This window comes from Homarus americanus, unplaced genomic scaffold, assembly GCF_018991925.1.
Source record: "Homarus americanus isolate GMGI-L3 unplaced genomic scaffold, GMGI_Hamer_2.0 scaffold48016, whole genome shotgun sequence".
NCBI lineage: Eukaryota > Metazoa > Arthropoda > Malacostraca > Decapoda > Nephropidae > Homarus > Homarus americanus.
The window spans coordinates 2,556,084-2,617,543 of NW_024755055.1; the positions used below are offsets into that span (position 1 = coordinate 2,556,084).

Consider the following 61,460-nt stretch of genomic DNA (forward strand, 5'->3'; position numbering starts at 1 on the left):
CGGGAATTTTCCACCACATCGAAACCAAAGGACCACCAGTCTTTTCACGCCCTCGCCGCCTGCGCCCTGAGCTCCTGTACACAGCCAAAGCAGAATTCAACAAACTACTGCAAGACGGCATCATTCGCCCTTCAAGGAGTCCCTGGGCATCGCCTCTTCACATGGTTCCTAAGCGAACACCCGGCGAGTGGAGGGTGTGTGGCGACTACAGAGCCCTGAATCTCGTCACCAAACCTGACAGGTACCCTATTCCGCATGTCCAGGACTTTCACCACAAACTTCATGGCAAGACTATCTTCTCGAAGATCGACTTGGAGCGTGCCTTCCACCAGATCCCAGTAGCGCCGGCAGATACCCAGAAGACAGCCATCACCACTCCGTTCGGACTCTTCGAGTACACTTTCATGAGTTTTGGCTTACGCAATGCAGCACAGACTTTCCAGAGGTTCATGGACCATATGCTTCGCGACCTCGATTTTGTCACCGTCTACATTGACGACATCCTCGTCGCATCTTCGACGCCTGCAGAGCACCACCACCACCACCTACAACTCCTTCTCCAACGCCTGCAAAACAACAACATGAAAGTTCATCCTGCTAAGTGCGTCTTTGGAACCTCGGCCATCGATTTCCTCGGTCACAGAGTCTCGCCCAGTGGCATACAACCCCTACCACAGAAAATGACCGCGATTAGGGAGTTCCCCAAACCTGAAACGGCGAAGAAACTCCGGGAGTTCCTGGGTTTAGTCAACTACTACCACCGCTTCATTGACAAAGCTGCCACCGTCCTAGCCCCCCTACACGACCTTCTCAAGGGACGCCCAAAGAAGTCTCACAAGTCTCTCATGTGGACTCAAGAGGCTACTACGGCATTCACCACTATCAAACAGCACATCACACGCCTCACCCTCCTGGCCCACCCCGCACCTAACGCCCGGACCACTCTCACAACAGACGCTTCTTCTACTGCAGTGGGCGCCGTCTTACAGCAGGAGATCAACGGAACTTTCATGCCCGTTGCTTTCTTCTCACAACGGCTTCAACCACCACACCTCAAGTACAGCGCTTTTGATCGAGAACTCCTGGCCATATACTTGGCTGTCAGACATTTCCAACACTTCCTCGAGGCCCGTCAGTTCACCATCTTCACTGATCACAAGCCCCTCGTCCACGCCTTCGCTTCAGCTTCCCAGTCACATACACCTCGTGTCCTGCGCCACTTGGCTTACATCTCGGAGTTCTCCAGCGACGTCCAACACATTAAAGGCAGCCACAACGAGATCGCCGACGCCCTCTCTCGTTGAATATCCACCATTCTTCCCTCATCTCCACCCATTGATTATGGGCAGCTAGCCGCGGCTCAAGAGAAAGACGAAGACCTGGCAGCATACAAGGCATCCCCCTCAGGCCTCATACTCCAAGAACTCCCTGTTCCTGGCACAAAGATAAAATTGTGGTGCGACGTATCCTGTGGACAGCCAAGACCGTTCGTGCCTCACGTCCACCGCCGCGCTGTTTTCGACCGCATCCATGGTCTCAGCCACCCGGGTGTGCGGGCCTCCCAGCGCCTCCTCACGCAACGTGTCGTCTGGCCCGGCATCACGTCTGATACTAAGAAATGGGCTGCCCAGTGCCTGGCCTGCCAGTCCTCCAAAATACATCGTCACATACGGGCCCCCTTACAAACTTTTCCTATTCCCAAAGGCCGTTTTCAAGTAGTACACCTCGACATCGTGGGACCTCTACCATCATCCTACGGTAGCACCTACATCTTCACCTGCATCGACCGTTTCACCAGGTGGACAGAAGCAATTCCCATGCCCAACGCTACAGCAGAGACTACTGTCCGCGCCTTCATGTCCGGTTGGGTTTCCCGTTTTGGCCCCCCCGCAACCGTAATCACTGACCGAGGAGTACAGTTTGAGTCACAACTCTGGCAGCACCTCCTACAGTTCCTCGGCACGTCTAGACAACGCACTACAGCATACCATCCTCAAGCCAACGGCATGGTAGAACGTTTTCACCGGCAGCTGAAGGACGCACTCAAGGCACAGCACGACCCTTACAGCTGGACTGATGCGCTTCCCTTAGTGCTCCTCGGCATCCGTGCGTCACACAAGGAGGATATGGATTGTAGCCCAGCAGATCTGACACTAGGCGAGCCCCTTCGGCTACTCGGGGATTTCTCACTCCCTCCTGATCCCAACCAAACCACTCCAGCCGTTCGTCACGACTTACTCCAAAAGCTACGACAAGCAGTTTCTGCATTCAGAGCTACTGCTCCACGCCAGCCTACTCGGCGCCCTGAACACATCCCTCCTGCACTACTCACAGCCGAGTATGTTTTCGTCAGGCATGATGCTCACCGCAACCCATTACAACGCCCCTACGATGGACCCTTCCAGGTGGTTACCCGTTCTGCAAAGTTCCTGACAATTATCCGGAATGGCAGACATGACACCGTCAGCATAGACAGAGTCAAACCGGCCACCTTACCCGTCGGGCCCCCAGCCCAGCAGCACCATCAACAAACTACGCCTGCACCAGTCCACCCGCAGTTACCACCGGCAGCAACACCACACCCACGACATTTCTGGGCACCCTCTTTTCACCCTCATGTACAACCTGCTCCTGTCATAGAACCTGAACCTGTAATAAACCTCCCTCCTATCATAGAACCTGCTCCTGTCATAGACCCTCCTCCTGTCATAGAACCTGAACCTGCTCCTGCCATGGACCCTCCTCCTGACACAGCCCCTGCAGCAGCAGGAACACAACAACCATTGCTTGTACAGCCTCCTCTAATCCCAAACCCTCTTTCTCCTCCTAATTCTCCCACAGGTTTTGTGTCACTGGACGGAGTTGTTACACGTAGTGGTCGAGTCGTACATACACCTGCCCGGTATGTGTTATGTGTGGGACACAACCCGGACAACATCCAGCCTCCCGCCGCGCCTGGAGGGGAGGGGGAGTATTGTAGTGGACGTCTCCTCTACAAACTAACTGCGTAGCTGCACACCACCTGCTACCGTCTTCCCTAGCAACCAAGCGAGAGCTGTCCCCAGATGTTACCGTATCTTAGCAACGAAACTAGTCACCGGCTACTTCTCGGGTTTTCCCAACATGACTCATAGAGGACTGGCGGCTGCTGCCGGGTGTATATAAGCTCTGTCTCTCCATTGAGATTCATTCTGACCATTCTTCTTGAACAAGCAACATCTCCTCCAGTAAGCTCCACGCTGTTAACATTTCATTCAACCAGGAGGCCAGCAACAGGCAACATCTTCTCTAACGAAGCTCCTGCACATCTACCTCCTTCAACAAGCTACTCACCGAACGTCTTCTACCGTGCAGCCCCTCACCACACGGCACCTCCAGCACCAGACTGTCTATCATATAACTTATATATTATACAAGAAAACCACATTAGAGTTTCCTTCCATCCTGAGTGCTAGACAACTTTAATATCTCGATACCCCTAGAAGTGCATTACAATTAAATAATGAACATTGCTTTCTGACTTCATTCCTTAACAACCCAACTAACAATATTTTATTCTGTTTCAGATTCTGATGGATGGCTGCTTGTGTCAGGACGAGGAACAAAAAATCCAGCCATCTCAGTCACTATCTTGGGTCTGGGAGAGAGCTCCTGAAGTCGGAGTTGCCTACATTGAGAGATGCTTTGAGATACGGTGTTTTAATCAGGCAAATCAATGAAAAGAACCAAAGAACTTACGCAAACAAAGACATTGCCAGTGATATGACCAAAGCTGTCTTGGCACAGTACACTCTGGCTAACGCTCAGTTCAAGCCTCCAGTCATAACAAGTCAGAAGAAGATTAGTGAGAGACTGCTAGCCAGTTGGGAAAAGGCAAGAGATATCTCTCTTGGGAGAGGAAAACTTGCAGTTAAGGACAGCTTTTGCTACAACTGACCAGTTATTTGACATAATTACTTGCAAGTGCCCAATTGTTCTCTGTCCTGAGTTTGGATGCGATCGTGACTCTAAATCCGAGGCCCACATTTTCTGTATTTGCAAGCGTGAACTGAAGATTCCTGTGATCGAACTGGCATTTGTCAAAGCACAGAGAGAAAAGACTGGCAGTATAGGGGCTCTCATGATTTCTAGCCAAGATATTCCGGAGTCCAAGAGACAGGAGGCTGCCACAGAGAGACAGAAGAGAAGAGTTGCCGAGGAAAAGAGACTTGAGAAGGCCCAGGGTGAGGTAAAAAAGGCCGATGATTGGAGTCAAGTTGATTCAGAGTTTAATGACTTCCCCATGGCTGATCCGAGTGCTGACCAGGAGAATGGTGACTTTGTCCCTAACCCAGAAAATAATGATCCCAAACCTTCCAGGCATAAGATTCGAAATAGGAAAGATATCCCGAGCATAGCTCTGGCCAGCATGCGACACCACACTGGTCTCAGAGAAACTGCAGAGATAGCAACAGCTGCCTGGGTTGACGGTGGTTTGATAACACCTGATGATGTTCACCTGGTGATAGATCATAACAAAGTAAGGAGAGCTCAGGAGAAACTTGTCAGTAACCTAGAAGAGGAGTTTGATAAGGGGATAAGAGAAAATGGAATCAATTGTTTGTTCTTTGATGGGAGAAGGGATGACACTAAAGTGTTCATGAAAGTTGGAGATTCTGACAAGTTGTTCCCTGCCATGGTGAAGGAGGAACACTACTCCTGCTGCAGTGAACCAGGAGGGAAGTATTTGTGGCATTTCACTCCAGAGAAAGATGACATCAGGAAACCAGCTGAGATAGTGGCAGATAACATTGTGAACTGGCTCGGAGAGAGGAACGTAGACCAGACCCTGCAGGCCATTGGAGGGGACAGCACCAACACGAACACAGGGTGGCAAGGGGAGGTCATACAGTGGATAGAGCGGAAGATTGGGAGGAAGCTGGTCTGGATTGTTTGTGACCCCCACACCAACGAGTTGCCACTCAGACATCTGATCCAGGAGCTGGATGGCAAGACTCTTTCAAACAACAGATGGTCTGGTCCTCTTGGCAAGATGCTGGACTCTGCCACTGAGTTAGAAATAAATCCGAGCTTTGAAAAAATCACAGTTGGCCCTCCACTCGTTGAGCTTGCACATACTGTCATTGACGACTGACCAGTACTATGGTTGCATGATTTGCAGTGCCATCAAAACTGGGGTCATGCCTGATAGACTTGCTTACCTGCAGATAGGTCCAGTCTCACATTCTAGGTGGCTCACAACGGCTCTCAGGTTCTGCAGAATTTGGGTCACTCGTCATAAACTGAAAGGGAACCAGCTTCACAACCTGAGACTTATTGTCCAATTCATCGTGAGTGTCTACTTGCCAAATTGGTTCAACACCAAGGTCAAGGAAGACTCCTGAAGTCAATCTAGGTGCCAAGACCCTCACTGATCTCATAGATCTGGATAACATCCAGGCTGGCAGTGAGCCCCCTCTTACCTGCAGCCTCACCAATGTTCAAGTCAGAGCTTTCCTGGACAACCCCTTGCATGTCCCTGCCTGGCCCTCGCACACCCAGAGTATAGAGCGTGTGTACACAGCAAGTGAGTTGAGGCCAGCAGTCACGTGTACAGCCAGGAGAGGAGGGAAGGCTACATCCGAGCTCAGGTGGTCAGCAGGGAGGTGATGAGTAGAAACAGAAGCAAGAAAGACATGTTCTCTATGGTGTGCAGCAACACCGGGTCGTAGTAGTAAAACCAGTTTTTGTATTTGATGATTTTGTTTTCTAAAGGAATATTAAATTTAACAAATGTGTCAAGATCATTCGTTTCACTATTCTGGATCATTTTCATCCTAATAAATTAGCCTGATACATTTACTTTACTTATAATAAGCTATTTAGTGGTGTTGGTAAAAGGGTGGGAATACTGAATTTTCATAAGATTTCAAGTTAAAATTTACCTAGCAAAAAATGAAAACTTTTCAAATCTGAAGATATCACATGATTCTACACATAGAACTACATCATTAATACCATGGGCCGATTTTTCAAACTAAAAAAAAAAAATTCGCCTCCGTATGACACCCTAATGGGAGAGTAACCCTCGAGGTTGTCGTTTTCTTTCGCACTGTCGCACGACACCGGCCGTGTTCCGACCGGAGGGTACCGGGACGCTTCCTTCGTAATAATACATTACTGCGACTGGTGTGTGTGTGTGTTGTACATCTGACCGGTATTGTATTATACAGAAGGGTAGGAGGATGGTTAGGTCAGGGCACCCCATAAAGGTTCAGTTTATGTTTTTTGATTTATTTATTTTTATTATTATTATTTTTGGTATTCACTTGGCCATGATTTTTGTTATTTTCAAAATAACCAGAAAGCAGATTTTTGCATTTGGATTTTACCTAACCCAACCTAAACTAACCTATAGCAAAATCTCGCTTCTGGTTATTTTCCAAACGACCGCAATTATATAAACGAGACTTAAATATAAGAGAGGATAGAATGATACATACTCTATTTTCACTATTTCAATAGTTCATTTTATTCTTACTTTGAAAAATAAAATATTAAATATTTAAAAGCACTTTCCATAGATTATTGTTTCTTTTTTTTTTAATAATAATATTCACTGCTAATATTTTCTTACAGCCTAGAGAAATTGTTACCAAAGTGTGTGTTAGTGGATGACAGGTTTGTCTTACACCAACTTCTTTGTGTTAATATCTGGTCAGGTACTGTGGCCATTTCCCATCCAGGCTGTCGTTGCATATTGAACCTCGTGTTCCCCCGCACAAGTAATAATAATAAACAAAAATGAATTGGTAAAAAATATTCATAAATAACAAAAGATCTACATGCAAGATACAGTACATATGAATCAATAAACACATCTGTGCCTTTTATGGCAAATGAGACAAAAAATATAAATTGAAATACTTGCAGCGTCCCTCTCGCTCGACGCGGGCGGAGCGATCGGGCGCGCGATCGGAGACGATCTCGCATCCGCCGACGCGAGGCGCGGCGAAGCCCGGCGGAAAATGGTACGTGGACCGACGCCGTCGTTCGGTCGCTTTAACCTTGCGTTGACTTCGTTTTCGCTCTTATTTTGTTTGTACTCGTTTCCCCCTCCGTTGAAAACTTAACGGAAACTAAAAAAAAAATTTACAAATAAAAACGGGCTGCCTGCAATGGAACGCGACTTGCCGTAATCAAAATTACGGTCGTCCGGATACTGCGGTTCGCTAGTCTCGGGTAACTCGAAGGGATTGATATCTACAATGATCGATGAATGAAACTTGATGTATCCCAAAAGTAAGAAGGTCGCGTGTGATATGCAGGAAGGTGGCGTTCGCCGTACCGCTTGTACGGCGTGAGAAAATAAGTGGTCGCTTTACCTACGTGATAACTACTTTATTATTAACACGAAGACTTTTGGAGGCCCTACGATGTATGAGTCGTGAACCGATGACGTGGACGACGCGGGGACGGCGGCATCTTCCGCCTCGTTCTCGTGGCTTCGGGCCGAGTCGAGTTCCCTCGCGACCGTCTCGCGCCCCTCTCGCTCGGCTCGCGTGCGACGTTCCCCTCCCGGGAATGGGGCGTCGACCGTAGGGCGAGGGCGTTCTCCGCGACGCGTGGAGACGGGAGAGTTTGCTACGATGCGGAGTTCTTGACTTTGGAAAACGATTGTTTGGGGCATTCGTTCGATGCCATTTAGATGCCTATAGCTAGGTGGGAATACAAAGCTGTGACACAAACATTTACATAAAATTAACAGTTTGGATGGACCTTAAATGTACATTAAAAGTAGTATTTATAAATTAAATGAAGTCGTGGGGTACTCCGACCCGCTCGGCAACATATATTTGGTTCAGATCATCCGGCTGCAACGCTTACCGCGAAACGGCGCGGGCCGGAGCTCGTCGACGTGTACCGTACTTCGCGCGCGAGAGAGAGAGAGAAAACTTAAAGTATAATCTCATCGCTCGTTTAAAAAAACCCGTGCGGTCTCCGTACGTCACGGACTCGACGACGCTCGGAAGTACTTTCGTGCATAAACGGGACGCTCGCGTTTTGGGGTCGCAGACGGCCGGACGCTCGCGGTTTAGGGTCCCGCGCGGCCGGACACTCGCTGTTTAAGGCCCCTCGCAGCTGGACACTCGTGATTTAAGGCCCCTAGCAGCCGGACCCTCGTGGTTTAGGGCCCCCCGCAGCTTAAGACTTGTGGTTTAGGGCCCCTCACAACTTGAAGCTTGTGGTTTAGGGCCCCTCACAGCTGGAAACTTGTGGTTTAGGGCCCCTCACAGCTGGACACTCATGGTTTTGGGCCCCTCACAGCTGGACACTCGAGGTTTAGGGCCCCTCTCGGCTTGAAACGCGTGGTTTGGGGCCCCTCGCGGCTGGACGCCCACGGTTTAGGATCCCTCGCAGATAGGACCCCGCACGGATGGACGCCCCCGGTTTAGGGCCCCGCACGACTGGACGCGAGGTCGGTCCGACTTCATCTTTGGCACCGGACGCTCGAACGGAGAAAACCTTCGACCGAAGACGCGTCGCGTCCTCTGCCCGACGCCGGGCCCGTGCGGCGGCCGGGTCGACACTACGACGTCGACTCCCCGTCGGCTTTGAATTTTTTCACGGTGACCGGTGACCTGTTGTCTGTAGTGGGTCTTCTCATGACTACCTTTGGGCCCCCGGTAGCAGCTCCCATCACCGAGTCTGAAATGTTAACGAAAGACGTGAGACAGGACCAAATTTTACGAGTCAAATTTTTTTTGGAGATATATCGTACGTAAAGTATTTTGTAGACGTCGGCCATTTAGAGTTTTAATTATACGGTATACAATAAATAAAGAGTAAAAGTGAAATTAAGGAAACGGCTCGCCCGTTTCTCGTTCTGCAACATTACGTACCTTGAAGCCACCTGACTTGTGTAGCGGGGCCATATCCTTTATCGTTTCTGGCGGCTATCCTGAAGATGATGGCCGGTTTGTTGGTTGTGTCGATGTGTGCTGCTGCCAGCTGGGTGTTGAGCACAGTGCACTGGTTGCTGGCGCCACAGTAAACCCTCATAAAGGCAAGGTGCGCCCCTCCACTCCCGGTCTCCTGTAATTTAACATTTTTCCCAATAAAACATTATCTTTATTTCTCTCCTGTGTGAGATGGATTATGGGGGCAAAAAAAAACTGTACACACAAACAAGGGAGGAAGGTGATGCAAGTGGTGATTGAGTGACTGACTGACTGCTGACAAGGGAAGAGTCCAAAAAGTTTTGGGTGGGGGAACGTGGTGAGCGAAGCGAACCCACCCGGCTGGGGGGTAGCCGTGAGCCTACAGAAATATTTTTGAAATCTCACCAATATCATGGGCATTTTCAAGCAATGTGCATTTGATATTACAAAATATTCTGAGGTCAAAAGTAATTACTTTTTACTATGCAAAAAATGCTTAAATACAATATGTACTGCATTAAAGAAAAAACTATTACAATTTTCTGTTGAAAAGTGGGGGTCCGGACCCCCCCCCCCCCGGCACATATTAAGTGATTTAGTATCAACCAAAAATTATAAAGTTACTTACTTTGCTGACCTGTTGTTGAGTGGCAGCATTCTTGATGGCCAGATACACCGAGTATTCGACTATGTCGCCGGCGGCATTTTGGGGCGGTTCCCAGGACAGGTGAGCCCCTTCGGCAGACTTCGAGATCTTGATGGCCGAAGGCGCTCCCGGATAACCGGGAAGGCAGGTCTTGAAGGCGGACACTTCGCTCCAGGGCCCTCGTCCGCACGCGTTAATGCCCGCCACTCTGAACTTGTAGGCGGTGCCGGGCTGTAGCTTCACTTCGATTCCGCTCGCTTTCCTCTCCGTCACCTCTCCTTCGGCGTCGGTGTACGTCTCGTTCTTCAGAGCTTCGGCTTCGGTGGGAAGGTAATACGCTTGCACCGTACACACCGTTCCTCGGATGATGCCCACGTCGTACCATTCCGTTTCCGGTTTCTTCGCTTCGTTCTGAAAAATTTTGAAGAGGTCATTCAGCGAAGTTCCTCTAATTTGTGCGTTTACCGCATTAACGCTCAAATGTCACGGCACGTCCGCGCATACAAAATTAGAGCACAACTTAAACTACTGATATTGCTGATAAACAACTAGTTATTGAGATTAAGGCACCCAAATTCTTCTATGAAACCACATTATGCTTTCTCATCACGTTTAAAATATTAACCAAAATTTATAACCTGCACAAATACAATGCGGCACCCACCGATTCCTGATTGATGCCGTTGGCGAGTGCAGAGGCGGAGTCTTCCGTCTTGACGGTCGGCGCCGCGGCGCTCGGAGAGGAATTGACGGCGGCGGAAGCGAGAGTGGCCAGGGGGTCCCCCGACTCCGCTCCCGCCGCCCCCGTCTGACCGCTCTCGTTTATTCCTTCGGTGTCCATCGGCTCCTGTTTGATTACCCCGTCGCCGCCTTCGCCCGCGGCGGCGTTCCCCTCGCGTCTCTTACTCTCCGAGTCCTCCCCCTCTCCCGACGGCTGTTTTCTGCCGTCGGCCGTGGCGCCCGCGACGTGTCCCTCTCTGGCACTCTGTGTGGTGCCGTTTTCGGAATGGTCTTGCGTGCCGAGAGGTGTGGCCATTTGTTCGTTGTTCTGTTCCCCTTCGACGGACGGCATTATCAGGCCGGCCTCGGCCGCCAGAGCGGCGAGAGCGGCGTCGGAGGTGACCGGGCCGTCTCCCGCTCCCGCTATCGACGTCGAAGGCTGGTTGGTCGCTGCCGTACTCGAGGCGGTGGCGGTTGTGGTCGAACCGCCGCTGGCCTGAGAGGTCACCAGGGTTACTGTTTTTTGGCCTCCAGCTGTAGTTACTTGTACTGTTACAGGTTTACCTCCAATTGTCAGTGCCTGCAAAATACACAAAAATATAAATGCGGGAAAATGCCGTCGCCGAACGAGCCTTCCCCCGCGCCGACTCGCGACGACGTGCGGTACGTGCTCTCGAACTTAACCGACGTCCCGCGTGCCGTCTCCGGTTTCCGCTACAAGATCAACCCGACGTCTATCCGCACTCGTTAACCCTTCGGATGCGCCGTTCCGCTCGAGTCTAACAAATTTTTAATCTCGACGTGTGATAATCGACTTTTCTCGGCGGTGGCAAAAAAAAAAATTCCATCTCGCAAAGTTCGACGTAAGGCATCCCGGTTTGAAACCCTACTAAATATTGTACACTTGGTAAAAATACCACATTTAAAATTTTTGGCCGAAACAAAATTACACCGCGAATGAAGGTTTTTGATGAAGGCCCGCGAGGCGTGCCGCCAATTGCATTGCAACGAATTAATTTTATTTTTCAAATGAAATAACTAAATTAAGCCTACTATAATATGAAGGAAATATCTCACAATTACCCCGGCGAGACAACATAATTGTTCGGTTCCAAAATCGTCGAACCCCTCCCGATGGATGCTCTCTTTACCGAGTCTACGCCGCGGGTGCACGAAGACTCGCGTGCGGCCTCGCCCTCTTCCTCGATCCCTTCGCTACGAGGCTGCCGCTTTTAATATTTTATTTGGACGAAGTCGGACGATCTCGTCGGGCTCCGAGGCGACCCCGCACGCGGGGAGTCGAGTCATTTACTGCGGTACGCGTCGCATAACTTATGCCGTACGCCTCGTCTTCTTACTTCGCCGTGAGTCGCCCGCTGTAGTACACTTTATATAACTAAAATTACAACTTTAACGAATAGGAAAGCGAGCGAGAGAAACGACATCGATCGACCGACCGCGGCAATTACGTCCCCGGAGACGCGACGGCTCGGGTCGTCCGTCGCCGAATTAAAATTGAGGCTCGAGAGACTAAAATAAAATAATTCAACGCGACGCGCGATAAATAACGCGGAGGGCCGGCTTCCTCCGAAAGAGAGAGGACGTCGCCTCTCGCGTTACCCGCTCCTCCCCCCGGCACCGAGGAGGACGGTCAGACCCGTCTCCCCCTCGGCGCCGGGCAAGAGAGACGAGTCTCGCGACGGTTTTGACGGAGGCGACAAATTGCAATGTGCTCACCTGCTGCCCCGACTGTAGCAGACCCTGAGCAGGAACAGCAATGATCTGGCCCGACCCGGTGTTGAGGAGAGTCGTGGTACTCGGCGTGCCGGATTTGGCCGTTATCGTCACCGTCTTGGTGTTGGCGCCGGCCTGACCCGCCTGCCCCGCCACGGTAATGGTCACGGGCTTGGCGACGGCCTGTGTGGTCGTGGTGCCGCCGACGCCCCCCGACGATACCACGATCATCTTGACTCCGCCGCCGGCCGACACCTGCGATGCCGTACCGGGAATTAAACCCAAGAATTATAACTACGTATACCTTATTTGGTTTTGTTTACATTTCTTGTTTTTTACTTTCAACAGTTATAGTATTTGTGTTAAGTTGAACCAAGAACACTTTACAATACCTGACATGCTTGTCCTCCAGCCTGTGTGGTGATGGTGTTGGTGGTGCCTGCCTGTAAGGTTCTTATGGCGGAGGCGGTGGTGACCACGATGATCTGCGACGTCTGCGGTCGTATTCCGGCGGCCCCGCCTGCCCCTGGCTTGGTGATCACTATCGTTTGTTTCCCCCCAACTGTCGTGGTGCCCAGCTGAAGATAAACAAAACAATCACTACCGACGGACTCCGACGACGCGAGGAGTTAAAACGGTGACGTGCAGAATGGTGAAAGTGTGATGGAAAATTAATGCCAAAATCTGTTGAAAGTAACATTTATATCTGATCTTTAAATTAAAATAAACAAGGTAATAAATACAATAAACCTAAAAACTCTGATGTGTGTCAAATTTTCAGAATGATTTATAAAATAATAAAGATATTGTTGTTTGCGTTCGCTCTGTATTCGTGTTTTCCTGGCCGATTTGACCGTTTCCATGTCGACGGATGCAAAAGAAATAATTCGCTCCCGCTCTTAACGTTCGGAAATTAGTCCGGAGAGGAGGGAGTGAGGCGGCGCGGGAAACGCAAACGGACGACGGGACGATTGCCCTCGACCCGCGTCTCCGCCTCGCGCTCTTCTCCCCGTCCGTTGTACGCGGGCGAAATATCCGTACCTGTTGTTTTGCTATGACGATGTTCTGTCCCTGTCCGATCGTCTTGCCGGCTGTCTGAGCGCCGGCTGCGAGGCTGAGAATTTGTCCCTGCTGTGTGGTGGAGGTGGTCATGATTGGCTTACCGCCACCGCCGGCTTGAGTGGTGACCAGCTTGACGATGGTGGCCCCTTGACCCCCTACGCCAGCTTTACTCTGCACCAGGTTCATTTTTGACATCTGGAACACATAAGCCACATTATAGTAGCGAGTTACCGATGCCTGACTTACGAACGCCAGAACAGTACTGTACTTACAAATGAGATTCCAATATATTCATCACAAAAAATTTAATCTTTTACATTACAGTACAGTACTTTATATTGTTTAACGTTATTATATTTACATTATTTGGTGTGTGTGGAATATTATTGTTGTTTTATATGGGCCGTTCTGACTTACAGACGGAGTCCGGGAACGTAACCCGCTTGTACCTCGGGGACTGACGGGTATACTAATAAATCACCGTGGGTGTTCGTGCGACCCGTCTACCGTATTCCGATAACCGCGTGGGAAAAAGAAAATACGAAATACCCGAGTGCTCTCGTGTGCTTCCCATCTTGCGTTCCCCCCAGATGCGAAATACACGAAACAACTCGAGAATTTCGTATGTGCTTTTTCCTTTGTGGTTATCGGCATGCAATAATAGTACGGTACGGTGGCCCCTCATTTTTCGCAGGGGTACGTTCCCGATATTACAGCGAAAGAGCAAAACTGAGAATACTCTTTTTCCAGATTTTCACTGAGGGGGATAATCTAAAAGTGTTCCCAATCTATTACTTAAAACATAAATATTGAACCTACAGGTATTTGGTTAGGTTAAACTAAGGTGGTTATTCTTCATGTGAAATAAACTGGGGAGCCTAAACATACCAAATAAACTGGGGAACTTAATCATGTAAAATAAACTGGGAAGCCTAAACATATTAAATAAACTGGGGAACTGAATCATGTAAAATAAACTGGGGAGTCTTAATCTTGAGAGCGATCCACTACGACACAACGGTGGACTTACGGGCGTGAGACCTTTACTCGTCTTGACGAGAGTGACGATCTGCGGTTGTGACCCCGGTACGCCGCTCTTCTGGAGGATGAACTGCTTGCCGCCCTGTCCGGTTACTGTTCCTCCTTGGGGATTGAGAACCTGAGGATACAACAGCTATTTAGTAAGGACATATTAACTAAAGTCCTTTAAATGAAGCGGCGACAACGAGAAGCCCGACGAAATGTTTTTATCGAGTATTCGATAGACCTCGAAGAGGATTTGAAGTGACCGACATCATCGTCGAGGAACCGCACAAACAACGACAGATCCGAATGAGGGAATATACGAGGTGCTCTAGACAAGAACGAGATGACGTACGCGCTTATTTTGCCAATGCCGATTGGGTGTCCCTTATCCGAAATTGCCAAGTCCAAAATGCTCTGAAATCCGAAAGTCTATTTCGTTATATTTATGGAAGATAATACAATGAACATAGCATATATCATAATTTTTACTAGGGCAAGTATGTACGTGTAATGAATAAAGGTAAGACGCGGGCCGCTTAGTGCCGAACAGACGGTAGTGACTGCTTACCTTTCTGGGTCTTTAGTGTACATCTTATCATATATTTCATACCCAAAATTATTAAATTATATATCAAAAAACTATCGGCAGAATATGTGTATCCGTGTGCTGTAAATGAAATATAAAGTTGGGCCCCATCCCTGCTGGGTGAGCTACCCCATTATACAAGATACCCAACCTGCATACAGCACCCTTGTACAGTACTAACAGACATATATGTTTTTTTTTTATTAAATTTGGATCATGAAATGCACATTAGAGTAGAACCTCAATAAATCGAACAAATTAGGGCAGACTCCAGTCCAAGAAAATGCAAAAGTCCAAAAAAGGCAAATCCACTGTGGGAAGGGGGGGATGCCTTGGCGATAATGCTGCTTATCTGAACTGTTTAAAGAAAATCAGATGTTATGTGATTAATGCCCTTCAACAACTTAGGTTTTCAAGTGCAAAACAAGGTACATAAGAAATATGAAAGAACTCTCTGGCTTGAAAAGTAAACTGGTTGTCAACAGCTGTTTTCACCACGAACTGCCTGCCTGCATACATCACAGTGTCTTGGCTCTTGTTAGGCCTACAGTAAATCTGATTATACCGTTGTGAGCAAATGTTGTTCTTTTCGTAAGATTTTTTTTAATCTCGCTCATTTCTTAAAATATGTACTTACACAATTTTAACCCATTTCTTAAAACCTTCCGGTATCCCCGTTAAAGATATTACGTACGGTACTCTACAAAAAAAGGTCACGTAAATGAGGGCGGGTAGCGAGATACAGCACGCCGATACCATATACGCGGAGGCGGGACTCGGTCCGAGACCGAGAGTCCGAGACGCGTGCCACAGAACGCCCACGTACAGACGTTTGACCCCATTTATGAACGCACAAACCGTCTGGATTTTTCATATATATATATATATATATATAATTTTTTTTTTAATATTTCTGGTGAAGATCGAGGCAGTCTAGAGCACCCCAGACTCTGAAAAAAGTATTACAGTATCTCCAACCCTCCTCCCAATACAGTAAATTTGCTTTTTTCGGACTGGGGTCTGCCCCAAAAGTCAAATTTATTGAGGTTCTGCTGTACAATATATTGCAAAAAAAATAGTGATACAGAAGCCCAGCATACAGTGTATAACTGTTCCTCGGTCTTACCTGTCCCGAGGGCGACACGAGTCTGACGGTCTGCCCGGCGATGGTGGTTGCCACCTTCACGCCCTGTGGTGTGACTAGCGTACTGGGCTGAACGACTTTCACGGTGGGTGAGCCCGCACCGCCGGTGCTGGTGGTTATCTTCTGTGTCGCAGCAGCTGCAGCGGCCAGGGCTGCAATGCCCGACATGCCGCCTTGAGAGGTGGCCGTAGTCGTGGCCGGCAGACCGCCGCGTAGAATTTGAGTCGTCTGTCCCCCGGCGCCGATCACCTTTATCTGTCCTGCCCCGGGCGTCCGAACTCTCACGATATTACCACCGGCTGCGAGAGAAAAATTATCGGTCTCGTGTTAATAACCCCCCATTGTACTCCGAGGTAACTCGAGTACATTAGAGAGAGTTAGTAATAGATAGAAGTGTCATTTAAAAAGCCGAGGATGGGAAAATAATAGAATCCGAAAGACTTACCGCACGTTAGGTATTTTTACCTCCGGTTGCTAACATTATTAACATAAAAATATCAGAGAAATTTACACAGTACATTTACAGAAAAGCCACTTATTGGTGAACAGAATTTGAAGGAGTATGGCAGATTACAAGGCACTCTGGGTGTGAACAACACAAGATGAGAAGAACTCTTAGATTTCTTACTTTTTTTAATGTGATAAAACACTGACCTCTTATAGTATGTGGAGAGGTCGATGTCAGAGGTGTTATGGTCCCGGGTGTAGCTGGTCTGAGGACTGTCTGAGTGAGGGTGATGGCTTTGTTGGTCGGCGTCGCAGGCAGACTCGGGGTAGCGGGAGTATTCGTTGGGGTGGTTGGTACCGGGGCTGTTGGTGCTGGGGTGGGGATGTCATATTTTTGGATCTGTTGGTAAGGAATAAAATATAGTCTTTAACAACTAAACAATCAAAAGGTACATTACACAATATTTTATATACGCGTGTCTCGAGTCGTACGTCGTGGCAAAGTCGGTATTCCCGTCTCTCTCTCTTTCTGTGTTCCTCTCTATATTTCTCACTTTCTGTCTCTCTCTCCCTCTCTATATCTATCTCCCTTTTTTTTTTTGCAGGTGAGGGAATAAAAATAACCTCTATTTCTTCCTCTGAAGGTCACCTGAAATCTGTCACCCACCAAAATTGCCCAAAAACCAATTAAGAACTAAAGTAGACCATCACATCCGAATGGTGTGGAAGGGTCGAGTTACATTGTACTGTACTGTATATACACCAACAAGAGTTCCTGTACTGTTGGTAAATATTATATTTTACCTAAAATCTTTAACATTTCACTCTAAAATCTGTCTCAGAATAAAGGTGTACAAAATCTGACATCCAGATTACTGTAGAGAAAATATCTAAACAAGAAGGTGTCTAAAAAAGGAATATTAAATCAAGTCTAGATTCAGATATACCTGTCTACACACCTGAAGTATAGATCAGATATTCTTGTTTACACACCTGAAGTAAGTAGGCATCGGCAGTAGGCGTGGCGCCCCAACACACTTCCAAGGTGGTCGTCGAAGCTCTCACCAGCTGCACTCTCCCGGGGGATCCCGGTACGCTCGTCTCCAGGTACCAGAGGTCCTTGCAACACACCTGTGAGTTCCGGGTACGTTAACTTTACGCTTCGCGCGCTACGGGTCTCCCCCGACGACGAGAAACCGCTATCGTGTGACAATACGCTGTGTATGTTCTTGAACCGTAAAAACTTTGCCTCGGTAGACCTACAGTTATAACACGCTAGAATACTGTATAACGTGATACTATATTGTATATCATAACATTCCAGTACAGTATACTGTACAGTTGCCCACACTTCCACTTGGTACGGTTAGCTTTGCCAATCCTCTCTCCGTGACGTGTGAACCCGGAGTGTGTCGAAGCACGACTCCGGAGTTCTCCCGGAATGTTTCCTCGAGAAACCGGTACGGTAACTCCGGTGCTTCGCTCGCTTCTATACCTCCGTATGTGGTGCGGGTGGTTGCGAGCCCCGCCCGGGGTACGCGTACATTTGTCGATCTTTGGAACGATCTGCCAAACCCCCGCAGCCTCGTGCGTCTGGCGCGCGTGTCGGCCAGACCGAGACGGCGAGGCGAATGGGTTCCTCAAGAACCGTCGGCGACTCGCAGACGATTTTACGCGCTCTGCAGATGTGCGGTCCGCAATTCGTCGACGAGGAATTTAAAAATATCTATAATATTGGGTTGAAGTTAAAGTACCCTGGATCTTTAATAGACAAATGCCTTAACATTACTAAGAAATCTTTTTATAGAACCGATCCTAACCCTCACGACAATAAGAATCTCTTGGTGTTACCATCTAACGATCGTTTCTCTCAAATTCCTCTACAACCGAAAACCTGGAATGTAAATGTAACATTTAGTAATTCATACACTGTAAAACAAATGTTAATTAAGAACTCCCCCAGCAATGCAGGTGGCTGCATTTACAAGGTTCCTTGCAAGGAATGTAATATGTTCTACTTAGGCCAGACGGGCAAATATTTTATAACTAGACTTAAACAGTACAAATATGGTGTTAGGACAGCCCAAGAATCCAATGCTTTGTGCATTCATAAGAGATAATAATCATTCCAATGACTGGGATAATGATCCCTCAATCATACCTTGCAATTCAATCGTCGGTAGAACGTTATAGAATCCGGTCTCGTCACACGCGCCAAATCCGTCGACGTGAATCCGAGCGACGGCAAGTACAAATGAGATAATTTTGGCAATCGGAATATTTATAACCCGGTACGAGGATTAAATATGGTGGACGCCTGCTGTCCCTGAGGACTTGATCTAACTCTCCTTTACTGAATATATTGGCCTTCTTAACTAAACCTTAGACTGTACTCACCCCTGAAGATGTGAAATACACAAAAGTGCTTGGGAAGTTTGTGCTTTCTTTTTCCTTTGTGGTTATCAGCATATACAGTATGTGTGTTCTCCACATAATAAAGAAAACTGGATGCAATAACATCTTACTGATTTTTTCCAAATATTACCTAAAACCACATTGAAAACATCACCATTCACAGATTGAGGTCGCACGACAGTACGGTGTGTCGATTCGCCTCCCAATGGAGAGTACCCCTTACCCCCTCCTTAAATAACAACATTTTGCCACACTGTCACCAACTAGAAGCTGGCAGAATGGAACCAATGACGTTCTATTTTGTAACCCATATTATAACTATAACAATGCAAGAATTGCTTGCATTCAGAGAAATAGGTGGAATGCTTATTTAGCTACTATTGTGAGGTTCCTTAGGGCCATTCCGGGAGTTTGCCCTCACTCGCGAGCGCTTCGGAACGTGCTTCGACGCTCTCCGGGTTCGCGCGTCGTGGAGAGAGCATTGGCAATGCTACCCGTACCGAGTGCAAGTGTGGGCAACTGTACATGTTCTTGACCCATCCCAACTTCACCTCAGTAACCTACAATTGAAGTAACAGTCGTATTAATGGACACGGTAATACCCTGTAAGCATCGTAACCTCTATCTACAGCACAGAAATTGGTATCATTTAATTAACAACCTAAATAAATGTATTGGATGATTATGAATGATCTTTCCAATTTTGAACATAAAGAAAAATTTAACAAAACTACAGCAAAAAGCAAGAGATACTAATAAAATAAAGAGTTAGCAAAAATATTTTCAAGATACTGTTTTCAAGTTTAACATACAGTAAGCTATACAAGTTTAATATGAGCTATACAAGTTTAACATGAGCTATACAAGTTTAATATGAGCTATACAAGTTTAACATGAGCTATACAAGTTTAATATAAGCTATACAAGTTTAACATGAGCTATACAAGTTTAATATGAGCTATACAAGTTTAACATGAGCTATACAAGTTTAATATGAGCTATACAAGTTTAACATGAGCTATACAAGTTTAATATAAGCTATACAAGTTTAACATGAGCTATACAAGTTTAATATAAACTTTCTAACAGTCTCACATATCTTTTCCTTCATATTGTGTGAAGTTGCTGCCATTGGTGGAGCAAAAACAAAATTTTTGTCATAAACCCAAATGAAAAATGTTAATCATCTGTTATTATAAGTTAAGAATAAGTCAAAACCTACGTGACAAAGAATAAGAAAACTAATGAGGAGCAACTTGAGCCCACCCCAAAACAGCCATCTCCCGATTTTTGGAAATTTACCTTACGGAAATTCGCTACAACGGCAACGATTAATTTACGACTAAAATTTGATAAATTTAAAGCAAAACTCACTATTACGTAAATTGGGGAAAAAATATTCAAATATATATTAGAAGAAAATAAAAACACTTTACACACATTTAAAATTTTCTCTCCTCTCTCCCTCCTTCAAAAAAATACACAAAAACTGCTATAATAACAATAAAAATTATTCAAAATGCATCATATAATACAACAACACACATGTTGTGTATAAAAAAGGCTGAAAGTGATCCACACAGCCGAGCCGACCACCCCACGGACTCAAACGCGTGTGGCTGCCGCAATGTGCCGTGTGTGTCGTGAGGTCACATCGGGCACCGGGGGAGGGAACGTGGATAGGCTGGCAACATAATTACAGCAGCCTCACATATCAGATACTTGTGTTAAAATGCTACATCATACATTCACTTAACACACATTTTTCTTATTTTATAGCTTTATATTTTTTTATTTATAAGTAACATTTGAGTTTAGTAGTTATTTCTCCACAACTTTTCTAGTCTCAATACATGTAATATTAGCAGTGCGTAAAGCCATCTCACAGCTGACCGGTGATGCGTTATGGGAATACCTACGGTATATTTACTCGAACGAGCATGCGCGCGTCTCCTCTCTTTCACTGGCTTAATGCCTGCAGCATTGTGTGTTTGTGTTCGGGATAGTATTAATAAAGTTATTTCTCGAGTTATTACGTATACTTGTTAAGATTTTGTCGTGTAGAAATGTGTGTCCACATCTATAATGAGGCACAGTGCAGGTATTTGGGGAAATTGGCATCACTATAAGGAATTACAGTTTATAGCAAGATTTTTCTGGACCTTAAACTGTCCAAATATCAGGGGATGACTGTATAAAATAATAATAATAAAACACTAATAATAATAATAATAGCCCAATTGTAAACTTGTATAGGTATTTTACTGAATAGCTAGAGTATCTGTCAATCTAGGTAAAATACAAATACTAGACAAACCTGGTTATTCCATGCTTTTCTGTAACCATCTCTGCCAGACCATACAAACAGACGCGAGTGAATGCCAACAGAACAATGCCCAGCTCTAGCACGAGGCATTTGGTCCTCAAACTTTTCCATCATGGCATTTTCCCACGTCATATTTTCTGGAGGAGGGGGGGAGGGGGAAGTAGAGATTATTAATTATGGTATGTGTGTACAATATATGCTTAACACAAGTCTTTACACTCTTAAGAGTTTAACAAAAACAACAAGTAATATCTCCGTTAACCGGAATCCCTCGGACCCGGAACTCTACCGGAATTTTCCGGAAAATTGCGACCCGGGGAACGATTTTCCGGAAAATTACGGCTTTGGGAAAATTTTCCGGAAAATTAAGAAACAAATTTTCCCGATACCCGGAAGAGTTCTGGGGAAGAGGAATTTTTTCCGACTCCGAGAGTCGTCTCGTTAAGCGGAAATCTCTCATTCCCGGAAGTGCTCTGCTCCGGCTGACGGGGATATCGCCGTAGCTAGTTTCTCGGGGCATCTAAACCGGTCGTTAAGTCGAGGCCACGAACTAGACCATTCGCAAGTATTGCTTTTGTGAATTCCCCGAAGATTACGTAACCCCCGGGTGCTCGCCCGACGTGTCGGCCCTCGGCTCAATCGGCCTCGAGTTTAACCGTCTCGGAACTGTCGAGGGGATAATCTTTCGTGTGATCTATAATTGTTAATGTTCACTGGTTAAATGCTGATGGTTCTGTTAAGACTCACTACAGTACAGTACTTGTTATGAGCTTATTATCTCTCATTGTATCTGTACTCCTTCAATTAATCCACCTGTGCTGCCTCATCCAACAGACAATGTTTTTCATTTCACACATTTGCTTTCACGCACGCACGGCATAATTTTCTGATCGAGAAACGTGGGTACGCTTACGTCCGTACGCATACGCGCGCATACGCTATACCGTATTTGCCCGCATGCGAGATGCACCGCCGCATGAGACTCGCCCCTATTTTACAAGGATATTTTGTGGAAATGTTTTTAGTACGTTTCATCATACAATAATTGAAAGTGACTTTAAAGTGGTTTTGTAGGGCAAAACATGATTTTGTGCATGTAAATACAATATACACTGGAATCAAGTAGGAACTCATATATAGTAAGATTATACTAACCCAACTCTACCTCTGATCGGAGCAGCTGCGTGGCTTATTTATAATTCGGTCGAGAGAATTGCCGACGGGATGTGACGCTCGTATTTTTGGCCCTCAGTTTTGCTGCCGCGATCTGCCACCGGGGTGTAGCGCCATCGCCATTGTTTTGGCGTCGTCGGCTCGTTGCAAATGGCCAAATGGCGGCTGAACTTTCCGTTAACATTTCTTTAATCTTTCTACGGGCAATTTTCATTTAGATAATAAACAAATGTTTCATAAAGGTAATACAGTCATTATATAATGTAAGACACGTATCCGGTGTGGGTTACGTACGAAGGAGGTACAGCGAGACGTTGCGAGCTTCCCTCTGCCGTTAAGCCATTATTTACGTCTTCGGCAGATTTGCCGTGAGTTCGTGGTAATGGATCGTGATAATTTGGCTTGTTTTTCAGTATTTTATTATTAGTAACACAATTTTTGTGCTCGGTGGACTACCGCTCGTCCCGGGCTCCCTGGCTGGGCGCCTCCGCCTACGGCTCTCGGCCTTCCGTCCGTAATATACGGGCGCATTAGACGCGGGATAATTTGCGATGCATTTTTTAAAAAATGCGTCTCGTACGCCGGCAAATACGGTAATTCTCGCCGGGCGCGCTCCTACGCGATACATACGCCGGGTACACTCCCACACAGGGAGAAACTTACCGAGGTTAAGACAAGCGAGGGTGTTAGTGCACTTCCACTCTGACTTCTCGTTGTTGGGTCCCTTGAGCTCCTCCAGCACTAGAGGGACCCAGCCCCCAAACACAAACATCTTGCTGCCCAGCAGAGTAGCCGAGTGCAGCGAGCGAGGCAGAGGATGAACGCCGATGACTGTCGGCCGCTCCCAGTTCATGGAATCTGAAACGATGAGTCGTGGATACAGTCAAACCCCCACATGACGGACTTATCTTTCCGTGTAATCCATTTCAAATATGACAGACCCTCAATGTAACATACAGTGACCTCTATGTAATCTGTCAGATGGGGGCTTCACTATACTATGGTAATGTGTGTATGTAAATAACAACTAAAGTTTTGTTTTTTTAATCAATAATATTAGGTGCATTCCTTTTAACTCTTATAATAATTCAGATAGACTGAAATTTTAACCTAATTCTAAAGGTATATTTATGCCAGACTAAGAAGATAATATGAAACATAACGTGAATATTAGCCCCCTAAAAAAGACTTATTTAACCAATGAATAAATGCCCTTGTGATACTGGAGGGGGGGTTTAGGTTAAAAATACATGTTAACTACATCTTCATAATGGTGGTAATGGTATCAGAGGTATCCATTACAACGGTGCCCACCTGTTTTCAACCTTCCCCTGTACTTCTAAATTTACCTTCCCCTCTCATCTCCTTTTATCTTCAGAGCCTATAAGACTCCCTTCCCTCCATCTACAGCAGCAGGATATAATGGACTTCTCTCTCCGTATAACCAGTTGGATGGAAGGTTTCACGCCCGACGGACTCTCGATTTGACGGACTTTCGTTTCCGCGTAGTTCGCTGGATGGAGGTTTTACATCCGACAGAACCTTGACGTAACGGACTTTCCTCTCCGTACGGTCTGTTAAATGAGAGATCGTTAAATAAGAGGTCATTAAATAATGGCTTTCAATGTACTTACTGATATCCAGTATCCACAGATCTCCCAGCCTGGTGCCACTCATCCCTCCGTATATCACCAGCTTCGGTTTGTCTTTACTCATGTACGCAACACCCGTGTGGGATTCTCTGGGTGGGGGAGGAACGCCGTACGTGTCTGGTATGTCCCACGACATCACGTTTGAGTTTGCTCGTAATTCCAATGTGTAGAGATCATTGAGGTACCTGAGGGAGAAGACACAGATGTGAAATGATGATATTGAAGCAGTGGGGGGGTACCTAGGCACATTCCCCCCTCAAAGAAAATAATATTGAGAAATATCTCCGTTAGCCGGAATTGAAATTTTCTCGAAAAGTCGTTCCCGATGCCGGAATTTTCCGGATAATTATCGCTTTCGGAACGAATTTCCGAGGGGCACGGATACCGGAAAATTCTGAGAAAATATTCCCGATACCCGAAAAATTTGGGGGACGGGGAGTTTTTTCCGGGTTCGAGAGTAGTCTCGTTACCCGGAAATCTATCGTTCCCGAAAGTGCTCTGCACCAATTGTTCCGGCTAACGGGGATATCTGTAATAATAATAATAACGTAATGTAGTAGTAGTTAATAATAATAATAATATATGGTACACACATCTCAACACTGTACTTACTTTGGGATGTTATTTTTGGGGTCTTCACTGTCATTGGCCAGTCCACCAAAGAGATAAACCTTATTACCAATGAGGGTGAAGGAGTGACCGAGTCTGGGACACGGCGGTGGACCATTACGAGGAGGTCGAGGCTTGACGCGCTTCCACTCCCACCTGGAGGCTTGTAGCTCGTACAACTCATTACTGAAGTGAAAACAAAGTCTGTTAAAATTTGTTGTACTGATTAGCCCCAAATTGATTTCATGTTAAGATTAGTCCCAAGCTCATTTCACCAGGTGGTTAGCCCCAAGCTTAACTCACAATAAGATTAGCCCCAAGCTTATTTAACCTGAGGATTAATAACCCTAATACTAGCCATGGGAACAGTTCTACCAGTGGTCAGCAAGTGAGGCGATGGCAGCATTATTGAGAGTACCCTAAGTTGTGGCGTACGAGTCGACATTTTAAGTTTGAAAAAATCTCTCCAAAACCAGAGGTCGACTTATACGCCGAGTATAAAAAGTGAAGCTTTACCACGGAGTGGTAAACAGGTGGAACGGCCTGCCCGACACTCGCTGTGCTTCGCTTGGCGTAACTCCCGTGGCCTGCCGCTAATATTTCCTACCGAAATTTACGTTTAGTAAACTCATTTAACGCAGATTAAAATAAAATAGTAAATTCCGGTATAATTAAACGAACACGACGCCACACGTCATTTTCAACAGCCGACGCACAGTAAACAGTCGATCGGAACTCCACTAAACCCGGGCAGCCAGCCGGGCAACCACGTGCTACTACCCGCCAATTTGTTTACACCGGCCGATGCAAATGGCGGATCGTAAGCCGGGTGTACCGTAATGTTATACCGTATATAGCGGTACTATCGAGGTGCTATACTGGTATGCTGTGTAAACAATTAATATTTTATTGGAGGTGCTGATTCTGGCTTGGCGTTTACCCAAGTTATTACGAAGATAAATTACTGAAGATTTTTGGCGGTTGCCCGTTGCCCTACGTAGATCTTGTTGCCCACTTCCCTTTTTGCATGAACTATATAATATATATACAGTATATCAAATATTCGCCATAGGCTATATCCACATTTCAGTACTAGCCTATGTTTGGGCCTTGGGGGGGTCGACTTATAAGGCGAGTATAGGCCTCGACCTGAATTTTGAACTAAAAATCTTATACGTCGCAACTTACGGCGACTCGTGACAACGGGACGAATAAATATGTACTTGTGTGTGTGTGTTGAGCTTGAAGGCAAGAGGTGACATGAATGTGACTACACCTCACCGTTAGGACCACTGCCGTGTCATAACCCTTTATGTACGGGTTCCTTGGAGTTGAATAAAATCGTCTGGAATTAGCCAAATAAATTATTAAAAGTGACATCCTGAAGTGAAGGGGTTAATGGGCCGTAACTGTGCCGATCCCCCGAGCTAACTTTAAGATTAAGCAATGGTCCTAAACACACGTAAACAGGGGATATATACGGGTACGGTATATCGTGTCAAAACTCTTGAGAATGGAGGTCGCCGTGGTGGCATCCAACAGGCACAAAATTAAAAAAAATATACATATACAAACTTAACTCTGTACTGGATCTGGTTCCAATCCGGACGGCAAAAGCTTGCCTGCGTTTTCTTTCTCGGGATAACGTGTCACAAATGACGATTGCTCACGTGTCGTGCAATACGGTAAACCCTCGTTTCTCGCGAGGGTTAAAAATTCCAAGGAATGGCACGAATAGGCAAAATCCTGAATAGCAAATTATACTATCATAGTGTTATTCTGCATGAGAAGATTAAGTCACCCATGCTAATGTACAGCTCCTCCCCGACTTACGACCTGGATTTGGGTCCCCGACCCCGTCGTAAGTCGGGGAGGAGCTGTACTTACATTCGTGTGTGGTCGGCTGATGCGGCATATCCTGTCAGCTTCACATTATGGAGCGAGAACTTTTCTTAAAATTCTCGAACCACCCTTTACCGGCATTACGGCCCGAATTCGGAACGCTGGTTTGAAACTACACGAAGGTTTAAACCAAAGATTGAGCGAAGTTTGAAGATTGTCGGTACTCAGAACACCGGCTTGAGCCAACACAAAGATTTAAACGGGGTTTGAGACTAGAATTGTCAATCCTCGCGTTAATCCAGCCCGAATGAAGGTTTAGCGGTCGGTCTATCATTCGAGATAGCACGTTAACTTAATTTTGATAGAGCTCACACGTTACAGCAATATCGCCAGATACAAAACAAAATAATATCCCATTCATAACAAATAATGTAAATGAAGTGATGTTAAATAGTATAATGTAAAAAATTTAATTTTAATTACAGGTACATATTTTTGTGATTCCGTTTAAGTTGACCGTTCGTGACCGGGGAGTGCCCGTACTATACTGTACCGAGAAAAAAATCGAGCACTTTTCAAATACAGTACAGTCCTGCTATATACTTTATATTTTAGATTCATTTTTTTTTAAGGATTTCATGATTCCTGAACCTCTTACATTCAAAGACATTCCACTTACATCATCGTGAATGTTGGTATTTTGGTCGTAAAAAATATGCTACATAGAAATATGTTGAATGTGTTTTTGATGGGATATACAGCACAGTATAGTAAGGCAATCCTCACTGTAAAATCTAGTACCAATAATTACAGAAAAGGTCGATCCTGAGTGTTAATATTGTTACAAGAATTATGTTCTCAAGCTTATTTTCAAAAGAATCCAGGGAACACATGAGGATTAGCACCCCCAGCTTATTTCACCCAATGATTAAACACCCAAATCCTAACCTAACCAACCCCCCCCCCCCCCAGGTAGCATAAGGGCGTTTAAACAACTCGTTAAATAAGCTGGGGGGTGACGGGTGGTGGTGGCTACTGTTAATATGAACCCAACGATGACTTGTATATTTACCTGTACTTCCCATATTCGACCATTCCACCAAAAACAAGGATGCGCGTTCCGTCCACAACAAAACCGTAAGCGGCACATCCCGGCGGCACGTCTCCCTTCACTGGTGGCACAAACCATTGATTGGTGGCTGAAAGGAAGAGAAAACCGGATAAAGAAAATGTACATATTTACCGTCTGGCAGAAATGACGAAACACAATACCTGCCGCACCAATAAGAATAGATAAAAATAACTTTAAAGTCTCTCCCGAACCATTAACTCCTTGTGTACGAGCTCCCCTCTGTCCTGAATAATTGTTTGGTGTTGGCTAAATAAAATATTAAAACTGGTGTCCCTGTAATGAAGGGGTTAGTGGAGATAGTCTACTAGCTCCAGTCCATGGGTTCCCCTCTGTGCTGAATAAAATTGTCAAACAAAATACTGTATTAAAAGTGACGTCCATTTAGTGAAGGGATTAATTACTTCAAAACACTTTAACCTTTGAAAAATACAAATGTGAGTCTTGTCTAACAGTAAATAATATATAATTACAGGAAAGCCTCAGATATTACCAAAGATTTGCAGACTTTTACAAGATTGCCCCGTTGGACAGAGCCTCACAAGCAGGACACCGTCTACGACCCTGTCGGTGGTTTCCGCAAGAGGCACATTTCTGAGCTCCAAGAGCAATGGGTTACTGCCAAGAGCCTTGAGGTGTCCTGTACAAGTTATCAAATTACAGTACTGTACAGAAAACTGCATCAATATCTGGTCCATACTCGAGGGTAATGCTACAGATGCGTATGACTCTGACCTCTTGTGTGTCAGATCAAGAGCTAACGTTGGTCAAAAGCAGTTTCTATTGTAGTTCTCGGGTCTTGGTGTTGAGAACATGCAGGTAAATATAAAATGAGCAAAGGGCCACTCAAAATCATTTTGAATGGATCCTTCTCAATATTCTTCAACAGTTACAGACACCTAACTGTCCATAAGCCAGTTAAATGCTGCACTTCAGTCACCGAGCGTTTCTCCCGACTCTTGTCGTGTTGGGAGGAGCTGCCCAACAAAACCATTTTTAGATGTCACAAACAAATTTTTAAGCATTTTAAAAAAATAATTGCATCAACTACAATGATTTCTCTAATCCCTTGTGTATGGTGTCGTCACTGAGCTGAATAAAATCATCTGGTGTCAGCCAAATAAAATACAGTAGTAAAAGTGTCGTCCCTACAGTGAATGAGTTAAAATACTATAGTTACAGTATATGAATTACAATGAGCAATGTTTTTATACAGACTAGCAGACACGGTTTATGAAAGCTTGTACATTAGCACCCCACCTTATTTCACTGTAAGATTAACCACTCTAACAGCAGTCAAATGTAATCTACACCAACCTAACCCTAGGTAGACTTAGGGTGTTTAATCCTGAGGTGAATTAAGCTGGAGGTTAATCTTCAGGTGGTCCTTTAACTTGTATGGTTTATGCTGTTCTATAGATATAACAAACTTTTAAGTGAATGTTGTAAAGCAGTTCTCCCATTCCTTTCAACAGTACAGTGTTGTTTCATCCAGAGGGTAAATACCTGCACTTTGTTGCTGCCCAAGTGGAAACATCATTAGTTTATTATTTAGGTTTTATTAATTAACTCATCCCTGTCATATAACACGCAAGTAAACACCATCATAATAGTTCACCAAGCAACTCTAAGGCACACATGAAGCACAGATACATCACACCAGAAGCAGTGATTTCGGTCGAAGGCATCACAAGGTCACTCAAAACATGACAATAATGCCGCAGAGGTCAAATAAAACCCAACCAAACTACTGTACCCGGAAGTGGAGTTTAATATAATGCTTATTATGTTGATGACTGCCTCAAGAGACCTGTTAAAGTTGAGTACAGTACAGTAGTGTGTTGCCTGTACCATCACATATTATAAATACCTATATATTTATCTATCTATATACAATCTTCATTAAAGAAACACTGGCTCACTTTCTGCGCACTTTAAATACAGTATATCTTTGCCTATATTTTACTGTTATATTCAGACCCGATACCAAGGCTGCCCGTCAACCCAGTCTTGTTCATAGGAGCAGATAAACTATATCCTGTATGATATTTCAAATGGAATATGCGTATACTATTACCATTTGTACAGCGATAAAGATACACACATTACAGTACTGCCATCCACCCCTACATCATGAATACGGATGTGTAAAACTGAGCCTGCAAGATGCATCAATACAAAATCTAATTAAACTTCCTCATAAATTATAAAGCACATCGTACCAAACAACATGAAAAAATTGGTGGAACTCATTAAACGTTATGTGTAATTAAACACTAGATTTATTAAGAGTAGTCCTGGGTCAAACATTTAAATAGCTGAATTTTTATGCGCTGCAAAACTGTATCTGGTTATCTATTACAGATGCATTAATGAATGTAATTAAGATATGTGTAGACATGAAGAACACGTAGTTATAGTACCAATGTCAAAGCAAGTCAATACGTAAGTGCTGGGGGGGGGGGGGTTTTGGCCCTGATATTTGACTTAAAGAATAGTGTAATGGCCTTTTACGAGTACATAGATATACAGCAAACGCACTTTAAACCACACTAAATTACTTAATGTAGTCCCATCTTCATTATTACGTGTTAGCTACAGTCATCAAGTGATAAAAGTACACGAAATTTCCAGAGATTGCGGCAGCGCACAGCTTGCCGGACAGCGGCTGTTCACCACTGCTCTCTTCCTCCCCACTACACAGCTGCCACGTCTAAAATCAAACCCCAAATTATTTTATTTATACCTACAAATCACATATTTGCAGCAACAGAACTTAAAACATGAATAAAACTATACCAAATTTCCTCCACTATCACCAAATCCACAAGACGAACACGGGTTATGTTCTTAATAGTTTCATTTATTATACATTAACTCCTGCCAAATAAATACAACAAAATATATAAATTAAGGCTTTTAAAACAACCTAACCGATAAATGGCACAACTACAGCAAAGGTTCAATGAAGACGGCAAGATCCACACCAAATATTAACACTACCGTCATAATAAGCCAAGGTCAGCCAGATATGTCTCATGTACCTTTAGTCGCCGTCAATTTACTATAGATAGCTACGCCTTGTGTATCTGTCAGTGTTATTATACAGCTGTGCCGTCTGTCTTTGGTGCTATATAACTATATCGTCTGTCTAATGCTATATAGCTGTACCGTCTGATTAGTGTTATTATATAGCTGTGGCACTTTTGTCTATATTATGAACGATGAACTCAACAGGACTGGCCCCCCCACTCCTAATAGATTGACCGAATTACGTATTGTGGTGTCAATTCTACCGGTCATAACACGCTGATGAAAACCTCGATTGACAACGGAAATGGCCATCTACGAAATGAAGAAAGGGCGTAAATAAACATCATTAAATTGGGATGAAAATAACATACATGGAACCCTTTGATTTGGACAATTTTAACAGAAAAATTAATGGGTAATATTAACTGCTATAAATACGTCACTTTACCCTGAACTATACCGTATTATTTTAGTTTATCTCTTAAATGCTATTCGACGAGGAACTTTTATTTACTTTCTTCAAGGTCAAAATTATTTGTGGGATAAAGTGCGAAAGTATAAACCCGGGTAGCCAGCAACAACAATTACCAACTGTGACAAGCAACACACGTGCGACGTCTAAATCAATTGGACTTTATAAATATTACTACAGCCATGGCATGACAAAGTGTAGTGCTATAGTTTTATCACTTGGAAATCTATGCCATTACTTTAACATTCAACGGTCTGTTTGTCTGCCACACAGTAAGGGAAGCAAGCGGTGGAAGGTGGGCGGAAGTCGCTCTCCACCCTACCTACGACTATACCTGCATGCAACCTGCCTCCGCCTGTCAAACGCGCCCCATCGAATACTCGCCTACGCCCACCAACTAACCTCGGAAAAAATACACCGAAAGAAAATGCTCCTATTCAACTACCATTCCCGTGTTTTATTATTATTATTACAGTATTCGACTTTAAAGGAAGAAAGTTCAAACGAGTCTTGCATTTAGTTAATAAAATATACACTAAATATGAAATGACGGGTCGAACAGTTGCGAGTTATATGAGATAGAAGTTATATTGTTTACTAGTAGTATACTGACATAAGACTGTCTGGTAATAAGATATGTGAGATGTGGCAACAGAGGTACAGGCCACAGCCGCTGTTCCGCTCACACCCTCCCTCCTGCTGTTACCTTTGCCAACCAACCTCCCAACGAGGAAAGCGCGGGAAACTGGGACGCCCCTTCGCGCCAACTGATTGCTAGACGACCTCGCAAGGCTTACCAACCCTTCCTGCAATTCACTAAATCAAAAACGACCAAAGTCCATTCATTCATCCCCTGTTTACAACGGTGACTGCCGCCACACCGTAGAACACAAACTAATGAGGTTATTTCTTCAATCTCATATTTACAAAACATTATTTTATAATAAATGCACCTTTTCCGGATATAGACGCCAAGGTTGTTTGATACATAAAAAAAATCAAGTTTATTGCGATGGCGAAGGATTGTGAATGGCTGAAAACTTTAAGAAAAAAAAAACGGTGATTTTTCTCTCGTACTGTACGACACAATGTACCAAACATTTATTCTGATTAATAATGTTCAACACTTATCACCAACATGACCGATAATCCACAACACTGAAATAATAAATAACGATACAGAAATACTTATTCCATTTTCAACTCGCAAATACTCCCTCGTGCATAATATTATCCCGATGAAAATTTCCTACAGTAAACATTGACCTTGAAGAACAAAAACACTTTCTTTTTAGCGACAAAAATCCCCGCCCATGTCTTTTTACGTCACTATAAACGAATGACAAATATTAATTAAAAACAAAATATGAGGGTGGAGGGAATGAGGCGGGTCTTTAAATCAACAATAAAAGACCAAAATAATACCATACACTATACTGCACAGTGCGTACTAAGACCAGTTTGACTCGCAATATTGAGCTTACACAATACACTGACCTTCACACACACACACACACTAAACGGTAGACAACTGATCGGTTTAGTGATTTTATTTTCCGAGATGTGTGAGGTGTTGTCTTGCTGTCTGATCTCCATTCGTAAAATGATATGAGCTTTGCCTCCTCTGCCACTCTATTTTGTACTACCTACCCACCCACCGCCTCACACACCCCCACCCACACACTTAACATAATCTAAGTGTGGCCGCACATAAGCGATCTAGTTTTAAGATTACATCGCTTGTCCTGTTACTAAGATGCTATATTATTCAGACTGATGAACCAGAAGCAGTAGACTGACACATTATTCTAACCATAAATGCTTCGGAATTCTAAGTCTGAATATCGGGGGTTCGTAGTTCAGGGGGGGAGCGGACTTGAGTAGTTGATAGTACAGTACCTTAAATTGGTTTAAATTAGTTCATATGTAACATTTCCGCTTCATTTAAGACAACCAACTTCCAATCACCTGAAGATTAGACACCCCGGGTGTCTAGAGATTAGATAACCAAGCTTATTTCACCTCGAGATTGACTACCCTTCCGCTAATCTATCTACCCCATCCGGATACTGATGTGACCTCGCAGGTAGTCAAAGGTACAGTACTCTCTCTCACACCCGATGTTTAGTTTATTATGCATTGTGGTCCAAGATTTCTGCACCCGACTTATCATTACTCCATCTTTCTCACAACCGGATTTCTCTATATCTAATTTGTCACTAAACCCTTCGAGTCCTCAAGGGTTAGATTATCGTCGTCAAAAGGTTAAGCTGTTCCATTCCCTTGTCTCAGAACTTTGCATTTACCTATATTAAATCGCAACCCCAGTGTTTATGATTACCTCCAAGCAGGGGCGGATACAGGAACATCAAACGGGGGTCCAAGGTGTGGGTAAGGGTACATGGCGAGCACAGGGCCCACCAGCTGGGTTTTATTTATTTTATTTTTTTTTTTGGGGGTAGCTGTAGCCCCCATAATTCCCTTTTAATCTGACCAATAACATGGGCATTTTGAGGACATGTGCACTTGATATTAAGAGATATTCTGTGGTCAAATGTAATTACTTGTCACTACCCCAAAAACGCTTGAGTACAATACTGAATTAAAGAAAGTATTGGATTTTTTATAAAAAAATGGGGGGGGGGGGGCGGACCCCCAATGTTTATGTTGACTTCCAAGTCCTTTAAATCTATTCCGATGTTTATATGAACCCCAAGTCCTTTTCACTCTGAGAGAGAGAGAGAGAGAGAAGGGTTGGCAGGCGTGTGTGGCCTCGGAGGTGACAAAGGGCTGTTGTGTTCACCTCCCCACCATGGAGAAAAATAGATGCGGCTGTTCCACCTTCCCGCACCTCCTCCCCTCTGAAGCTCTTCCTCTGACTTCTCCTCCTCCCTCCCTAAGCCTCACAGCAGCTGTTCTTCTCGACTCCCAACCTCCCCTCACCATCCTAATATTTCCCATTAAAGACTCATATATATAAATAACAGCCACTACTATACACATAATATGCAAGTATATTTGTTATTTGTTCTATATATGAGTAATGCGAGGTATAAATAAGTGGATAAAGGTAGAAAATTGAGAATAACAGGAGGGAAGAGCCCGGATATACAACATAAACAGATGAACGTCAAAGACTAGACGCCATGTTAGATAGCCCGGGAGCAACCTATTAATATGTCTAATAATTCCCTTATAAACTATCGCACTATAATGTCATCGATGTTAATATCAAGAACATAAATTTCCTTATAACATAGGATAGTTGTTAGTCCATTAGAAACAGAGAGATTCAAATAAAATGTAAAGAAAGACCACTTCAGCCTCAGTCTACAGGGGGCGGCCATCTTGGAAACTTTCAAAACAAACAAGCTCAGATTCACAGTTATAGTCTTTCCTGGTCACTCGTCTCGTCCAGTACTCTAATACTACGACTCACAGTTCCTCTACAGACGTATTAATCCTCCAAGCACTAGTTCATGTGAGTAATACAAGTGTAAATGTGAGAAATAAGCCTAGATACACAGCTACAGTATAGGGCCACTTACCTGTGTTATATACGTGTAATTCATCGACTATTCCTTCGTTGCCTCCACCAAACACAACCATCAGGTCCTTAATGGCCACAGCACGATGGCCATGGCGAGGTCTGGGCTGTGGACCCGTCGTATTAGTGACCCGCTTCCACTTAAGAATGGGCGCAGCCATACTTCACTTGACGCATCTTCGAAATGTTTTCTGCTAGAGCAACACAGCGGTAGAGTGGCCACCATGACACTCGCCAAGCGCAATATTACCTTATTTTACCTCATATTATACCCTCCCACTGGCTAATACTCCAAAATAAAAGAGTTTTCATAAGTATAGTTAAATATAGGTACTATATATGCCTACACACTACCGTATATACATAGTAGTATACATAAAGACGCCAAGCGCAATATCACCTTATTTTATCGAATAATACGCACCTTACACTCCATTATACTCCCAAATAAAAGTGATTTAATAATTATAGTTAAATATAAGTACCATTTATACGTACACATTACCATATATATGTAATTATATAAACACTGGCGCAACCCTGCCTAATTTAAGTTAATATTTACTTTTTTTTTACTTTATCCTCTTCGCCACTGATCGGCTTTTATAATCCCAAATATATGTGACTTTACTTATATATTTAAATATATTTACTACTTATTCGTATAGCCTACCATATATACGTAAGTATATGTTTAAACACACACTTATCCCTAATACCTCCTATTACATTTATTAATCCTTCAGAATACGTGTTTTAGGGGAAAAATATAAGCGTGTGCAAGGTGTATACGCATTTATAACTGTATACACCCATACATAATAGACATATATCAACAATTTCATTTTCTTTTAAATCTCTGTGATAACGTATTGGAGTAGAGACGTCACCCTCGTTGCAGTCTACAGCAGCTGTTGTCACATGTTTCTGATCAGTGACCAAAGACCTTAGCTTGGTGTGGCCTCCCTCGACGTCTCGGTAATCTCAGCCACCATAAGTGTGAGTTGAGCTTTATTTTGTTATCTATGTAAGTAGAGTCTTTAAGTAGTTATGTCCCTCAAGTTATTAATATTAAAGTATAATATATATATATTGTGTATTTGTCGGGAAGATGCACTATGTATGAACTGTATACAATGTTTTATCTTCACTGATATCAAACTTAACGTACCCCTGAGCGCAGTTGTTGGGTTGGCTGGAGTGGAAAAGATTAAATACACCAACATGTTATTTATTTAACTTCACCTTGCACAGGATGTAAGAGGGTGCCCAATAAACTAGCTCCCTCGGAGACAATCTAAAAAAAACTAACATTTTATATTGAGATGAAAGTAAAAATAAGCTTTAAATAGCTATTTTGGGTAACTTTGGTGAAGTCATTTATTACTCTTTACCACTGTTGGTATACCACCAGCCTTGTCTATCTATTTAATATGTTTATATATGTGTCTACACTATCGCTGTCTTGCAACAAACGTGGGGAAGACATGGCCGTGAATTAATCTATAAGCACCTCGGAGGACATTATTCAGCCCGGGGCCTGCAGATGCCCGCCTCACTAGTTACTGCTTAAGAGTGAAGAAGCCACAGATTCAAAAAATTGTCAAAGCAAACTTTTTGAGAGCGAGAATTGTAAATTCTTGGAACAACCTGCCAGTGTTGAGACGGCACCGAGTGTGAGCTCTTTTAACACCAGTGTATATGCCCAGTACTTGCCAACAGTGCGCAATAGATTAACTGAGATGTGAGTTGTGACCGACCGCCCTACAGTAGTGGCGAACAGACCGATTAGTGGAGAGGATAAAGTAAATTAATCACGAAGCATCACACAACGACAAGTGTTTGTTTAATATTGTTTACATCTAAGGTGAGCATATAGAAGCCTTCAAAACTTCCTTAACTATAGAGAGGACTGTTGGACATGGGTAGGCTATTTCGACCAATGCCGGGATGTGCGATGTGGTCTTGGTCTTAACACCATAGAAAACGTATCTATAAAAATATCAGAAAACTTCACAGTTCCAGGAGTAACGCTAATAATAAGCCGATATTTATCTAAACTGGAGCCCATTAGAACTGTCTTTAAACCAGCCATTATAATAATATCGTTCCTCAGATTAGCGTGACACACCCACACCGTCATCAGCTCCTGTCAGCCGTCAGCCACACGCCTCACTGACACTCTAACCACGTCAGGAGTAGAAGGACCATGGTGAAGTGCAGGCGTTTGTGTGGCGCGGTGGGCGCAGTGGTGGGCGTACTTGGGGGCGTGATTGGCATACTTCTCCTTGTAGCAATCATCAGAGCTGCCACCCTTGAGGTATGGACTACAACAACAGCAGTGAAAGTGGTAGTGTGGTAGACTGGTGTGGTAGACTATGGTGTGGTAGAGTGGTGTGGTAGACTGGTGTGGTAGTGGTGTGGTAGACTACGGTGTGGTAGACTGGTGTGGTAGACTATGGTGTGCTAGTGTTGTGGTAGACTATGGTGTGCTAGTGTTGTGGTAGACTATGGTGTGGTAGACTGGTGTGGTAGACTATGGTGTGCTAGTGTTGTGGTAGACTATGGTGTGGTAGACTACGGTGTGGTAGACTGGTGTGGTAGACTATGGTGTGCTAGTGTTGTGGTAGACTATGGTGTGGTAGACTGGTGTGGTAGACTGGTGTGGTAGACTATGGTGTGGTAGACTGGTGTGGTCGACTGGTGTGGTAGACTGTGGTGTGATAGACTATGGTGTGGTAGACTGTGGTGTGGTCGACTATGGTGTGGTAGACTGTGGTGTGGTCGACTATGGTGTGGTAGACTGGTGTGGTCGACTGGTGTGGTGGACTGTGGTGTGATAGACTATGGTGTGGTAGACTATGGTGTGGTAGACTGGTGTGGTCGACTGGTGTGGTAGACTGTGGTGTGATAGACTATGGTGTGGTAGACTGTGGTGTGGTCGACTATGGTGTGGTAGACTGTGGTGGTAGACTGTGGTGTGTAGACTGTGGTGTGGTCGACTATGGTGTGGTAGACTGTGGTGTGGTCGACTGGTGTGTGGTAGACTGTGGTGTGTGGTAGACTGTGGTGTGGTAGACTGTGGTGTGGTCGACTATGGTGTGGTCGACTATGGTGTAATAAGTGGTGTGGTAGAGTAGTGTGGTAGACTGGTGTGGTAGACTATGCTGTGGTAAAGTGGTGTGGTAGAGTAGTGTGGTAGACTGGTGTGGTAGACTGTGGTGTGGTAGACTGTGTGTGGTACTGGTGTGGTAGATTATGGTGTGGTAGAGAGTGAGTGTGGTAGACTGGTGTGGTAGACTATGGTGTGGTAAAGTGGTGTGGTAGAGTAGTGTGGTAGACTGGTGTGGTAGACTATGGTGTGGTAGACTGGTGTGGTAGACTGGTGTGGTAGATTATGGTGTGGTAGAGTGGTGTGGTAGACTGGTGTGGTAGATTATGGTGTGGTAGACTATGGTGTGGTAGACTGTGGTGTTGTAGACTATGTTGTGGTAGACTGTGGTGTGGTAGACTGGTGCGGTAGACTATGGTGTGGTAGACTATGGTGTGGTAGACTATGGTGTGGTAGACTGGTGTGTGGTAGACTATGGTGTGGTAGACTATGGTGTGGTAGACTGGTGTGGTAGACTATGGTTTGGTAGACTGGTGCGGTAGACTATGGTGTGGTAGACTATGGTGTGGTAGACTGGTGCGGTAGACTGTGGTGTGGTAGACTATGTTGTGGTAGACTGTGGTGTGAAACTATGGTGTGGTAGACTATGGTGTGGTAGACTGGTGTGGTGAACTATGGTGTGGTAGACTGGTGTGAGACTATGGTGTGGTAGACTATGGTGTGGTAGACTATGGTGTGGTAGACTGGTGTGGTAGACTATGGTGTGGTAGACTGTGGTGGTAGACTGGTGTGGGACTATGGTGTGTAGACTGGTGTGGTCGACTATGGTGTGGTAGACTGAGTGTGGTAGACTATGGTGTGGTAGACTGGTGTGGTTAGACTATGGTGTGTGGTAGACTATGGTGTGGTAGACTATGGTGTGGTAGACTGGTGTGGTGGACTATGGTGTGGTAGACTGGTGTGTGGTAGACTATGGTGTGGTAGACTGTGGTGTGTACTATGGTGTGGTAGAATGGTGTGGTAGACTATGGTGTGGTGGACTGTGGTGTGGTAGACTGGTGGAGTGGACTATGGTGTGGTAGACTGTGGTGTGGTCGACTATGGTGTGGTAGAGTAGTGTGGTAGACGTGTTAAATTGTGGTAGACTGGTGGTGGTGACTATGTTGTGGTAGTAGTGTGGTAGACTGGTGTGGTAGATTGGTGTGGTAGACTATGGTGTGGTAGACTATGTTGTGGTAGACTGGTGTGGTGACTATGGTGTGGTAGACTGGTGTGTAGACTATGGTGTGGTAGACTGGTGTGGTAGACTATGGTGTGGTAGACTGGTGTGGTAGACTATGGTGTGGTAGACTATGGTGTGGTAGACTATGGTGTGGTGGACTGTGGTGTGGTAGACTGGTGTGGTGGATTATGGTGTGGTAGACTATGGTGTGGTAGACTGGTGTGGTAGACTATGGTGTGGTAGACTGGTGTGGTAGACATGGGTGTGGTAGACTATGGTGTGGTAGACTATGTGGTGGACTGTGGTGTGGTAGACTGGTGTGGTAGACTATGGTGTGGTAGACTATGGTGTGGTGGACTGTGGTGTGGTAGACTATGGTGTGGTAGACTATGGTGTGTGTGGACTAGTGTGGTAGACTATGGTGTGGTAGAACTTGGTGTGGTAGACTATGGTGTGGTAGACTGGTGTGGTAGACTATGGTGTGGTAGACTATGGTGTGGTAGACTGTGGTGTGGTGAACTGGTGTGGTAGACTGGTGTGGTAGACTATGGTGTGGTAGACTGGTGTGGTAGACTGGTGTGGTAGACTATGGTGTGGTAGACTATGGTGTGGTAGACTGTGGTGTGGTAGACTGGTGTGGTAGATCAACTCTTCCTTCCACCTTCCCTCACTTCTCTCTCACTCTCACCGTTGTTTCTTATCCATCGTCCCGTTCCCTCATTTCCCTTCCCTCTCTTCCAGCCCTCACCCTCTCCCTTCCCTCTCCCTTCTGCTCTTTTCCCTTCCTTATCGTCTCTCTCCCTCCCTCTCCCTTTCTGAGCTTTATCTTCGTTTTCCCTCTCCTTCCTCCTTCCCTAATCTTCTGCGCCCTCTCTCCCTTTCCCAATTTGTCCCCTCTCTCTCTCTCTCCAACCTTGTTCATTATTGCCTCTAAATCATCTGGGGCCTATTAGGACTGAGCCTATTGGGTCTGGGGCCCTTTAGTTCTGGGGCCCATTTGACCTTCGATTATATTTTGTTCAAATAATTTAATTAGTGTGTGTGAGTGTGTGTGTGTGTAAATATCTATCTGTCTAACTATCTATCTATCTATGTGTGTGGCCAGGAACCCGACTACCAAGATTGGGGAATGGCCACAGGAGTGAAGGAGGAGCTGCCGGAGTCCTACTTGGCCACACTACCACAGCTCATGACACAGCGCTCAGCATACCCACAGTGTCCACAGATGTTGGCATGTATGACACACACCAACTACTTCGCTTCCATGAGTTCCTTCGGGAGAGTAAGTATCTGTATGTATGTGTGTGTGTGTGTGTGTCGCACACAGGGTGGTGAAATGCGTCTAGTGTGGCAGCACTATGTTAGTGTTAAGGTGCAAGCACTACACTCCCTCTCGCTTTCAGCTGTCGCTGCTGGCTAGCCCTCGTGGCGAACAGGGACTTGCATATGTCTTCCCCTACCAGTACACAGCCTCTTCGCCATCAAGACTCCTGCTGTGCCTCCTCGTGACAACACACGGTAACTGGGTGCCTTATGGGCCTAGGCTAGACCAGCAGGAGATTTTGGAGTAGCAGTGGGCCCCAGAGGGACTGCGCATAAACCCACTAGCATGTGGACACGTTCTGGCGCCTACCAGCCATCGCCCTGCTCCCTTGCGGATTAACCTTGGTAGGTATAAGGCTACGGGAGTAAACCCCAAACGAAAAATCTGCAGTGGAGCCCCGCATCAGGCAGACATGCTAACAGAGATCCAACAACACCCAACGGCGGTATAGGCGGAAGTGGTGACCGCCGTGGAAACCCGACAACTACACCGGCGGATGAAGGCAATGCCTGATGGACAGGCTAAGGCGAAACCCAACAAACTGGGCTATCGGCAGTCCATTGCAACTCCCCCTCTCCCCAGTCGTTGCAACACTTGCACCACTGGATCAAGGAGAGCCAAGATGTGTGGTTGCAGCCTGCCCTGCCTCACCATATAAACTCAACTCACCTGCAGCCATCACCCAGTTCATCATACCTCTCATCATCATCATAAACCCTATACCCCCAAAGTCCTATGGCGACGGGGACAGGCAAGATGACCGCCGGGAGTCTCTAGTCACAACTCTACCACGGGCACAGATAAGATGGTCGTTTATGCACTGGGATTTAGGCAGCAGTGCAATCCGGTCCGTCTGTGCGACTGAGCAGCCTTTCGAGAACCACTCTATACCCCAGGAGGGGGCAGAAAAGGTGCCCTAAACATAGCCTGCCTAAAACCCAACTGACTGGGCAGCACCCAGTAAGGTCATCCTTATGGGTCAACACAGTCAAAATCACAGATCCAAACAAAAACAAACCATACAACTTCTTATGGTCGCTGCATAGAATGTCAGGACCCTTCTGGATACACTGGCACAAATGAGCGTCCTGAAAGAAGAACTGCCCTTGTGGCAAAAGAGCTGGCTAGGTATAACATCGACATAGCAGCCATCAGTGAGTCGCCAGATGAGGGCCAGCTCACAGAACGGGGGTCTGGCAATACCTTCTTCTGGGAGGGTAAGCCTGCTGTGGAGAGAAACCGCATTTATGGAGTTGGCTTTGCCATTCGCCAACGCATCCGACACAGGCTAACTGAAATGCCTATTGGGATCAACGAGTGCCTCGTGACGCTTCTAGTTCCACTGAATCACTCGCGTCATGCCTTTTTCATCGGTGCATATGCCCCAACACTGGATGCAGAGGATGGCATTAAGGAGGCCTTTTACACCGACCTTGACAGAGTGCTAACCTCTATCCCCAGAGAAGACAAGGTTGTGCTCCTTGGCGACTTCAATTCCAGAGTTGGCAGAGATGCTAGCATTTGGCAGGGAACCATAGGGAGAAATGGACGAGGCAAGTGTAATGCCAACGGCCTACTCCTTCTCAGCAAGTGTGCTGCTCACAACCTCACCATCGCCAATACTGTTTCGGCAGGCCGACAAGTTCAAGGGTTCGTGACAACACCCACGATCCAAACACTGGTATCTCATTGACTACATCATTGTCAGAGAAAGAGATGCCGAGATGTCCTCATACCCGTTACTCGTGGCTCAGACCACTGTGACACTGATCATCGACTTGTCAGAGCCAAGCTCTCACTTCACGTGCCCCAAAACGACGGTAAGCCTCAGAGGTTTTAATACTAAGCGTCTGGAGGACCCAGCAGTAGCACATGTCAGAGAGCAGCTCGAACCTGGGCTTATAAACAACCCAACAGCAAACAACGAATCCCAGTGCGAATGGGATACTCTCCAAGCTGTTATGACAAAACCAGCAGAGAGACCCTCGGCCAGATCAAAAGAATGCACCAGGACTGGTTGTGAAAATGACTTGGCAATCAAAGTACTCATCGATGATAAACGTGCTGCTTTTACTTACTGGCAGAACAACCCTCAGTCTCCGACCAAAGCTGATACCTTCCGTAAGAAGAAAGCGGCAGCCCAGCGGGAACCGTTCTATAGAATGACTGGCTTAAAAATAAAGCATGTGAAATACAAAAATCTGCAGACCAGCACAAGATGCTCAAATTTTCCAATTCCATTCAAACATTTTATGAGTCATTCATTGCTCGACCGAAACATAGATGAGGTAGTTACTGCCATCGAACAGATGAAAAATAACAAAGCCTCAGGGCCTGATGGAATCCCAGCCGTGGTGTATAAAGTAGGAAGACCTCTGCTTACCAGCCGTCTCCACTCTCTCCTGGACAATATATGGGAAAAGGAGGAAATCCCCTAAGCTCTTAAAGATGCTTCCATTGTTAATATATATAAGAACAAGGGAGATCGGTCAGACTGTGGCAACTACCGTGGAATCTCGCTGTTCTCCGTAGCTGGCAAGATTATCGCCCGAGTCCTCCTATACAGACTTCCTCCCAGAATCTCAATGTGGTTTTAGATCATCAGGTGGCACCACTGACATGATCTTTGCTGCCCGGCAGATACAGGAAAAGTGCAGAGAACAGCGTCGTGACCTGTACGTGGCTTTCATCGTCCTAACAAGGCCTTCGACCGTCAACAGGGAAGCCCTCTGGTGGACCCTCAGCCGTTTTGGCTGCCCACCAAAATTCATCGCCATTGTGAGGCAACTCCACGATGACATGAACGGCAGTGACCTGCACAACAGCACCCAGTCTGAGTTCCTACCCATCCAAACACGGGTTAAACAAGGGTGTGTACTGACACCAACTCTCTTTTCCATTTTCTTGGCTGCCTTCCTTACTCGTGCCAGTGCCAATTTAGCAGGCAGGGTGGACATCGAGTACCGGGTGAAGGGGTGTCTTTTCAACATAAGACGACTCCAAGCAAGAACAAAGGTGTCGGCATGCTTCCATTACTGAACTTCAGTTTGCAGACGACCTCACCCTTGTTGCTCACACTGAACACGACCTACAGGAGATCCTAAACACCTACACAGATGTGTATGCGCACTTCGGCCTTGAGGTGAATGTACGTAAGACTCAGATTCTCTTTCAACCTGCCCCAGGTTCAGACACATCTCCACCATCCAACGCAGCCTACGTTCCATCCTCCGAGTTCGCTGGGAAGACAAGAGAACAAATGCCAGTATTCTCGCTGACACCAACTGGAGGAGCATCGAGGCTACCATTACTCATGAACAGCTACGTTGGACTGGCCATGTTACCCGCATGGACGACAGTAGACTGCCAAAGCAGCTACTTTACAGTCACCTAACGAACAGGAAACTTAACGCTGGCGGGCAACTGAAAAGGTATAAGGTTAGTCTTAAGACAAACATGAAAAGGTACCAAATCAACTCCCTCATCTAGGAGACGATTACTCCACATCGTGTGTGTGTGTAATAATAATAATAATAATTAACGGTTTATTGAAAATGTTCTGCAGCCCGAAAGCTGAAAATAAACATTGAACAAAAATGACTTATTACATACAAAGACATGGGGGTAGGTGGGTCGTTTTACAAAAGCTTTCATTACTGAAAGAAGACGGAACATGAATTGAACATACAAATTATTATAGTTTGCAGTTGATGGCACGGGCCTGGGCTGGTCATTGACACACCAGGTGGTGTGGTATTCACGTGGTGTAGTACCTCGTTCTCGGGTGTTGATATGAAGGACCTCAAATGGTCATGGAGACACCGGGTGGTGTGGTGTTCACGTGGTGTAGTAACTCGTCCTCTGGTGTTGATATAAAGGACCTCACGTGGTCATGGGGACACCGGGTGGTGTGTGTGTGTGTAGGGGGGGGTGTGCACTGTACAGCGCCTCCTCACGTACTGTACAAACATTAAAAGTTCAAACACCATAATACAAAATTATTCAGCGTGACCTTTGGTGGTGGTGAGGCTACCACTACTACCACCACTACTACTACCACAACTACCACTACTACTACTACTACCACTACTACCACTACCACCACTACTATTACTACCACCCTCTACTAATGTGTTGCGTTGTGTTGCAGGTTTCATACACTACTACCACAACTACCACCACTACTACTAATGTGTTGCGTTGTGTTGCAGGTTTCCCACACTACTACCACCACTACTACTAATGTGTTGGTGTTGTGTTGCAGGTTTCCCACACGTGTTTAATTGCAGTTACATAGAGACTGAAGTTATCAACACATACAGCCTTCTCTTCACGGTAACTGTAAGTAATATTGCCTCCTCTGCCTTCTTCTTCTTCCTTCTTCCTTCTTCTTCTTCTTCTTCTTCTTCTTCTTCTTCTTCTTCTTCCTTCTTCTCCTTCTTCTTCTTCTTCTTCTTCTTCTTCTTCTTCCTTCTTCTTTCTTCTTCTTCCTTCTCCTTCTTCTTCTTCTTTCTTCTTCTTCTTCTTCTTCCTTCTCTTCTTCTTCTTCTTCTTCTTCCTTCTTCTTCCTTTTCTATATCTTCTTCTTCTTCTTTATATCTTCCGAATAAGCCGGGGAGGAGGGAGGAGGAAGGTGTCAATTGTAAAATAAGCTTTGAGAAGGAGGGAGGGAGGAAGGGGTGTCAATCTCCAGGTAAAATAAGCTTTGAGAAGGGAGGGAGGGAGGAAGGGGTCAATCTCCAGGTAAAATAAGCTTTGAGAAGGGAGGGAGGGAGGAAGGGGTGTCAATCTCCAGGTAAAATAAGCTTTGAGAAGGGAGGGAGGGAGGAAGGGTGTCAATCTCCAGGTAAAATAAGCTTTGAGAAGGAGGGAGGGAGGAAGGTGTCAATCTCCAGGTAAAATAAGCTTTGGGAAGGAGGGAGGGAGGAAGGGGTGTCAATCTCCAGGTAAAATAAGCTTTGGAAGGAGGGAGGGAGGAAGGGGTGTCAATCTGCAGGTAAAATAGCTTTGAGAAGGGAGGGAGGGAGGAAGGGTGTCAATCTCCAGGTAAAATAAGCTTTGGAGAAGGAGGGAGGGGGAGGAAGGTGTCAATCTGCAGGTAAAATAAGCTTTGAGAAGGGAGGGAGGGAGGAAGGGGTGTCAATCTCCAGGTAAAATAAGCTTTGAGAAGGGAGGGAGGGAGGAAGGGGTGTCAATCTCCAGGTAAAATAAGCTTTGAGAAGGAGGGAGGGAGGAAGGGGTGTCAATCTGCAGGTAAAATAAGCTTTGAGAAGGAGGAGGGAGGAAGGGGTGTCAATCTCCAGGTAAAATAAGCTTTGAGAAGGGAGGGAGGGAGGAAGGTGTAATGAGACAAGTCTCACAAGAAGAAGATTACATATAGGTAGAATATTGATAGTATAAGAGAGAAAGACTTTGGTAGCGTGGCCGTGATAGTTATTTACACTTATCTTATCTTATATGTCAATACACATCTATTACGTCTTAAGGGCGACTTCTCAAACACCGCTTCGTTACAACTCTTTATTAATTACGAACATGACATGGACACATTAATAACACCTTCTATTGAAGTTACTAGGACATTATGTTTACGTTACTAGGTCATCATATTACGTTACTAGACACTCTGATTCTCGGACACGAACATGAAATGAATACACCAACGAAGTAACTCATCCCACGGAAAGCTCTGACAAAAAACTCACGTGACCTAGGGGAGGCCTAGCAGGTGGTCCTGTCTCTATGGGGACTGCTTAGCTGGGCGCCGGAGGGAAGTTCGTCCTGACCGAGGCGACTGCCCGGTCCTCTGACTCCTCGACGGGCCTGGTGGTAGTAGCTGGCCCTTCCTCCTTACAAGACACACTCTCTCTGCTTCTGGTGGGAGGGAGGACTAGGACGTCCTATATATTGGGAGGCGAGGTCAGGGTTGAGCTGATCGGGGCGGCGAAGGCCCTTACATTTGCCCTCGCTAATGTAGGGTCAGGTCTGGACTTTTTCAGAGAGACTACAAGTTGTATATTCTGGATTTATAACCCTTGGTCAGCCAAGAAGAGTTACCCTACACTTGACCCCCTAATGTCGGGTCAAGTCTGGACTGTTTCTGAGATGTAAGCTGTGGTCTGACAACCCATCACTACAAAGGGGTGTCAATCTTCAGGTAAAATAAGCTTTGAGAAGGAGGGAGAGAGGTGTCAATCTCCAGGTAAAATAAGCTTTGAGAAGGGAGGGAGGAGGAAGGGTGTCAATCTCCAGGTAAAATAAGCTTGAGAAGGGAGGGAGGGAGGAAGGTGTCAATCTTCAGGTAAAATAAGCTTTGAGAAGGGAGGGAGGGAGGAAGGGTGTCAATCTCCAGGTAAAATAAGCTTTGAGAAGGAGGGAGGGAGGAAGGGGTGCCAATCTCCAGGTAAAATAAGCTTTGAGAAGGGAGGGAGGGAGGAAGGAAGGGGTGTCAATCTCCAGGTAAAATAAGCTTTGAGAATGGAGGGAGGGAGGAAGGTGTCAATCTTCAGGTAAAATAAGCTTGAGAAGGGAGGAGGGGTGTCAACTCCAGGTAAAATAAGCTTTGAGAAGGAGGGAGGAGGAAGGGGTGTTAATCTCCAGGTAAAATAAGCTTTGAGAAGGGAGGGAGGAGGAAAGGGTGTCAATCTTCAGGTAAAATAAGCTTTGAGAAGGGAGGGAGGAAAGGGTGTCAATCTTCAGGTAAAATAAGCTTTGAGAAGGGAGGAGGGAGGAAGGGTGTCAATCTCCAGGTAAAATAAGCTTTGAGAAGGGAGGGAGGGAGGAAGGTGTTAATCTCCAGGTAAAATAAGCTTTGGGAGGGAGGAAGGGGTGTCAATCTCCAGGTAAAATAAGCTTTGAGAAGGGAGGGAGGGAGGAAGGGGTGTCAATCTCCAGGTAAAATAAGCTTTGAGAAGGGAGGGAGGGAGGAAGGGGTGTCAATCTCCAGGTAAAATAAGCTTTGAGAAGGGAGGGAGGAAGGAAGGGGTGTCAATCTCCAGGTAAAATAAGCTTTGAGAAGGGAGGGAGGGAGGAAGGAAGGGGTGTCAATCTCCAGGTAAAATGCTTTGAGAAGGGAGGGAGGGAGGAAGGTGTCAATCTTCAGGTAAAATAAGCTTTGAAAAGGGAGGGAGGGAGGAAGGTTAATTCAGGTAAATAAGCTTGGGGAGGGAGGAAGGGGTGTCAATCTCCAGGTAAAATAAGCTTTGAGAAGGGAGGGAGGAGGAAAGGGTGTCAATCTCCAGGTAAAATAAGCTTGAGAAGGAGGGAGGGAGGAAGGGGTGTCAATCTCCAGGTAAAATAAGCTTTGAGAAGGGAGGAGGGAGGAAGGTGTCAATCTCCAGGTAAAATAAGCTTTGAGAAGGAGGGAGGGAGGTGTCAATCAGGTAAAATAAGCTTTGAGAAGGGAGGGAGGAGGAAGGGTGTCAATCTTCAGGAAAATAAGCTTGAGAAGGAGGGGAGGGAGGAAGGAAGGGTGTCAATCTCCAGGTAAAATAAGCTTGAGAAGGAGGAGGGGGAGGAAGGAAGGTGTCAATCTCCAGGTAAAATAAGCTTGAGAAGGGAGGAGGGAGGAAGGAAGGGGTGTCAATCTCCAGGTAAAATAAGCTTGAGAAGGGAGGAGGGAGGAAGGAAGGTGTCAATCTCAGGTAAAATAAGCTTTGAGAAGGGAGGAGGGAGGAAGGAAGGTGTCAATCTCCAGGTAAAATAAGTGAGAAGGAGGGAGGGAGGAAGGAAGGTGTCAATTCAGGTAAAATAAGGAGAAGGGGAGGGAGGAGGAAGGGGTGTCAATCTCCAGGTAAAATAAGCTTGAGAAGGGAGGGAGGGAGGAAGGAAGGTGTCAATCTCCAGGTAAAATAAGCTTTGAGAAGGGAGGGAGGGAGGAAGGTGTCAATCTCCAGGTAAAATAAGCTGAGAAGGGAGGAGGAGGAAGGGGTGTCAATCTCCAGGTAAAATAAGCTTTGAGGAGGGGGAGGAGGGTGTTAATCTTCAGGTAATCCTAAATCCCTCAAATAAATTAACTCACCTGTGTTTATACTTAGGGAAGTACACCTGAGCTGCAGCCTTACCTGTTGATGGGTCATATGGACGTGGTACCTGCTGACCCCACCCAGTGGACCCATGACCCCTGGGCTGGTCTTATTTTACCCGACACTGTAACTGGGGAAGACTACATCTGGGGTAGAGGAGCTATTGATAATAAAATTGGAGTTATGGTGAGTATGGTGTGGTGGTGTGGTAGTGTGTGTTGTGGTGTGTGTGTGTGTGTGTGTGTGTGTGGTGGTGTGTGGTGTAGGTGGTAGTGTATGGTACTGTATGGTACTGTATGGCAGTGTATGGTAGTGTATGGCAGGGTATGGTAGTATGGTGGTGTCTGATAGTATGGTAGTATGGCAGTGTATGGTAGTGTATGGCAGGGTATGGTAGTGTATGATAATGTATGGCAGGGTATGGCAGTGTATGGTAGTGTATGGTAGGGTATGGCAGGGTGGCATGGTAATGTATGGTAGGGTATGGCATGGTGGTATGGCAGGGTATGGGCAGTGTATGGGTGTATGGTGGCAGGGTATGGCAGGGTATGGTGTATGGGTATGGTGTATGGCAGGGTAGTGGTAGTGTATGGCAGGTATGGGTGTGGGTATGGTGGCAGGGTATGGTAGTGTATGGGTATGGGTAATGTATGGTAATGTATGGCAGTGTATGGCAGTGTATGGTAATGTATGGCAGGGTATGGTAGTGTATGGCAGGGTATGGTAGTGTATGGCAGGGTATGGTAGTATGGTAGTGTATGGCAGGGTATGGTAGTATGGTAATGTATGCAGGGTATGGTAGTGTATGGTAATGTATGGCAGTGTATGGCAGTGTATGGTAATGTATGGGTGTATGTGTATAGGGTATGGTGTATGGCAGGGTATGGTAGTATGGGGTATGGTATGGCAGGGCATGGGCAGTGTATGGTAGGGTATGGTAGTGTATGGTAAATGTATGGTGCGGCAGTGTATGGTAATGTATGGCAGGGTATGGCAGTAGTATGGTAGTGTATGGCAGGGTATGGTAGTGTATGGCAGGGCAGTATGGTAATGTATGGCAGTGTATGCATGGTGGTATGGTAGGGTATGGTAGTGTATGGTAATGTATGGCAGGTATGGCAGTGTATGGCAAGGTATGGTAGTGTATGATAGTATGGTAGTATGGCAGTGTATGGTAATGTATGGCAGTGTATGTATGGCAGGGTATGGTAGTATGGTGGTGTATGATAGTATGGTAGTATGGCAGTGTATGGTAGTGTATGGCAGGGTATGGTAATGTATGGCAGGGTATGGCAGTGTATGGTAATGTATGGCAGGGTATGGCAGGGTATGGTAGTATGGTAGTGTATGGCAGGGTATGGTAGTATGGTAGTGTATGGCAGGGTATGGTAGTATGGTAGTGTATGGCAGGGTATGGTAGTATGGTAGTGTATGGCAGGGTATGGTAGTATGGTAGTGTATGGCAGGGTATGGTAGTATGGTGGCCAGAACTAACACCACCACCATTACAGGGCATCATCATGGCGCTCAACTACCTGGCCAAGACGGACTTCCAGCCAACCCGTTCCTTCTACGTTGCCTTTGGTCATGATGAAGAGGTGAGTCCTTCCTTCCTTCTCTCCTTCCTTCCTTCCTTCTCTCCATCCTTCCTTCCTTTTTTCCATCCATCCTTCCTTCCTTCCTTCCTTCCCTTTCTCCATTCTTCAATCCTTCTCTCCATCCTTTCTTCCTTCCTTCTTTCCCTCCACCTCTTCTTTTTAATATGTTCAGGTGTGTGTGTGTGCTGACGGTGTGGTTGTGTTACAGGTCCGAGGTGCTGACGGTGTGGTTGTGTTACAGGTCCGAGGTGCTGACAGTGGTTGTGTTACAGGTCCGAGGGGCTGACGGTGCAGGTCACATCTCCCAGGTACTACAGGAGAGGGGCGTCACCTTAGACTTCCTGCTTGACGAAGGAACACCTGTGATATCTGGTCTTATGCCTGGGTTTACTGTTCCTACTGCATTGTGAGTTACTACTACTACTACTACTACTACTACTACTACTACTACTACTACTACTTTGTGGCATCCATCCTCCCCTTATAGCCACACCTTAGCCACCATTTTATTACCTTAATATTAAATACACCAATACAAAAGTACCTACGTTAATTATACTACTACTACTACTACTACTACTACTACTACTACTACTACTACTACTACTACTACAGAATCAGCGTGACAGAGAAGGGCTACATGACCTTACAATTACAAGTAGAGGGTGAAGGAGGTCACTCATCTATGCCACCACAAGATCCGGCTGTCTCTCGTCTAGTTGCAGCCCTCAATAACTTAGCCCTTAACCCTCAGCCCTCACTGTTTGGAAAGGGCCCTGAGGGTGACACTTTCACCTACTTAGCCACAAAGGTCAGTACATAACACACCTGTAACCTAACCTAACCTGTTACCTGAAGACCTAATGTTGTGGTCATATGTGATGAGAAAGAGATGGAAAGAAAGAATGACACAGAAAGAAGAAGAAAGGGAAAGAAATAAGATAAATAATATAATAATCAATGATACTATTACAGGCATCATGGCCCTACAAACTTTTCTACTCAAATCTATGGCTGTTTACACCTCTGTTGGAAATGGTCATGTCGAGGTCACGTGAGTCAAACGCCCTGCTGCGGACTACCACCTCCATCACTATCGTCCGTGCTGGCGTCAAGGTAAAGTACTGGTCCGTTGTAGTGATGTTCGTAGTAGTGATGTCCGTTGTAATGATGTTCGTAGTGGTGATGTCCGTGCCACCAATATGACTCAGACAAGGGGCCATTAGGACAGGGGGACCATCAGGATTAGATTAGATTAAGTTAGATTAGATTAGGTTAAGTTAGGTTAATCTATAGGTCAATTAAGCTGGGGTGGAGATTCTTGAGGTGAACACAATAAGTCATAACAAAATAACAAATGAACAGACTGACCTCCCAAACATCTATTAAACTGGTGACTGGTGAAATATATCAGATTAAACTGTGTGGTGACTGGTGAAATATATCAGATTAAACTGTATGGTGACTGGTGAAATATATCAGATTAAACTGTATGGTGACTGGTGAAATATATCAGATTAAACTGTATGGTGACTGGTGAAATATATCAGATTAAACTGTGGTGACTGTTGACTGGTGAAATGATCAAATTAAACTGTGTGGTGACTGGTGAAATATATCAGATTAAACTGTGTGGTGACTGGTGAAATATATCAGATTAAACTGTGTGGTGACTGGTGAAATAGATCAAATTAAACTGTGGTGACTGGTGAAATATATCAGATTAAACTGTGTGGTGACTGGTGAAATAGATCAGATTAAACTGTGTGTTGACTGGTGAAATATATCAGATTAAACTGTGTGGTGACTGGTGAAATATATCAGATTAAACTGTGGTGACTGTTGACTGGTGAAATGATCAAATTAAACTGTGTGGTGACTGGTGAAATATATAAACTTAAACTGTGGTGACTGGTGAAATATATCAGATTAAACTGTGTGGTGACTGGTGAAATAGATCAAATTAAACTGTGTGTGACTGGTGAAATATATCAGATTAAACTGTGTGTTGACTGGTGAAATATATCAGAACTGTGCGGTGATAAATATCAGATTAAACTGTGGTGACTGTTGACTGGTGAAATGATCAAATTAAACTGTGGTGTGACTGGTGAAATAGATCAGATTAAACTGTGTGGTGACTGGCGAAATAGATCAAATTAAACTGTGTGGTGACTGGTGAAATATATCAGATTAAACTGTGTGGTGACTGGTGAAATATATAAAATTAAACTGTGTGGTGACTGGTGAAATATATCAGATTAAACTGTGTGGTGACTGGTGAAATAGATCAAATTAAACTGTGTGGTGACTGGTGAAATAGATCAAATTAAACTGTGTGGTGACTGGTGAAATATATCAGATTAAACTGTGTGGTGACTGGTGAAATATATCAGATTAAACTGTGTGGTGACTGGTGAAATAGATAAAATTAAACTGTGTGGTGACTGGTGAAATATATCAGATTAAACTGTGTGGTGACTGGTGAAATATATCAGATTAAACTGTGTGGTGACTGGTGAAATAGATCAAATTAAACTGTGGTGACTGGTGAAATATATCAGATTAAACTGTGTGGTGACTGGCGAAATAGATTAAACTGTGTGGTGACTGGTGAAATATATCAGATTAAACTGTGATGACTGGTGAAATATATCAGATTAAACTGTGTGGTGACTGGTGAAATATATCAGATTAAACTGTGTGGTGACTGGTGAAATATATAAAATTAAACTGTGGTGACTGGTGAAATATATCAGATTAAACTGTGTGGTGACTGGCGAAATAGATCAGATTAAACTGTGTGGTGACTGGTGAAATATATCAGATTAAACTGTGTGGTGACTGGTGAAATATATAAAATTAAACTGAGGTGACTGGTGAAATATATCAGATTAAACTGTGTGGTGACTGGTGAAATATATAAAATTAAACTGTGGTGACTGGTGAAATATATCAGATTAAACTGTGTGGTGACTGGTGAAATATATCAGATTAAACTGTGTGGTGACTGGTGAAATAGATCAAATTAAACTGTGTGGTGACTGGTGAAATATATCAGATTAAACTGTGTGGTGACTGGTGAAATATATAAAATTAAACTGTGGTGACTGGTGAAATATATCAGATTAAACTGTGTGGTGACTGGTGAAATAGATCAAATTAAACTGTTGACTGGTTGACAGGAGAACGTAGTGCCCTCCTCGGCCAGCGCCATCATCAACCATCGCGTCCATCCTGCCCAGTCTGTCGAAGACGTCATCCAGCACGACCTTGCGGCCATCAATGACCCCACAGTGAAGGTCAGTAGTTCCTTTTGTGACCCTTGACCCCACAGTGAAGGTCAGTTGTTCCCTCTGTGACCCTTGACCCCACAGTGAAGGTCAGTTGTTCCCTCTGTGACCCTTGACCCTAGAGCAGTTCCCTGTGACCTCTCAGTGAAGGTCAATAGTTCCCTCTGTGACCTTTGACCCCACAGTGAAGGTCAGTAGTTCCCTCTGTGACCCTTGACCCCACAGTGAAGGTCAGTTGTTCCCTCTGTGACCCTTGACCCCACAGTTTCCCTTTTTCCTGTGTGATTTAAGTTATCAATATGCATGCCGGTAATTGTGCAAACTAACTGATTTCGCCAAAAAAAAAAAAAACGTAACATATATTATGGCACCGTGTTGAGTATTACTATGGTTTACAGCTGACAGTGAAGCAACAGATGGCCGCTTACCCAGTCTCCCCCTACGGCCCGGATGTACCAGGGTGGCGCCTCCTCACCTCCGCTATACACCATCACTTCCCGGGCGCTGTTGTTGCTCCAGGTATGTCGCCAGGGTCCCAAGGCGCATGTCCAGGGCCCCAGGTAATAAATCTCCATGGCTCTGGGTACGTTTCCAGGGCCCCAAGGTGCATGTCCAGCGCCCCAGGTAATAAATCTTCATGGCCCCGGGTACGTTTCCAGGGCCCCAGGTACGTCTCTAGGGCCCCAAGGTGCATGTCCAGAGCCCTAGGTACGTCTCCAGAGCTCCCAAGATACATGTCCAGGGCTCCAAGTATGTTTCCAGGACCCAGGGGCTCACTTGGGTCCAGTCCTAGTGGGCCCCGACCTAATCTTATCATTAAACACTTGGTATCGGGGCCTATTAGGTCAGTATTATAATTGGTTGGGGCCAATTAGGACTGTATTGTGTCATTAATGATTAGATTAGGTACTCAAGGGGTTAGCTTATGCTTGTGAAGTTAAGTTATCGTACTCAAGGGGTTAGGTGAACGTATTCTAGTGAAGGTAGAGTCTCGGTGTATTTCTGATGCCACACTGTATGTTACTTAGGACTTTAAAACAAGCTGTTTGGTATTCTCTCTCTCTCTCTCTCATACATGCGAACCTTTAAGTATAATGACCCAGGTTGTGAAGATGGTGACTGAAAGAGGCAAGTTGTTCCCCCTCTACAGCGGTGATGATGGCCAACACTGACTCCCTCCATTACCTTAACTTGACCTCCTGCATCTACCGCCACTACCCGATCCACCTCACCAAGAAGGACATACCTGGCATCCACGGCAGTGATGAACGTCTCTCGGTGACCAATCTGCGTCAGGCTACCCGTATATACCACAGGGTGATGGTATGGGCGGGGGATGCTGCTGGTCCTCCTCAACATCACCAGGAGTAGGGCGTCTGTGTGGTCCTCGCCCTCTGTGTGTGTGTGTGGGTGGGGGGGTCCTCCCGCTGGTGACTAACTCGCATGAATCTCTTCTATTCTAGGACCTTCTACTGCCTGAGTACCTATCTACCTACCTACCAATACCTAACCATCTACCTATCTTATGCCTACTTACCTATGCCTACCTATGACTAATGACTAATATTATTTTCATTTCTTCTACAGTTTATTAAAACAGCCTGCCATTTTGCCTCGATTTCTTGTTATATTGTAGTTTATGGAATGACCTTGTGTTTTATTATTGATTTGTGAATGTGTGTGTGTGTGTGTACCCAAAACACACATACACACCCTATTGTTAAGGCCCTATACCCTTTATAATAGCATGTACAGTAATCTCTATGACCTAAAACAAACACATACATTTGCATGCTGTATATATGTGTGTACCTGACGTAGTGTTCTTCTGACGCAGCGGTTCTCATGGCCAACACGGATACCAAGTATTACCTTAACATGACGAACAACGTGTATAGATTCATCCCCACCATCACTGGAAAAAGGGATCTGGCAACTATACACGGACATAATGAACGAATTAGTGTGGCTGCTGTAGGTGTGGCCGCTGAATTCTACTACCACCTCATCTTGGCCGCTAATAGGGAGGTCAAACCACGCCACACCTCACCAGGTCACCGTGCTGGGGAATTGTGATCCGTTGACCTGACCTCACTTAGCCACCAAGCTGCTGCCGTCTCTCGTATGGCAGGTGAGTTCTACCACACTACACTACCACACCATACCACATCATCTATACCATACTACACTATATCATGACACACCACACTTGGTAAAATAGTAATAATTAGTGTTATTATTATTATTATTAGTATTAGTATTAGTATTATCATCATTATTATTATTATTATTACTGTTGATGTTGTTGTTTTTATTATTATTGTTATTGTTTCTAGAGTAAAAGCCGGAGACTTCCATCTAACCACCCGGCCGCCCACACTACCACCCGGCCGCCCACACTACCACCCGGCCGCCCGTACACCCAGCTGGCCACCCACCCTCCAACCCCAAAAGCCAACATATCTTATCACCGCCTACACTCAACCCCGGAAGCACGCCCACACTCAACGCCGGACGCACGCCCACACTCAACGCCGGAAGCACGCCCACACTCAACGCCGGATGCACGCCCACACTCAACGCCGGAAGCACGCCCACACTCAACGCCGGATGCACGCCCACACTCAACGCCGGACGCACCTTTAACGCCTGGGTCGACGGAGTTATATTTTAATGGCGTATCGAATATTTTATTAGGTTGAATATATAAAAGATGGTCTGTTATTTTATGTTGGTTTAGCACTTTATTATGTCTTATTTTGGTTATTATTATTATTGTTGTTATTATTATTATTAGTATAATTATTATATATCTCTTTGCTTGTATTACACCACCGCCCACATCACCGCCCACACTGCCCACACCCCCACATCATCGCCCACATTTAACCTAACCTAACCTTAAACATTAGTAAGAGAAATGGGGGAATATTGTCCTACTTAGCTCTTTAACTGAGATTTGTCCAGTGGGGTTTTGTCCGAGGGAGTATTTGTCTGAGGGTATTTTGTCCTACACTCATCCCTGGGGGGGGGATGATGAGGTTGATCCATTCACTGTGTGTGTGTGTGTGTGTGTGTGTGTGTGTGTTAATACAATATTATCCCATATGTATAATTCTTGTTGAATAAATTAATTTGGTGTTATTCCACGTCTTTCAATCACCTTAATGCTACGTTGGTATGACCTAACCTAACCTAACCTAACCTAAACAGGACAGTGTGGCGAGTGACTGTGGGCGGCCCGGAACAGTATGGCGGAGAGGAGGCGGCTGTGGGTGGCGTCGGACAGTGTGGCGGGGATAAGGGCGGCTGTGGGCGGCGTAGGAGTGTGGCGGAGGAGGGCGGCGTAGGACAGTGTGGCGGGGAGGAGGGCGGCTGTGGGCGGCACGGGACAGTGTGGCGGAGAGGAGGGCGGCGCGATACAGTGTGGCTGACAGCTGTGGGCGGCGCAGGACGGTGTGGCTGGCAGCTGTGGGCGGCGCGGGACAATGTGGCTGGCAGCTGTGGGCGGCGCAGGACGGTGTGGCTGGCGGCTGTGGGCGGCGCAGGACGGTGTGGATGGCGGCTGTGCGCGGGACGGTGTGGCTGGCGGCTGTGGGCGGCGCAGGACAGTGTGGCTGGCAGCTGTGGGCGGCGCGGGACAGTGTGGCTGGCAGCTGTGGGCGGCGCAGGACAGTGTGGCTGACAGCTGTGGGAGGCGCGGGACACGGCTGTGGGAGGCGGGACATATGGCTGGCAGCTGTGGGCGGCGCGGGACGGTGTGGCTGACAGCTGTGGGAGGCGCGGGACAGTGTGGCTGGCAGCTGTGGGCGGCGCGGGACAGTGTGGCTGGCAGCTGTGGGCGGCGCGGGACAGTATGGTTGGCAGCTGTGGGCGGCGCGGGACAGTATGGTTGGCAGCTGTGGGCGGCGCAGGACAGTGTGGTGGGGAGAAGGGCGGCTGTGGGCGGTGTAGTGAAGGGCCACAGGTCGATATTAGGTGGCGTACCTGTGAGCGACCTGCCCTGCCCTGCCCACCTACCACCACACCACACCACACCGCACCATACGCACCACACACCCTACACCACACCATCTCTCTCTCTCTCTCTCTCTCTCTCTCTCTCTCTCTCTCTCATAACTCCCCGTCTCTCATCTTTAACGATAGTTCTTCCACCTCTCTCTTCCTTCTCTCGTTCATTATCTCTCTCTATTTCTTCTTTATTATCTCTATTACCCTATCGCTTGATCTTCTCTTCATTATTTCCATCTCTCTCTCGTTCTCTATCTCTATCTCTCGTTCATTGTATCGTTATCTCTATCACTCTCTACTTCTCGTTAATTATCTCTATCGCTCGTTCATTATCTCTCTCTATTTCTTGTTCATTATCTCTATCTCTCTTTCATTATCTCTATCTCTCTTTCATTATCTCTATCGCTCGTTCATTATCTCTCTACCTCTCGTTCATTATCTCTCTATCTCTCGATCATTATCTCTATTTCTTGTTCATTATCTCTATCTCTCTTTCATTATCTCTATCGCTCGTTCATTATCTCTCTATCTCTCGTTCATTATCTCTATCTCTCTTTCATTATCTCTCTATCTCTCGTTCATTATCTCTATTTCTTGTTCATTATCTCTATCTCTCTTTCATTATCTCTATCTCTCGTTCATTATCTCTCTATCTCTCGTTCATTATCTCTATCTCTCGTTCATTATCTCTATCTCTCTTTCATTATCTCTCTATCTCTCGTTCATTATCTCTATCTCTCGTTCATTATCTCTATCTCTCTTTCATTATCTCTATCTTTCGTTCATTATCTCTATCTCTCTTTCATTATCTCTCTATCTCTCGTTCATTATCTCTATCTCTCGTTCATTATCTCTATCTCTCTTTCATTATCTCTATCTTTCGTTCATTATCTCTATCTTTCGTTCATTATCTCTCTATCTCTCGTTCATTATCTCTATTTCTTGTTCATTATCTCTATCTCTCGTTCATTATCTCTATCTCTCGTTCATTATCTCTATCTTTCGTTCATTATCTCTATCTCTCGTTCATTATCTCTATCTTTCGTTCATTATCTCTCTATCGCTCGTTCATTATCTCTATGTTTCGTTCATTATCTCTCTATCTCGTTCATTATCTCTATCTCTCGTTCATTATCTCTATCTCTCGTTCATTATCTCTATCTTTCGTTCATTATCTCTATCTCTCGTTCATTATCTCTCTCTATCTCTCGTTCATTATCTCTATCTCTCGTTCATTATCTCTATCTCTCGTTCATTATCTCTCTATCTCTCGTTCATTATCTCTCTATCTCGTTCATTATCTCTCTCTATCTCTTTATCTCCATCAACAACTCCTCGTGTGGCGCCGTTCACCTACATTCAGTAATTCACGTTCAGTTCTCTTTCAAGTGGAGCATTTCAACCACCTCCTGCCGCCTCTCTCTCTCTCAGTCTGCTGTGTCAGGCTTCACTAGGGGCTTCAGTCTGCTGTGAGGGGATTCTGTCTGCTGTGAAGGGATTCTGTCTGCTGTGGGAGGGATTTTGTCTGCTGTGGGGGGCTTCTGTCTGCTGTGAAGGGGATTCTGTCTGCTGTGAAGGATTCTGTCTGCTGTGAGGGATTCTGTCTGCTGTGGGGCTTCTGTCTGCTGTGAGGGGGGATTCTGTCTGCTGTAGGGGCTTCATCCTGCTGTGGGGGGCTTCAGTCTGCTGTGGGGGATTCTGTCTGCTGTAGGGGGCTTCATCTTGCTGTGGGGGGGGGCTTAGCCTCGGTCCTGTGATTGGTCAACCTCTCATCACACTTGCCTGTGATTGGTCATTTCGTGAGTCTGTCCTATGATTGGTCAACGTTTCATCACGCTGGCTTGTGATTAGTCAACATATTCTAGTCTATGATTGGTCAAAGTCTCATCACTCTGGTCTAAGATTGGTCATTTACCTATCACAAGTCCTGCTACTCTGACCAATAAAAACACTCCATCACCCTCTTCACACCTAAACCAATCACCGCTCAGTAATGATGACGTCACTGACACCCCCCCCCTAACCATCCTTTGAGTTAAATGAAAACTTAACAAAAAACAAACAAACAAACAAATACAGACAGACAGACAGACAGACAGACACCCCCTTCTTAATTACAAACATCTCAAGATACAATAAGAGATAATACACAACACCTGAAGACAAAATTTACCTCACTGAATTACAACCTTGATGGCTCTACTGTCCAGGTGTTGTGAGAGATGGTTGTTGTTGTTGTGAGGGGATTGTTGTTGTTGTTGTTGTGAGGGATGGTTGTTGTTGTTGTGAGGGATGGTTGTTGTTGTTGTTGTGAGGGATGGTTGTTGTTGTTGTGAGGGATGGTTGTTGTTGTGAGGGATGGTTGTTGTTGTGAGATGGTTGTTGTTGTTGTGAGGGATGGTTGTTGTTGTGAGGGATGGTTGTTGTTGTTGTTGTGAGGGATGGTTGTTGTTGTGAGGATGGTTGTTGTTGTGAGGGATGGTTGTTTGTTGTGAGGGATGGTTGTTGTTGTTGTTGTTGTGAGGGATGGTTGTTGTTGTTGTTGTTGTGAGGGATGTTTGTTGTTTGTGAGAGATGGTTGTTGTTGTTGTTGTGAGGATGGTTGTTGTTGTTGTTGTGAGGATGGTTGTTTGTTTGAGAGATGGTTGTTGTTGTTGAGGATGGTTGTTGTTGTTGTGAGGGATGGTTGTTGTTGTGAGGGGATGGTTGTTGTTGTGAGGGATGGTTGTTGTTGTGAGATGGTTGTTGTTGTTGTTGTTGTGAGGATGGTTGTTGTTGTTGTTGTGAGGGATGGTTGTTGTTGTGAGGGGTTGTTGTTTGTGAGAGATGGTTGTTGTTGTTGTTGTTGTGAGAGATGGTTGTTGTTGTTGTTGTTTGTGAGGGATGGTTGTTGTTGTGAGGGTGTTGTTGTGAGGATGGTTGTTGTGAGGGTTGTTGTTGTGAGGGATGGTTGTTGTTGTGAGAGAGATGTGGTTGTTGTTGTTGTTGTTGTGAGGGATGGTTGTTGTTGTTGTTGTTGTGAGGTTGTTGTTGTGAGGGATGGTTGTTGTTGTGAGATGGTTGTTGTTGTTGTGAGGGATGGTTGTTGTTGTTGTGAGGGATGGTTGTTGTTGTTGTTGTTGTTGTGAGGGATTGTTGTTGTTGTTGTTGTGAGGGATGGTTGTTGTTGTTGTTGTTGTGAGGATGGTTGTTGTTGTGAGGGATGGTTGTTGTTGTTGTTGTTGTTGTGAGGATGGTTGTTGTTGTTGTGAGGGATGGTTGGTTGTTGTGAGGATGGTTGTTTGTTGTGAGGGATGGTTGTTGTTGTGAGGGATGGTTGTTGTTGTTGTGAGGGATGGTTGTTGTTGTTGTGAGGATGGTTGTTGTTGTTGTGAGGATGGTTGTTGTTGTTGTTGTTGTTGTGAGGGATGGTTGTTGTTGTTGTTGTGAGGGATGGTTGTTGTTGTGAGGGATGGTTGTTGTTGAGGGATGGTTGTTGTTTGTGAGGGTTGTTGTTGTGAGGGGATGGTTGTTGTTGTTGTTGTTGTGAGGGTTTGTTGTTTGAGGGATGGTTGTTGTTGTTGTTGTTGTTGAGGGATGGTTGTTGTTGTGAGGGTTGTTGTTGTGAGGGATGGTTGTTGTTGTGAGATGGTTGTTGTTGTTGTTGTTGTGAGGGATGGTTGTTGTTGTGAGGGATGGTTGTTGTTGTTGTTGTTGTGAGGATGGTTGTTGTTTGTGAGATGGTTGTTGTTGTTGTTGTTGTTGTGAGAGATGGTTGTTGTTGTTGTTGTTGTTGTTGTGAGGGATGGTTGTTGTTGTGAGAGATGGTTGTTGTTGTTGTTGTTGTGAAGATGGTTTGTTGTTGTGAGGATGGTTGTTGTTGAGAGATGGTTGTTGTTATGAGGGATGGTTGTTGTTGTTGTGACAGATGGTTGTTGTTTTGTGAGGATAGTTGTTGTTGTGAAGATGGTTGTTGTTGTTGTGAGGATGGTTGTTGTGAGGATGGTTTGTTGAGAATGGTTGTTGTTGTTGTTGTTGTGAGAGATGGTTGTTGTTGTTGTGAGATGGTTGTTGTTTTTGTGAGGGATAGTTGTTGTTGTGAGAGATGGTTGTTGTTGTTGTGAGAGATGGTTGTTGTTGTTGTGAGGGATGGTTGTTGTTGTGTGAGAGATGGTTGTTGTTGTTGTGAGAGATGGTTGTTGTTGTTGTGAGAAGACGCGTGGTTAGGTTAGGTAGTAGTTGTAGTAGAGGTGGTGCTGGTAGTGGTGGAGGTAGTAGTAGTGGTAGCAGGACAGGCCAGCCAGCAGGTCCTCTTTAGTAACAGTGGTCAGAGAAGGTCCAGACCAAATAGACCTAATCTAACCTAACCTAACCTGACCTGACCTGACCTGACCCAATGTTACGCAACCTAAC

General features: G+C 45.4%; 2 protein-coding genes across 10 annotated transcripts; one reads left to right on the forward strand and one right to left on the reverse strand.

The window, feature by feature from the left end:
• Positions 1-6,484: 6,484 nt before the first annotated feature.
• Positions 6,485-34,773, reverse strand: LOC121856240 (host cell factor 2-like). Of its 4 annotated transcripts, none has more exons than XM_042351611.1 (17): positions 34,486-34,771; positions 27,376-27,502; positions 24,465-24,647; positions 23,835-24,037; positions 22,864-23,058; positions 21,019-21,164; positions 17,280-17,417; positions 16,494-16,686; positions 15,822-16,138; positions 14,114-14,242; positions 13,063-13,278; positions 12,414-12,599; positions 12,025-12,276; positions 10,232-10,867; positions 9,550-9,978; positions 8,883-9,075; positions 6,485-8,688 (listed from the first exon to the last, which is right to left on the reverse strand). In XM_042351611.1, the coding sequence occupies exons 1-17, from the start codon at positions 34,643-34,645 to the stop codon at positions 8,570-8,572; spliced, it is 3,822 nt and encodes a 1,273-aa protein (XP_042207545.1). In that variant the 5' UTR covers positions 34,646-34,771; the 3' UTR covers positions 6,485-8,569. The 4 variants fall into 4 exon arrangements, with proteins under 4 accessions (XP_042207545.1, XP_042207548.1, XP_042207546.1 ...); XM_042351614.1 differs by lacking the exon at positions 34,486-34,771 and adding an exon at positions 29,994-30,104; XM_042351612.1 differs by lacking the exon at positions 12,025-12,276 and having other exon boundaries at positions 34,486-34,773.
• LOC121856241 (N-fatty-acyl-amino acid synthase/hydrolase PM20D1-like) lies at positions 34,273-56,201 on the forward strand. 6 transcript variants are annotated; one of them, XR_006086934.1, is made up of 14 exons: positions 34,280-34,418; positions 35,366-35,511; positions 36,601-36,804; positions 39,924-40,100; positions 44,407-44,483; positions 48,179-48,352; positions 49,678-49,764; positions 50,037-50,170; positions 50,380-50,575; positions 50,740-50,880; positions 52,950-53,066; positions 53,456-53,576; positions 54,895-55,188; positions 55,394-56,201. XR_006086934.1 is itself a non-coding variant. In XM_042351616.1 (13 exons), exons 4-13 carry the CDS (start codon positions 40,052-40,054, stop codon positions 54,426-54,428), a joined length of 1,317 nt encoding a protein of 438 aa, XP_042207550.1. In that variant the 5' UTR covers positions 34,276-34,418; positions 35,366-35,483; positions 36,601-36,804; positions 39,924-40,051; the 3' UTR covers positions 54,429-55,075. The 6 variants fall into 6 exon arrangements, 1 of the variants encoding a protein (XP_042207550.1); XR_006086935.1 differs by having other exon boundaries at positions 35,366-35,483; XR_006086938.1 differs by having other exon boundaries at positions 35,366-35,483; positions 36,606-36,804.
• The last annotated feature ends 5,259 nt before the right edge of the window (positions 56,202-61,460 follow it).

Bases quoted from the DNA above. Each gene is read 5' to 3' on its own strand.
- LOC121856241 (XM_042351616.1), top strand. From the start codon at position 40,052: ATGTATGACACACACCAACTACTTCGCTTCCATGAGTTCCTTCGGGAG. The intron at 44,484-48,178 runs GTAAGTAATATT...GTTTATACTTAG, and splicing joins GCCTTCTCTTCACGGTAACT to GGAAGTACACCTGAGCTGCA. The intron at 50,171-50,379 runs GTGAGTTACTAC...CTACTACTACAG, and splicing joins TTTACTGTTCCTACTGCATT to AATCAGCGTGACAGAGAAGG.
- LOC121856240 (XM_042351611.1), bottom strand. From the start codon at position 34,645: ATGGCTGCGCCCATTCTTAAGTGGAAGCGGGTCACTAATACGACGGGT. The intron at 23,059-23,834 runs GTAAGTACATTG...TCATCGTTTCAG, and splicing joins TCTGTGGATACTGGATATCA to ATTCCATGAACTGGGAGCGG. The intron at 13,279-14,113 runs GTAAGTCCACCG...TATGTGTTCCAG, and splicing joins CGAGTAAAGGTCTCACGCCC to ATGTCAAAAATGAACCTGGT.